Source organism: Rhipicephalus microplus, chromosome 7 (genome assembly GCF_043290135.1).
Source record: "Rhipicephalus microplus isolate Deutch F79 chromosome 7, USDA_Rmic, whole genome shotgun sequence".
Taxonomy (NCBI): Eukaryota; Metazoa; Arthropoda; class Arachnida; order Ixodida; family Ixodidae; genus Rhipicephalus; species Rhipicephalus microplus.
The window spans coordinates 21,047,773-21,114,393 of record NC_134706.1 but is presented as its reverse complement, the minus strand read 5'-3'; the positions used below and the strand labels follow the sequence as shown (position 1 = coordinate 21,114,393).

General features: G+C 45.3%; 3 protein-coding genes across 3 annotated transcripts; 1 reads left to right on the top strand and 2 right to left on the bottom strand.

The window, feature by feature from the left end:
* Positions 1-10,615: 10,615 nt before the first annotated feature.
* LOC119179348 (uncharacterized) lies at positions 10,616-18,137 on the bottom strand. Its single transcript, XM_075868061.1, has 3 exons — positions 17,860-18,137; positions 15,142-15,267; positions 10,616-10,962 (listed from the first exon to the last, which is right to left on the bottom strand). Exons 1-3 carry the CDS (start codon positions 17,959-17,961, stop codon positions 10,753-10,755), a joined length of 438 nt encoding a protein of 145 aa, XP_075724176.1. The 5' UTR covers positions 17,962-18,137; the 3' UTR covers positions 10,616-10,752.
* A 9,863-nt stretch (positions 18,138-28,000) lies between these two features.
* Positions 28,001-35,123, bottom strand: LOC142767197 (uncharacterized). The gene is made up of 4 exons (XM_075868424.1): positions 34,930-35,123; positions 31,872-32,091; positions 30,720-30,882; positions 28,001-28,117 (listed from the first exon to the last, which is right to left on the bottom strand). Exons 1-4 carry the CDS (start codon positions 35,048-35,050, stop codon positions 28,001-28,003), a joined length of 621 nt encoding a protein of 206 aa, XP_075724539.1. The 5' UTR covers positions 35,051-35,123.
* Positions 35,124-43,327: 8,204 nt separating this feature from the next.
* Positions 43,328-48,889, top strand: LOC142766835 (uncharacterized). The gene is made up of 3 exons (XM_075868060.1): positions 43,328-43,639; positions 44,430-44,739; positions 48,476-48,889. Exons 1-3 carry the CDS (start codon positions 43,353-43,355, stop codon positions 48,785-48,787), a joined length of 909 nt encoding a protein of 302 aa, XP_075724175.1. The 5' UTR covers positions 43,328-43,352; the 3' UTR covers positions 48,788-48,889.
* The last annotated feature ends 17,732 nt before the right edge of the window (positions 48,890-66,621 follow it).

Below are 66,621 nucleotides of genomic sequence, written 5' to 3'. Positions count from 1 at the left end.
AATTTTGATTTCAATATTTTTCGTGACAAAGGTGGTATGCATATTCAGCCTACGGGGGTGCTCATGCACAATGGTGATCTGCTTCATGTACATACCCACAGAAGGTCCTGCAACAGATTATTTTTCGCAATTCGTCTACTGTAGTCAGGCGACGTTATTAGTGAACAAGCTAAGTAATTGAAAACTGAAGGATTCTTTGTACTAAAAGTAATCTGATGCGAATAAAGCGTGTCTTTATCAGTCGTCATTCGGTTGCTGTGTTGCGTCTGCGCTAAATACTGAATATAAGGGAAAGCTTGTTAAACTGTCTTCATTTCTACTCTGCAGGAAATTGGTTATAATAATACTGGCACGTAATGTGCGAATTTTTCAGGTTTGTCACTGACAAGCAGCTGGGTCCACGTGCCATTTCCTCGGTCTTTGCAACTCCAAGCGTTTTGGAAAGTCGTTTCTCAGGACTGTGCTCTGTCCGCGGCTCGGTCGCAAGTTACAAAGACGTGGAAACGTGGAAGTCGCGGCCTGCCAGCCGAGAGGAGGGCGGGGGGGGTGAAATTCTGTACAGGAATTTTCAGAAGAGGGCGAGGATGGGAGGTTCGCTTATGAATGGCGAGGACCGGATGGGTTCAAGCAAAGCCTCATCCCTGCGTCTGCTGCCACTTTTTAGCCCGCGGAAAACACGTAAAGGTGCTTCCCGCTTTGCTGCTTTTTTTTAGAAACTTGCTTGCTTATTTTTTGTGTGTGTGTGTGTGAGGAACCCAGAGCGGCGTTGCCTTTGGTTTGATTTGCCACCGAGAGATTTTCTTTTTTGCACAAACGAACTCAACCAAAGCCCAAAGCGACATTCCCAAGCAGCGTCAATCACAACGGCTTTTCTTTTTTTTTTCGACTACGAAATTGTTCACAGCCTCTCCGACTCGTCAAATACTACTATTGAGACAGTAGATGGAAATTTTAGTACCTTTCGATTTCGGTTGGCGTTATGTCAACGAAGGAATTATGCTATCATAGCATTTCTCTCATCAGAACAACAGAGAACGGAAGGGATCTAGCCTATAATATTTTACAATGGTCTGTGCAAGCGTCTCCTTATAATTTCGAAACGCTAGGTAACAGATGACCACTTCTGAACTCAGCCTAAGATTCTGCTGCATAAGTGCAGCCAATAAAGTAAATTGTGAAGTGTGTCATGTTTCTGAAAACAAAAAAAGCAGCTCTCGAGTTGTACATCTGCCTATATTTTAAGCGTCTAATCATGAATAAAGAGGCCCGTTAAAAAAATTTTCATAAAGTAAGACATCTCTTTCAGGCTGAACAAGTACAGCAGTAGTAGGAGCAGCAACAACAACAAAAGTGGGTGATGTCACAATTCTTATCAGAATAGCCACTTTCAGACAAAACTAAATATCACTGAATAGAGATAGCGGCGCTCCATTATCTGTTAGGCTATCGTCTCCTACACACCATTCTTCAGATTAGTCTTAGTCTTATTGTTGGACGATATCTCCCTCAAACAAGGATATTGTTCAACGAGAATAAAAAAAAAGTTGCTTTGTCGCTCATTTTCACCATGATGGGGACTGCAAGTCCAGAGCGTAAACTGAAAAGGCCGCGTTTTCCAAGAGAGAAGGCTACAATGTGGCCAGAGACCCACCCGAAATTTCGCTACATCCACCGCTGCACGGGGATCGTTTGACCGGTCGGAGAAACGATCTCCTCCTGCGCCGAGGAACCCCGAAAAGGGCGCGTCGACACACTAACCCGCCATGTCGTTGTCACGTGATGCGCCAGCCCCGACTCTCCTCCGGCAAGTTCTCCCTCGTGTGAACCCCGCTTTAGTTGCAGGAAGAGGCATGCTTTCAAAAATACGGGTAGAGTCCAAACGTGCCCGCTCTGCTCCTTTGGGTCGCGTGCGGTTGAAACGAATGCAAATGCTCCCAGATGGCTGCCGTAGTGGATTCCTCCTCGTCCATGCCGTGCAGGTGCACCTTGAAGGAATGTAAATGCGATTTCTCCGGCACGCCGATTCTACTGTTACTCTGCAATGAGATCGCAGAGTAACAGTAGCAAAAGTGTCAGAACATCAAAATTTACTCCCAGTTTTGGGCGTCGTGCCGTGCTTCTCTACCGGGCTGCAGAAGTTAGACACCTTCTTCTTGTTCTTCTAACCACCACCACCACTCACTCCCTGTTTCGAACGAGCATTGTGATTGCACGAGTTGTGTGTGCTTCCAGCCTGAATGACAAAGAACAAGGCTTTGTGCAGCAGTTGTTTCCGTGATTTCATCCTACTTAGACACGACACCGGCGGCCCTCTATATGACGCATACCCGCATGTCACTTATATTTATGTGTAATCTGCTAACAATTCATAAGCGAGTCAGTGCTCTACGAGGTCTCGTTTTTTCTCCCAAAAGTCTGCTTGTTTCCTTTATTTACCCTCTCGAAAAGAAGTAATCGTTTATGGTCGCGCGCTTAAATCCCAGAAATTTATACATCTTACTAAGCAAAGCGCGCTGCACATTTAATGCGGGGCAGTGGACTATAATAAGTTCAAGTGTTTAGCAAGAGTGATGCCTTGAAATAATGTAATCAATACTTGATTGGTCGAGAGTGGCGTGGTAACCGCAGAGGCTGTGTCGTCGCCACATTGATTGATGGGGAAACCGAAGTGGCGTCTGTATGAATGAGTGAGTCGAATGAGCGGACAACGAAGGAATGCGAGACACTTGCAAATTGTTTCATTTGTTTTTTTGTTCCTTCAAAAACAATTACATGTACGCCTGCGGGGGATCAACCAAGAATCAGTAGTAGAAAATTCGAAAGGTCATTTGAAAATGTTATGAGATATAAAAATAAACATAAACAGGTGACGATAGGTATTACGACGAAATTAGACTACAAGTAGTAATATTTTGAGCTCATATATGAGACTGCCATAAGGACTTGACCTGAACACTTTAGAAAATAATATTCAAGTTTTGCCGCATTTTAACAATGAAAATATCTGCATACAACGTTAAACTAGTACTTGTTTGCTGAGGTGGCTACATTGTCTTCATTACCATACGAATGGCTGGCTTATATATTTAAACTGATTTCCCCGTTATTGTGCGCACGACCGTATTCTATTTTTTTGTGGAACACGTTGTCACCTAATTAAAGCGGTAGGATGTCATGCGTTTGTTCAAACGTGTTCTACAGCACGCTTCCCTGAACTTCCGCCTAGCTGACTGTCATCTTCCGCACCGCCATAATGTTGTTTGGCTTCGCGCACCACCTCTATAGGACACGGACAGTGCGAATATGTATGTGTAATGCCCAATAACTGGTCAGTTCCGAGTCAGTCTGCTTGGTTCACTGTGCGCATTAACATTGAACTATTCGTATTTAAGGTGGCTCAGAATGTTTGCTACCAGCCCCGCTGCGGTGGTCTAGTGGCTAAGGTGGCTAAGGCTACTGACCCGCAGGTTGCGGGTTCAAATCCCGGCTGCGGCGGCTGCATTTTCGATGGAGGCGGAAATGTTGTAGGCCCGTGTGCTCAGATTTGGGTGCACGTTAAAGAACCCCAGGTGGTCGAAATTTCCGGAGCCCTCCACTACGGCGTCTCTCATAATCATCTGGTGGTTTTGGGACGTTAAACCCCACAAATGAAATCAATCAATGTTTGCTGCCAGTAGCCGCTTTATAAAAAGCGGCCGCACTTGATTGAGTGGAGAAGTCTAACCTCCCAAAGCCACCATATGACTATGATAGACACCGTATTGGAGGAAATTTTTTGGAAATTTCGACGACCTGGGGTTCTTTACCGTGCACTCAAATCTGAGCGCACGGGCCTACAGCATTTTCGCCTCCCTGGAAAAATGCAGCCGCTGCAGCCGGGATTTGATCCCGTGACCAACGGGTTAGCAGTCAATTATCTAGCCACTACATCAACGCAGTGGGGCAAGCAGCAACATTTTACAGTAGAGTTGAAGAAACTGTGCAGCAGAATGGTAAGGCACTCTGCGAGCGGGGGGAAAGGATGCATGAAAAGGGTGCACCGTCCATTCCATGCTCTTTAGTCCGCCATTTTTGAATAACTTTATGCGCTACCTATATAATATTTTACGGATGGGTTCGAGTGACGCCATATGTGAACGCAATTCTTTTTGTTTTCAATTTTATCAAATGATCGAACCGTGTTACGGAAGATGCATACGCACGAGAACGGTCAGGTTGGTGCATACGATGTTTCACGGACCTATTAATTGACGTCGCGATATACGAGAACAAGAAAACATAGACTTCCAAGTCTAAGACTGTGGGGTGGAGGTGTCTTACAGAGATTAGTCTGTAGAAGAATTTCAGCGCACATACATCTCGCGTTTTCTGAAGTAGAACATCGTAAGTGTTATTCGAAGGTCGCAGGCTTGACCCCTGCCCAGTGCAATTAAGTTATGATTTCGTCCACTTTTCTTTCTTCATATTTGATTTACAGTCATTTTTAATATTATACCTTATACTTTCCATGGCATTATTGCAAATTAAAACTCATTACAATTAAAAGAAAAAAAAAGCATTCACTGAAAGCCCTTGTTGTGAAAAGCGTTAAGTAATGGCAATATATTTTTGTAAGACAAATGTAGCCGTACGTTGTTTTATGCAGGCAGATGTGCCACTTCTTTGTGAAATCCGCATAATAAATTTCACAGATATGTCATGCGTGGCTAAGACGCATCAATGAGAACAATCGTTCCTCGTGGTAGTGGTTGTAGTTTAAAAACATCGCACAGAACGACAGGCTACCAAAAAACTTGAAGACGAAAGTCAGACCGGTAGAACATTAACTCGTAAACCGCCGGGACCATAATATGTTGTGTCGTGAACATCAACTAAGACTCATCAATGATTGATTGATTGATTCATTGATGATATGTGAGGTTTAACGTCCCAAAACCACTCATGATTATGATAGACGCCGTGGCTACGGAAATTTCGACCACCTGGAGTTCTTTAACGTGCACCCAAATCTGAGCACACGGGCCTACAACATTTCCGCCTCCGTCGGAAATGCAGCCGCCGCAGCCGGGATTCGAACACGCGACCTGCGGGTCAGTAGCCGAGTACCTTAGCCACTAGACCACCGTGGCGGGGCAAGACTCATCAATGTAAACGTTCTTTTCTTCTTGTTTCTGTTATAATCACCGTCTTCGCTTAGGCGGCCACCAATCACGGGCCATTTTCAGGCTTCGTAGTCAGCGTCACGGCCGGCTACGGAGCCGCGGGGGACTACGGAATGGTCTAACTGCCTCATATGTCCGATAAAAGCTGCATTCATTTTGTTCTAGATCTAAAAAAAGTCAGCCTTCGAATGCAAACTACTAACTATAGTGATGTGACCTTAAATGGCATAGACCCAAGGCCAAAAGATTTCTCACCTAGGATGATGCAGAATTTCAAAATATATGAAGCTGGGACCAAAACTGGATATTTACCCTACCGTACCCACTAAAGTGGAGCTGCTCACAGTTATTGTGGTTGTTTAAAGTTATCTCTCTTATTTAATGACGAACGTAATAACGTCAATTCTACCTCATTTCTTTACAAATATTTTATGGCAGTTGGAATTATCGCTTTCCCCGCTGCGTTGGTCTAGTGACTATATAAGGCACTCGGAGTGACCCGCAGGTCGCGGGATAGAATTCCGGTGGCGGTGGCTGCATATTAATGGAGGTGAATAGGCTGTGGGTCCTTGCGTCAGATTTGGGTGCACGTTACAGAACCCCAGATGGTGGAAAGGAAACTACCGGAGCCCTTCACTACGACGTCTTTCATACTTATATGGTGCTTTTGGGACGTTAAACCCCACATTATTATTATTATTAATATTATTATTATTATTAATATTACTATTATTATTATTATTAATATTATTTAAAAAGGAGGTCTAGAGTGTGGCCTCATTTGCCACCAGCTGACGGTAATGCACACCCACACCTCTAAGCAGATTTGGCCATCCTGGTGCAGTACCTAGCCACAACCTCTTCTTAATACAGCAATTCCCCTTACCCGGCTGTGACGCCACTGTCCAAGGTGGTGGTTAGACCAATGATGCAGCTGAGGGTGCTAGGAATCTCTGGGTTTGGACAGGCTGCCATTGGAATCGGAACTTGGCTCCTTTCAATGCTAGAACGTATATCTAGAGAAGATATATAATGTCTAGCACTGCTATTCGAGGAATCAGAGGGTGTTAAATGGAATGTAATATGGCTCAGTGAAGTTAGGATGACACGTGAGGCTTGTACAGTGCAGAAAAACAGACACGTCCAATATTATCATAGATTCGTTGACAGAACATAAGTAGGGGTGTTGTTTCTTATAAACAATAATACCGCTGGCAACATAGAAATACTATAGCATCAGTGAGAGGGTGGAAAGTATCATAATTAGGTTTATCAAAAGGTGCAATATGAAGGTGGTGCAGGCCTACGTGCCTACATTGAGACATGATGACCATTTGATTGAGCGCCTCTATGAAGACGTAGAGTCAGTCATTAGTGAAGGAAAGACACAGTATACTATTCTGATGGGCGACATTATTGCCAAAGTAGGCAATAAACAAGCCGGAGACCATGCAGTGAGGGAATATGGCATCAGCTCAGAAATGCCAGAGTGAAGTCGACAGTAAAGTTCGCAAAATGTAATACTTCATCATCATCATCATCATCATAATCATCATCAGCCTGACTACGTCCACTGCAGGACAAAGGCATCTCCCATGTTCCACCAGTTAACCCGGTCCTGTGCTTGCTGCTGCCAATTTATACCCGCAAACTTCTTAATCTCATCTGCCCACCTAACCTTCTGTCTCCCCCTAACCCACTTCTCTTCTCTGGGAATCCAGTTAGTTACCCTTAATGACCAGCCGTTATCCTGTCTATGTGCTACATGCCCGGCCCAGGTTCATTTCCTCTTCTTTATTTAAACTATGATATACTTAACCCGAGTTTGTCCCCTAATCCACTCTGCTCTCTTCTTGTCTCTTAAGGTTACGCCTACCATTTTTCTTTCCATTGCTCGCTGCGTCGTCCTCAATTTAAGTTAAACCCTCTTTGTAAGTCTCCAGGTTTCTGCTCCGTAGCTAAGTACCGGCAAGATACAGCTGTTGTATACTTTTCTCTTGAGGGATAGTGGCAATCTACCTGTCATAATTTTAGAGTGCTTGCCGAATGTGCTCCACCCCATTCTTATTCTTCTAGTTACTTGTCTAACTCCGTAATCATGAGTTGCAATTCATCCCCTGAGTTACTCAGCAATGCAATGTCATCGGCGAAGCGCAGGTTACTAAGGTATTCTCCATAACTCTTATCCGTAACTGTTCCCATTCTAGGCTTCTGAAAACCTCCTGTAAGCACGCGGTAAATAGCATTGGGAAGATTGTGTCCCCCTGCCTTACACCCTTCTTTATTGGTATTCTGTTGCTTTCTTTATGAAGCACTATGGTAGCAGTTGATCCTCTGTAGATTTCTTCCAGAATGTTAATATATACTTCATCTATGCCCTGATTCCGCAGTGTCTGCATGACAGCTGATATTTTTGCTGAATCAAATGCCTTCTCGTAATCTATGAAGGCGATGTATAGTGGTTGGTTATACTCCGAGCATTTCTCTATTACCTGATAGATAAGTATGAATGTGGTCAATTGTTGAGTAGCCTGTTCGAAATCCTGCTTGTTCCTTTGGTTGATTGAATTCAAATGTTTTCTTTACTCTGTTAGCAATTACCTTTTTAAATAGCTTGTATACTACAGAGCTGATCAGCCTTGAATTCTTCAAGTCCTTGTCATCTTCTTTCTTATGTATTAAGATGATGTTAGCGTTCTTCCAAGACTCTGGTACTCTTCCCGTCAGGAGACACCTCGTAAACAGGGTGGCTAGTTTTTCTAACACAATCTGTCCTCCATCTTTCAGCAGATCTTATGTTACCTGATCCTCACCAGCAGCTTTGCCTCTTTCCATTCTCTCCAAAGCTTTTCTGACTTCTTCTATCATTACTGGTGGAATAATTACCGGACCTTGAATATTTTCTTGAGAGAACAGGCTAAGCGTAAGTGGACGTGACGAAGTCTTAATGGCAAAACGAGAAATGTAATGGACTTCATTCTGCGTTTACACCCTGGCATTGCACAGAATGTCGAAGTAGTCGGCAAGAAAATATGCTGTGACCACAGATATGTAAGAGTTCGTATTCGCCTTGATTTTAAAATGCAGACAAAAAATTATAAGCAAGAAGCCAATCAGTGAGGTAGCACGTGGTGAGAGAGAAAGTTCAAAAATTAACGTTTTCACCTCAAAATACATTCGAGGCAATAAACAAGATACCCGACGTTAGCGTTGACACAATGAACGATAATCTTACTAGTACCATGAAAGAGTGTGCAACAAAAGTTGTACTGCACTATACAGGACACTGGCAAACTATCTCGAAAGACGAAGAGTTTTGATAAAAGATGGCAAACACTGAAACGCTCAAATGCAACCGACAATATAGAGCTAGTGGAGCTTTCGAAGTTAATCTAAAAGTGTAAGGTAGCCGACATCAGAAAGTATAGCATAAAAAAAATTGAGGAGGCTGTGAAAAGCGACAGAAGCCTAGAAGCTGCGAAGGCAGACTTGTGCACAGACAGAAATTGGATGTATGCTCTGAGGAACAAGGAAGGCTATGTCATAACCAATATCGAAAGGATAGTGGAGGTGGTGGAGGAGTTCTACAAAGAGCTGTACAGAAGCCAAAACAACCAGGGTGATATCGTGAGAAACAATAGTCCAAAGGGACTCGACATAATAGCCGAAACGACAGGGGAAGTGAATAAATCCAAAGAAGGAATGCAAAGTGGCAAAGCCGCTGATGAGAATAAGGTAACAACGGACCCCCTGAGAGATGGAGCAGAAATTGTGTTCGAAAAATTGGCCACTTTATGTACGAAGTGTCTTTTGACAGGATTTTGCCGCCCACCGGCAAAATTGCTATCGCAATAAAAATTGCTGGAGTGGAAATTATCGCCCACGAGTGAAGCCGTACCCATCGTAACATGGCGGCTACGGCAACCATCTTACTAGGGGCATGGTGAGCTGTTGGCGTTCGGTGACTGGCAAGGGGAGTTTTCCTCGCACAGACAGCTCCTTGGTTTGCAGTGTATTGAAGGCACTGCGTCAGCCTTCCGTCAGCGTTTCCTCTACAAAGATGCCTGCAACTTGAGCCTAAAAGCTGGTTCCCAGTCCTCTCCTGTTCTCTCCTCCTCGGCTCCCCCAAACCTTGTCGACCGCGAGCGCTTCCTGCGGCGGCCACTTTAAACCTTGCTGCGTCTGAGATTAAAGCAATGTCTACTGCCATCTCGGAGGCAACGCGGTCGTGCCTCTGGTATGGCGTCACTTCCGAGTTGAGCGGTGATAGTAGTGTCGGCTTCAAGTGCTTCTTGCGAAGAAAGCACTGACTTACAAGGATGCTCCCGTCCCCATGGGAAAGAGTGCGATGTCTCAGGCATCTTTCTAGAGGAGGCTTTGCTTCAGCGTTCTTATCAGCTTTAGTGGCATATGGACGAAGAGGGACCGCTCGTGCACGAAGTCGTCATCTTTGAAGTGCGCCGAGCAAAGCACGGCTCTGTTCGATGGCTCCCAATTCTTTCGCTTGACTGCGATATTCCACAGCTTCCGGAGCTTTCCGCCTTTCGGAAAAATCACAGCATATCCATGGACTGAATGATAAGTAGGGCGAATCATCAGTCAGTCTGTTCGTTCTTGCTTCCGTCCGTCCGTGCGTTCGTGCGTGCGTTTGTCCATGCGTCTGCCCATGTGTCCATCCGTGCGTCCGTCTATCGGTGCGTTCATTCGTCCGTCCGCGCGTGCGTTTGTCTGTCTGTTCGTCCGTCCGTCCACACGTCCGTCCACCTGCTCGTCTGTCTGTCCGACCATGCGTCCATTCGTCCGTTCATCCATCTAGTGAATACTCCAAGTACCACCATCTAGCAACTATTTATCATATATCTATCATATACTAGTACCGCCATTCAGTGGACATTCCAAGAACTAAACGAGAGACGACTACCTACTACTACTACTACTACTACTACTACTACTACTACATACATACATACATCACGGACGCACGACCCACGACATAAGGAGCTTCCGCCCTAAACCGTGGAAGCTGATTCCGGCCGTGGCATACGTGCTCGAGCAGCCTACAGCCACGCATTGCGTTGGCATCGTACTGCAAAACTTTCAGAGTCAACCACTCGCGGACGGCCGTCACGCATGAAAGAGCGATTCAGCGGCACATTGTTCACAAGGAGCGATGCGGCGACGTTCTGCAGCAATCGTCATATCCGGTTCTTTACAATTTGCCTGGGCACACCGCTAGACCTCCGCGTCGTCTGCTTGCTGGCAATTAGAGCACTGGTTATAAACTGAATACGTGCCTGCACGATTTTTCACTGTCGTTATTGTAGCTTACAGAATATGTACTACGTATTTATGGGCACTTCCACAGAAGCAAAATTTTGTTTCAGTTGGCCTTTAATAATGTAACGCTATTAGGCATTCCGAGTATATTAAAATATTAACGGAGTGCACGCATATACGAACAAACGAAAATAAATATAATTCGTGAATTGGTAACATGATCGTACATGTCAAGAAGACCCCAAACATTTATTGATCTTCCGAAGTATCCATAGGTTCAGCTCAGGAGTCAGGGGTGGGCCTCCTGCATTATTTATCCGGCCAATTTCAGGCAGTCCTCCAGTTCTCCCGAGACGTCGAATATGTTCTCGAAGTACACCAGCAAATCTTGCAAGTAGAACAGCCTCGTGAAAGCGCCGTAACGGTTCAACTTGCTGCACACGTTACCGAAGTCATCGTAGTCTACGTCGAACGCCACGATGCCGAAGGCGAAGCTCAACTGTGACACTCGGACCCTGCACAGCTGAGGAAAGATGTGGCTGTGAGAAGTTGTTTTCAACTTGTAACGTAATGAAACCCGTGCGCTATAAGCCCATTCGTGAAAAGAATGAAAAATAACGCAGATTGCAGTAAGTCGCGGGGGGGCTCGCGGTTGAGCTGGGGGGGGGGGGCACGTAACAGCTCCTCCGATTCAAGGGATACGAAAGAGAAACAATGCACTGGCCTCTATTGAGAAACGCCGCTGTTAGAACTCTGTTGCCATGTTTCACTATCATAGGTACATTATCAGCGGATAAAATTAAGGTTAAAGCTTTGTTTTGCAATTTTGCCCCGAAATCTCCGCTGTGACTTCACAAAATTTGAAATGCCCTTTTGGTGACATCAGCTCGATGAAAATTTCTGAAATAACGTATGCCAGCTAGGTGTACGGCACACACTGAAGGCAATGTATTTAATCTTTATCTATTAGAATTTACGCAGAATTGGGTAGACAGCTTCGAAATCTATGACGTCATGGTGTTCGGTGCGGCAATCTCACGATGACATCTCCGCCCGCATTTCCTTTTCACGCGTTTTCTAGCTTACCAAGCGTCGTGTCGTGGTAAGAGTGGTGTTTTCAGGATGGTCTGATTGTACCTTACTTTACTACAATGCGAAAAGTTATTTTGCTTTTCAGTGTCCCTTTTAACGACCTGCGCAGAATACTTGATACGCAATTCAGCAAACGTCAGTTAACGATGATAAGATTTTACCATCTGGGACACACTGCAAAATTTGATCGCGACAACTGTACTGATAACTTAGGTGCTGTCGCAAAGAGCGATGCCCACCAAAGCTGCAGGGAAGCTTAAGAAAGTTTGGCTAATCTATAGGCGACCATTGTGGCTTCGAAGTGCAGGATCAAAGATAAGCAGAGTTACCCCTTCGCCTTTGCTCTGCCGTGGCACTTCATTGCTTCAAGGGGTTACTCTCCCTCTCTCCCCTTTTATCGACAAAACTCTCACCTTTTTTCCTCGCCCTTTCGCTTTCCTTCACCATCACTCTTGTTATACTAAGTTCATACTTTCCCTCGCGCTATACACTCCCCTCCCTCTCTCTCCAAATATAGCTATGCTGAAGATATCGCTGCGCTTTGAATAGGCTCTGCTTCAACAGCCGTGCCTGAAAAAAGGAAATAAAATTTATTTAAAAACGAACTTAGATTACATTGACCTTTCTCTCTCTCAAGTGGCCCGCGAACAACATATTCAAATAAAAAGAACGAGTGCCTCACCTTATCTTGAATTTCGCGTCTTTCAAGCACTATATGTATGTGGCGCGCACATGCTCTAGATTAGTTCGTATACGAGGGGTACGCGGTCACGCGCCCGTCCTGCTTTGTCTCGCGTGACTATCCTTCACGATGCACTGATTCTACGTCGCTTCCTGCAATGTGCGAGTACAGATAAGAACGAGCATATTTCAAAAAGCGATAAACAGATTTACCGATATGCGGGGTTTAACGTCTCGAAACCGCCGTATGATTATGCAGAGATGGCATAGTGGGGAGCTCCGCAAATTTCGACCGCCCATGGGTTCGTTGACGTGCACCCAAATCTGAGCACACGTGCCTACAGCATTTTCACCTACATCGAAAACGCAGCCGCCACAGCCGGCATTTGATCCCATCACCTGCGGGTCAGCAGCCGAGTGCCTTAGCCACTAGGCTACCGTGGCGGGAAAAAGAAGCGAGAAATCCTGACCGGTTAAACTCTAAGTGTTGACTTTGTCTAAGTGCTTTGAGAAATAAGAGGTGAGGGTGATTTTGCGCCTGTAGAAAAGGTTGTGAAGCCGACAGATAAACCACTATCTCGTTCTTGAACTCCAAGTGGCACAGGAGGTCTTTAGAGATGCGAGGGTCACTTTTTTTGTAAAAGTACAAGGGACCCAAATATTGCTGATGACACTCAAGGAATGCACCAGGGATGTTATGGAAATGTTAGTGCCCAGATATCTTCATTCGGTTTTATGTATCGCCTTATCTCTTTATCTAGATTGGGTTTCTCAAAACTTCTAAATACTTTAAAACTACTCAAGCTCGATAGTGATTGAGGTGGGGGGAGCTGGTGAAACTTTTGAAATAGATAATGGCCCCGAGTCGTCGCAAGGCAAAAGGCTTTCTTATCGCACTGGACCTCACTGTTGAACAGATAGGAAAGCCTTTTGAACAGTGAGGTCGTGGCTGAGCAGGGCCACCTTCCATCGCACCCCAAGGTTCCAGACTACCATATCTTACTCATTTGTGAAGGACTCCTATTGCTCGCTGCTTGTGTGTTTCCACAGCATGTGCTGCGACGTCGCTCTGGCTCTCCCACTTCACACCCTTGAGGCGAATAAAGGTTTGTGTAGCGAAGGATAAGTGCTTTCGAATATGTGTGTGTCGGCAGTTGCCTCCCCGCAATCGACTGTTCTGGTTTAGTTTGGTGTGCGGTGACGATTACAGACAAATCTCAGTAATCTTTTTTTTTTCAGATTGCGAAGCCCTCCCAGAGTTCCAAAAGCACGATTAGGGGTAAAGCATTTCCTATGTGTCACGCTCCATGTCCAACACAACTGATGAGCTTATAGACTAGAGCACACCTATCTCGCACACAGGCTTCGAGGCTCCAGAAGGTGTTCTTTCTTGCGCCCAGATGCCATGTTGTTCTGAACTGCCAAACTATATGTCTATTGTACTAATTTTATATTAGAATTACCAGCTCTGGGACTCTAAAATGCAAGCAGGCGTCTAGTAGTCAATAGTTCGATTGAAGTCCGTATGGCCAGGCGTTCATTGGCATGAAACACGGTCACTGACCAAGTATGATGATGTGATGTTTCAAAGCCACATGCGGGTTCCTTCTTCAATGACTGGACTATAAGTAATACTTGACAACGACTTCATGTCCACCTCAGTGAACAAGGAACGAACCCGTATGCAGTTCGATAACACCGGATCATCATCGGTCTCTGTTAGTGTTTCATCTCGAGCAAGCGTCTCTTCACGCTGCTCCCGTTTACAAGAAGTCGTCTGCGTATGACTGCGCCAATATTGAATACTAAAACAAGCAGCGCAAAAGGGAGAGATTGCTCAGCACTATCGGTGAAGATAACGCCACAACGCGGGTATTGTGCCGCATTGGTCTTTACAAATGGCACTGATTTCCGTCCTCTATGAAAAACGCCGATGCTCTGACACCAGTGGATAATTGCTATCAACACTGCCTATGAACGTGTAAGAGTATATGCACTTCCTGCGTGTATAGAAGCGCCACATTCGCTGTCTGCCTTACGGTAGTAATTAGCGTGAGGTATGGGTGTAGTACGCGGCACCAAACATTGCCGTACTCTTTCTCAGTTCGCATTTTATAGTAAGGCATTACGAGTAACGAGTGCATGCACACAGTCCGCCCACTTTGAACATATGTAATAGCTGGCTATCGTGCCAGAAGAAAAAGTGAACAGCGGAAAGCATGGCTTTTGACTCTGTCGAACCGCGACATGTCTAGACTAGGCAAATATGTTCTTTCAGCCGCCCGACGTCACCTATAGCAATATAAAATCTTGCTCCACCTGGCCCTTTCGCACCGAGAATGAGTTCTTTGGGCCAGGCATTGCCAAATGATGGGCACATGCCGTGCATGAGAGCAATCCGGATGAGGGTTCTCTCGCTACGGTGATGCCAGTTTAACCCAGAAGTTTTCCATAGTGACAGTCAAAGCATGTGACAGTTCGAACGAGTTTAAAGGCACGCCTTCCATGGTTTCCGTATTTTTTATGGCGATAGTGCGTACTTGACGAAGTTGCTACGCTGTCTGCAATGTAGAAATTCCTGACTGCCGAGGACACACGTTTGTTATGAAAACAGCACAAATTTCCGGGAGGGTAAAAGCACGCAACATGCTTACAGCCGTGCTTGTCTTGGGAAGTTTCATGCCTTATGTGTGGAGGGTTTGCTACCATGACAGTCTACGTGTTTCTTTACCGCACTCGCAATAGATGGCGCGAAGCGTGTTCTAAACATGGCGCCATTCAATGGACTCTTTGTGTTCTGGTGCATACTGCTGAGAGAGGCGTTGTCTCCGTGGCAACGTAACTAAACGGCAGCTGCCTGGCGCAATGTTTTCAAGTAACACTCAGGAATGCTCACATCAAACGTTGAGCGACAGCAAAGTTGACCTACCTTTTCGACCAACGTAGAAGAGTTGTCGTAAGAAAACATCTTTCCGTCCGATTGGCGGTGAAACGCTGAGCCACGGACTCCCGTCATATATTTGATGTCACTGCTGAACTCTGGGTTTTCGCATACCTGATGTGAAACAAGGAAAAGTCACTTGACCGGATGAGTCCGATCTATTGACGCGATACGTATGTACAGTATGGTTCACTGTTACAAGGAAGCCGCAAGCTGGTGGCTGGTGGGTTGCGTGGCGCTAACTTGCGGCGAGATTTATGAGTACGGCGCATTCGTATAGAATAGAAGGTTGTCGTGCACCCCGTCACTCCCATATTTGCGGTGCTACTTATCTAGCTGTCAGTATCACCACTTCACGTCGAATTTCCAACACGCTGAAGAATGGTGTGGTTTTATTTATTTATGTCGTTTTTCGCAAGATTGCATCGTTAAGCCCACCATATTTTTCACGTACAGCTCGCTGCCACTAACCGCTTTTGATAGCACATAAGGCTGTTGAAGTCTGATGTAGCGAACGTTCCAAGTTCACTTTTGGGACCATGGAATATGCGCTACTTAAAGATGTGATGGGTCGAGTGAGCATCAGTTGACTTGCAGCGCGAAAACGAAGAGCGCGAAAGGTCCTGGCTCGGTAATGCACGCCGAGTGCGTAGGCAGAGAAGTAGCAGACGACGCGGGGCACGCACTACCTCCATGAACCAATGCGCATGCGCCGTATTTCGAAATCTCGCCAGCAGCTTGCGCTTCGCCAGCCACCAGCCACACACTCGCGCATTCCTTGTAACTTCGAACCGTACTGTACAGTGCAAGTGGCAGCTTAACCAGTCGTCCACAAGCAATGCCTAAATTTGCAAACTTGCGTTTTATCCACAAAACTCGTGCGGGCTGTTGTGGCTATAACACTGCAGCTGCTGGTGCCATTGCCGCTTATGCAATTTGTACATGAGTATAATACCCACCACAATGACAGGTGAGAATGGAGGCGATAAACTGCATGCACAACGTTTTTTTTCTTTGTAATCTGCATTACCCGTGTAACATAGACGATGGACGTGCATTCGACCAGCATGCTACTGATAATCATACCGCGATGAAGGTTCATATTTACTGGAATAAGAAAATCATCACCACTGCAGGGATAAAAAAAAACAGAAAAGTTGTCGCAACTTTTCTGTTCTGTCTCAGAATACCATAGTGGGTAACCTTCTATTGTATTCAGTAAGAATTTATGACTTATAGGCCGACAACAAGTATTACTAATATGTATAAAAGGGGTGCGAGTGTGTGAGACAGGCAGACTGGGACGCTAAGCTAGCCACAGCCAAAGCATGACAGCGTCTAGGCATCCTTTTTTTTTCTGCGCGTCCCTCTACTTATGCTGCAAGAAATATTGATATTGTCCCAAAGTGAATACATCAACAACCAACCGTAACGTATGCGTGCGTACATCAATAACGGTTACGACAACCAACAATATACGTACGCTTGGCTTGTCGGTTGTTTGAGAATCAGACAGTAGTAAAAAACAAAGAAGGCATGATTTAGCGCTACCGATTTCTCAAAACTGTGAAACGAATAGCTCAGATATCAGCGTGTTAGGTTATCTTTGTCGGTTGTTGTTTGTGGTAGTGGTTGCTGCAAGACCTGCTAAGTAGAGGTCGATTAGAATCATGAAGACGTGCATGCACCGTGCTCTTTAGCCAAGTGGTTCATTAGCAACCTCGTAACATTTTGACTCGAATAAAGTATAGCTTCCCAGGATGTCATGAAAAGGAGGAGCGTTTGTTTGAAGGAGACATTTTCTTTAGAAAGAAGAATGAACATTGACGATTACGATGAGCGATATATCTGCTTGTTAATATCTGTTCAGACATGGTTGCTGGAATTCAAAGGTGCTTTCTTTCTGCCCTGCATCACATGGAATTTCAAGAACTTTATTGCTAACGGTGGGAGCATGCACCGAGTATAAGCCACGCGAGATCAATTATAGTACGGAATCAATTTGACTGGTCAGACAGTAGATTTGTAATCAGTTTCATTCAGCGTATTAGCTATTTGTCATTCAATATTGTTTGTTTCAGCATTTTCTGAAAAAAAAAGCTTCTTTAAATGTACAGGCTATCAGTGGTAGCGGTACAGCCAGCGACCTGTGTATCAGTGCTTATTACGGAAAATGGTGTGCTGGTCACGGTACTTTTACCGTAAGAGAGATGTCACGAATAAACTGTTAAAATTAGTATTGTGTTTACGAAACGACTAGAATGCAGGTGCTCTCAAAGCAAAGCTCTCTGCTTAATATATGATGGTTAATCGGTGGAATAAATTTATGTTCTCAGCGAACGACGACAAAAAAGAAAAAAAAACACTATATTGCCAGTAAGGCTCATCGCATTTACTGTACACGGCTAAACCATGAAAAAGGCTACTTGGTTTGTATGAGACAATTCAAGAATAAACCTGGCATGACACTTTGTGAAATTTCGTATGGCTCACTAATTAACGTGGATGACACAATTCAAGGCCATAACGGCCGAACTTCGATCGGATGAAATAGCACTACAACTCATTGAGATGAAGTTGCACCCAGGAACCCGATCAGAACGACTAGCGCTTACGATTAAATCGACATAGGCCACAGCATGCAGCGTAATCATAATTTGTTTGCGACACGTGTTGAATAGAGATAATGACTCTCGAAGCACTCACTTCTGCGTAGGATCCGAAGGATTCGGCCTCCGGGTCATGCGCACATTTGGACAGGAAGTCGGCTGGTTCTCCTGCTTTGAGCACAGTCCATCGGCCTTTCATGGTGACCGACAACGCCCATGATGCGACCAAGCCTAGTTTGGTGAGCTTCCGTATTTCGTCGGCCGCTCTATGCTGCAGGGAGTTAATATGTGACAGGTAACGTTTTACCTTTACGCTTATAGCAGTGGTTAAGGGAATGGCGTTACCGTGCAGCAAACGTTCGTTGGGGTACAGCGTACTAGAATGGGGCAGTGTGCTCACTGAGGGGCTGAGAGTGACGCACTTCATGTCGTCGGCGATAGGCGGTGTAGCTCTCAGCGTCACCTGAAGCTTTCCGGTGTCAAAGTAAAAAAAAAAGTCAAAGTTACGAAGGTGTGTGCGAATTTTATGCGTGCTGCATAACAAATTACGGTCATTGTGACTGATTTACGGAAGGTGGGTGTTGTTTCAAGCGACCATTGCTTGTATGAATGCTCCTCCACACAGTCGCTGCAGTAACAGGTCGTGTAATTGGAAGAATTCAAGCTTTTTATATTTACTTGCAAATCTATACGATGTTCCATGCTCTTTCGCCACTGTAGCAATAATAAAGACATCACTCTCGCCGTTCGAGCCCCAATGTGCAAATAAAAACAACGCCTCATTTACCCAATTTTTCGCATACGAGCGGGTCTAAATGTAACTAAAATACATAATAGTTTCTTTTTCGCGAGTCATTCATGGAATAAATTACTTGGCTTTGTGACAAAATGTATCCGCATCATAATCTTAACAAGCTTCCTAATTAGAGGTGTAGATCATACAAGGTTATCAAGGTCGGTTGTGCTCGTAGGCCATTGTGGTACTAACTGATACAATGAAAAATATCTATGCATAGTTAAAATGACTGCATAACAATAATATGCATCACGTGCGCGCACATATTTGTACTACACCATATAATCAAATTTCAGCAGTTCTTCAGCAGCGTGAATAAAATAGGACACGAAGAAATATTTGACAGCATCACGTACGTGTTGTCAAATTTATTTTATTTGCACAACACCGTCTCTATGTATGCTCACATGATTGCGATATTACATTGTAAATTAAAAATACAGAAAATATCACTCGTGGTGATAGAATAAAGAGATGCCACAAGCGTGAATAAACATCTGCTAATCAACCACAAAAATTAAAGAAAAAGTATGCAAGGAATATTGAATGTATTCAAATGCCTATTAAAAGACATCCAAAGGCCGAAGACAGAAGCGTCGTTACTGCGCAACTCCAATGGAAAAAAAACGATCAAACAATATACGTGCTATAGAAGAATTTCCGCAAATATGGTCTAAAGCCAGCGTCAAATATAAAAATAAATAATGAAAAAAACAGGGCGAAACAATGAAACAACACACACCATACCATCCAGAAAAGCACGTTTTGCGTCATTCAATATAGATGCATATTTGGTTGGCGCAGTCGACCTCAGCCAAAAATTGAAAATGAAAAGGCCGATCGCGTAATGTTGTACTGATCGATTTCCCTATTTTCACCAAAGCACGATGATGGCTTTGTGGTCACTGCCCCCGTGTTTCCTTTTCTTTTTAATTTTTTATCATAATTCACCTCGCAGTCACTCCTAGATGGGTCCAGATCTTTTTGTCGTCAAGCACTGACCCCAAAATAAATCTGCCCGTACACAAAATTCTTTGTGTGCGTGACCACGGAGGCTGGAAAAAGCGTGTCCATTCTGTCCTGATAAAGCAGCAGGCCGCTTTTGAGACAGCTGCACTTTGCGGATAGACACAGCCAGATGCCGATCCTTCAGAAAAACCTGCATTCGCAAGTGCAGCAAAGCGGCACGCGTGACAACAACAAAGCGTCTTCAAACGAACGAATGGCGTGGACATGTGCTGCAGCTGGGCATACACAATTGAAACAGCAGCTTAAACTACTTCAGCCTGTTTAAAAAGTAAAAGTTCAAGACCCGTTAAGTCCTTCTGTATCTATATACATATATTTATCTCGTGCATCATTGTGAAGGCCCTCTCCCAGCCTTCAACCCCGTGTTTATTACCGCCCGAGCTGCAACGTTACCAGCGCAACCCCGACGAAGCGCGGAGGCGATTCACACACAGCAAAAGGATGGATGAATGAATGGATGTATCCGGTTGTGCCCTTTAGATCAGGCAGTGGCTCACGCCACCTAGCCATATGGTTAGGTACTATGACTGCGTGTTTAAAGATTAAATTTTACTCGCGCCTCGAGTGTAGCCATCAGTCAGACAGCCTCGTCCTGGTTATTTCTACCTGTTTAGAGTCTCTTTTACCTTCATTGTCCCTAAACCACAATGCTTTGAAATATTCGGCGCAATTATCTTCGACTATAGGTCGGAGCCCTTTACAGAACATTATCAAATGTTCAGCCGTTTCCTCCTCCTCTCCCCACGCACTATATACTGTGTTTGAACCTTCGTATTTTGCTCGGTACCTCTTGGTCCACAATACTCCCGTTCCAGCCTCGAAGAGCATGAGAACTGCCCTAAAAATTATCATAGACCTTTTTCCTTGCGATTTCCTGCATAAAAGTTCAGTAGGTCTCCAGGGATGATTTCGTGAGCATTCCCATCTTCCACATGTCCGTCTCTGTATCAATCATTTTCTTCTTAGCCGATGTTTCATTTTGGCTTGGTATTCTGCTGTTGTCTGAATAGTTGCTTGACAATTTTCGCGTTCTTTTTCTCCATTTAGTATTGACATTTTTTATGCAACAAGTAACTGAAAACTTTCCTAGACGAACGCTCCTCTGCAATTTTTCTCAATCGCTCCTCAAATTCTATCTTGCTGCTAGCTTCCATGCACTCAAACGATGTCCATTACATGTCACCCTGTACCCCCTGATTAGGGGTATTCCAGTGTGCTCCCTAAGCAAGTCTACCTATGCCACATTGTTTAATTTCCAATCTTGCTTGAACTTTTGACCTCATGCACAAGACCGCATTGCTGAACGTCAGTCCAGGAACCATGACCCCTTTCTATATTCCTCTCACAACATCATATCTATTGTAACTCCACAGTGCCTTTTTTTCATTACCACTGCATTCCTGTTGCCTTTAGTCGCCACGCATATTTCATGTTCCCGTAGGTACTCGGCTCCATTTCTTATCCATACGCCCAGATATTTGTATTTATCTGTTAACGCTAGCGTGAACTCCTGTATTCTAAGCTCACTACCTTCATTGTCATTAAAAATCATGACTGCTGATTTTTACTGACTGAATCTTAAATCTAACCTACTTCTCTCGTTACTGCAGATGTCCACCAATATCAGCAAATCTTCCTTGTAGTCGGCCTTTAGCACATATCATCTGCGTACATCAATGCTGGTAGTGCCTGTTCAATTTGTTTTTTGTTTGACGAAAGAGAGGTTGAAGCCCAGTCCACTTCTCTTCTAATATGGCCTCTAATCCTTGTAGGTACATAATGAATAACAAGGGTGACAGGGGACACCCCTGCCTAAGCCCCCGTTTTACCACTGCAGGCTTGGATACCTGTTTTTCCCACTTTATAACTACCTTTTTACCTTTATAGATATCCTTTAAAAGATTAGTGACTACATCTTCCACGCCTAGTGTGTCCAGTATTCCCCACAATTCCTCTTGAACCACGCTATCAGATGCTCCCTTGATATCTCAAAATGCTAGCCACAGGGGACTGTGTTTCTTTTCTGCTGTTTAAATGCACTGAATCAGTGAGAACAGATTGTATTCCAACCTCCTGTGTTTTCGAAACCCCTTCTGCAGTTCCCCCAGCACCCCCTCATCCTCTATCCATGCCGGCAGTCTTTCCTTTATAACCTGCATCGCCAGCCTGTTGACCACTGATGTCACTGTTATAGGACGGTTGTTGTTTATAGGTGAAACAGTAGGTCTTATTGTAGGTGAAACGGGCGGCAGCGCCCCTGGCGGGCACCCGATCTGTCGACGCGGGGAGGGCGAAGGCGACGCAGCGCAGTACACTGTAGTTGCGTTCAGCGTCCTATAGTTTAGCGGGATGGTGCTTACGTGGTTCACGTGCCCCACCTGGGAAGGTGGCGCCACCTACCGGATGGTTAATAAGCTAAAGAACAGTGAAAAGGAAACAAAGAAACTAGATTGTTTGCCTGTGTAACCGCGCGAAACATTGTTACCAGTTTATTTCAGTAATAATAAAAGTAAATAAATATAGACCCCACATCAAACGCGGAAACTGTTATGTTGTCGATTTGTTAACATCGATCTTCTAGTTAGGCCTAGAGACGTTCGAAATTGGAAGCTATCCCAAAACTTACGCTAGCTTATCTGTTTTATTCGGTCATCGAAGCTAACCTAAGGCAAGTGAAGCCATTTGAAGCCGTTGGTTGCCGCGAACACCCTGAATCTTTCAACAACTACGCAAAAATCTCTTCGAAGCGGTTGTCTGAAAGCGCCGCCATGTATACGTACACTACGTACACCATGCTAACACGGTGACGGTAAATCATAAAAGTAGCGTGCATACGGTAATCGGTGCGGGCAACGTAAGTATCTGTGCATGTGCACTTCGATCCCGCTATGACGGCAAGCCCGCTATTCCGATAAGCTCGGTATACTACAACTAACCAATAAAGCTGATTTATCGTTTGATAAGTGGTGTTTGACGTCTCAAAACCATCGTATAATTGTGAGAGAGGCCCTAGTGGAAGGTTTCAAAAATTTTGACCTGCTGGAGTAGTTTAACGCACACCTAAATCTGAGCACACGGGTCTAAGCATTTCCGCCTCCATCGCCTAATGAAGCTGTGCATTGCCAACATACCGGGAGCCTTTCGTGTCCATGAGCAGAAAATATAGCCGTATGCCAAGAGACTCAAAGACGACCGTGTTTGTTTCGCAATACAACCCTCTTTTCCCCTTAAATGCAAAAGATTTCTTAGTGAACTTCGGCGACTTCGAGCGTAACTATCGATCTATCTTTATCTATCTATCTAGCCGATTACGTTTTGGTGCTCTCGTGGTCACCTACTCAACTTAGAGTGGATCAAAATAATCATGAGAGGGTAAGATGGTTTGACGAACATGACGCACTGGTCAAGACATGAATAATGTCATAATACCGTCGCGTGACAATACTTCCCGCTAGACAGTGGCACGCCAGACGTGACAAACACTTTCCGCCAGACAGTGGCACGTACCCACGGGTAGGTATGTGCTGCTGCGGGTATGTGCCACAGGTGATTGACACTTAGTATCTACCCAGGAACGACAAGAACATACATGGGCAATTTAACACATGAGCGTTAAGAAATACCCGACATCGGTAGCATCCACCCGACGAATGCAAATAATAATTATCAGAGTCCCAGATGAAGTCCAAACCAAGCATTCTACGTGGCAATGAAGCATTTTACCACAGAGCTACGCGAGGTTTCGGAACTATTTACAAATGGATGCTTATCGCGAAACGCCAATAGTGCGGCCTACCAAATTTTATAAACATTACATATGTACTCCTTTGATACAGCCGTCACATCGGATTAACGTCAATTGTGGTTAGTTGTCATGCGCTGAAGTTGATTTATGTAGCAATGTCTAGGGCCAGCATCCTCGCGAGCATCAGCGCTTCATATCAGCTTCTTGTGTTGATAATACGCATGTTTCAGTTGGCATCGTTGCGCAAGTGCAAACAACTGATTGTATAAACATCTGCGATTCTTCATTATATGTATTTGCGTGCAACAGTTGTACCTATATTTAGCGTCGTTTCATGACGTGTCGCTCAATAAAAAAAATTGTGAAACGGCCACCTTCCCTCCGCCTGCTGCGCATACCGTCGGTTCCCAGGTACGTGTGATCTGCCGAATTTTTTTCATCACTGAACCCTTATAGGGGTCATAACGCCCAATTTTAAATCTCCATCTGTGTTACGTAGCTTAAAAATTGTGTGTTCATAAACAACCTGGTGATATTTTAGCGCATTTAGTCTATCGCCTAATTTCTAATCGAAAATTATTATAAACACACGGGCTGTCTGAGAGCCAGACACCACTGCTGCATCCGCGAGCCGGGACGTGACAAGCGACAAGCTGTGATAGTGTCTGCATTTTAGCGAAGGCTATTGTTTCGTGGTCTGCTGCGAGCGCGATTGGGATAACATGGCTTTGAGCAGCATGGCGCCGAAATCTAATGATTAGTAGCGGCTAGAACTTCGTTAGAAGACGACGGCTACATTACTTCCAGGTCATGAGGTCAGGCGCACCAAATTCGATGGCTTGTTTCGCAATAAAATCTTCTCTCAAGGCGCACTTTTTGTTTTTAATGTACTTAAGTTGTAAGTCCAGACTTCATCTGAGCATTGTTTTCTTCTTGTGCCCGCGCCTGAAACTCGCTGGAGTCCGGCGCTTCCGATGTACTAAACAGCTCAGAATGCCACACTGCTGAGTTAATAAACGCTTATACGCACTTGTTTGCATAACGAGATGAACCGTCGCCGTTTATTCTATGATCACGGCTCTTTTCAGACCAGACAACTGCCAAATGCAATGTTTGAAGCAAATACGAAGTTGCATAGCTCGCTGGCATTTGTCTTATCGAGTAGTACGTACTATGGCATTAATTAAAAATATGTTTCTACCAAGTATAGATTGCCAGATTCCTTACCATGTCATGCTTGTAACTGCTGTTGGCAGATAACGTTACAGGCCTTGACAATATCGTTGGCGGCACGACGTGGCAGTCCATGAACGTGTTGTCACCTTCCACGTAGTGACTGAGCAAGACTACAATATCCGGCGTAAAGATGTTCCTGCGTGCGCGTGAGACAGAAATAATAATAAAGTACTAAACTACAATTAGCAAATGAGTGAATTACGTTGTAACTGCAGTAGTTGTCACAACGTCATGTTATATAACTTATATATTTACAATATTTAGAATTCTAAACGAATTACTAATACATTCAGATAAGCCAAGGCATCCTGAAGATAGATAGATAGATAGATAGATAGATAGATAGATAGATAGATAGATAAATAGATAAATAGATAGATAGATAGATAGATTATCTTAGATAGATAGATAGATAGATAGATAGATAGAAAGAAACAGCAACGCCTTTTGTACATAGGCCAAGGGCGATTATACTTTGTTTGACTGGATCCATGCAGCCAATAACAGTTCAGAGCATGTGGATCACTTAAGATCCAATCCATCATTGACAACGTTTTTCAGTGCATGTGAATCTAAAGGTCAGTCATAAGGTCGGTAGGAAGGCCCTAATTTGTTTGCCATTTGGACGTATCCAACGGAGTTGCCAAGAGTAGTTGCAAAGACGCTATAGGCGGCGGTGGAAATAAAAATACAACACTTAACAAGTGATTTCGCTTTCCAGATGCAAGAGGGGAAAGCATGTGGCCTGGCATTACGCTATAATGACATAATAATACATATACCTCGCACAAGAATGAAGACACCCTCGGGAATCTTAAAAGTTGAGAATTTTACATAGTGCTGGCCTTCTATAGACTGACAACAGGCTAAGAATAATAAAGAAGATGCACTTTGGCTTTACTATCGGCAATGTATGACGGCCTTCTTCAGAGACACGTAAAAAAACAAAGGTCTTTCGATAAACAACCGCTAGAATATTGCATGTTATACTCCTGGATACCATCGGTTACACTTTTAAGAAATACGTTGTTGTGCCTTTGACAAAAAAAAAATCGCAGCATATCCACGTAGTGAATGATGATTGGTGGGGCGCAGCGTTCGTCAGTCTGTCTGTCCATTCGTTCTTGCATCCGCCTATCTGTGTGATCCTTGGTGCATCCGTCCGTTTGTTCATTCATCTGTCTGTCCATGCATCTCTTTTTGCGGCCATCCCTTTGTCTGTCCATCCGTCCGTGTGCCCCTCTGTCTGTCCGTCCGCGCGTGTGTCAGTCCGTTCGTCCATCCATATGTCTAGAGAAAACTCCAAGCACAGCCATCTCACATATTTTCATCATGTATTCATCATACACAAGTGCCCCCATCCAGCAGACATTGTAAGGACCGCTATTTCGGGTATGTGCCACTGGTGGTTACGTACTAAGAGGGACGCACAAGCCACGCCATAAGGAGCTTCGCCCCTAAACGATGGAGGAAATCGAAGTCCAAGGATGACCAGCCCTTGTTCAACCACACGTGCTGTGTTTTCCGTCTCAAAGACTTCTCATATCTAGCATTGCATAGTTAGACTCGTGTACGACGTGATGTCAAACTTCTATAGAAAAACAGAAGCACTCGAAAAACTCGCTGGCAGTGCTCTCTAGAGAGCCGCTGTATTTCAGCGTTCGAAGAGGCGCAGGAGCGCTGTCAACCAGTGGCAGAGCGAGAATGCTTTTGCGGCGCCGAAAGCAGCCAGCAGCAGTTCGTAGTGTTCTCGCCTGAGAAGTGAACTTGCTGTATGCGAAGAGAAGCGTGTCACTTTCAACCACCTCGTGACTCGACTGTTTTGTCTAAGTGTTCATATATTTATTTAGTTTAATCATTTTGCTTCCGCCGGCGAGCGCGGCAGCAATGGTAGCAACCAATTATGATGTGACGCCGCCGACGTGGGTAATAATGACACGTTTCACACGGGTAGCGGTGACGACGAATATTGCGTCACTAGTCGTTCTACAAATGTTTTATGTAGCTTCAGAGTAGGATAATAGCAAACGTGCGACCGAAAGATTGCACGCGTATATCGCTGCTGCGTGACAGGGAATGCCGTGGCTTACAAAATCTTGACCACCGCTCGTCAGCCTCTACGGAATCGAGTCGCATTCCAGAGGCAGGTCGAGTGTCTCTACTCTGCTTATTCTGACCCCCCCCCCCCCCCTTCCTTACTACAAGACGCTTCTGCTGCCAGCAATCTTTATAAGTGACCCTTTCTGGAATGCTGTCTCACGCGTCCACAAGTTCTCGTCTTTTGAATGCGAAGCATTTTTTAGCGAACTTCGGCGAGAATGAGCCTATCTATCTATCTATCTATCTATCTATCTATCTATCTATCTATCTATCTATCTATCTATCTATCTATCTATCTATCTATCTATCTATCTATCTATCTATCTATCTATCTATCTATCTATCTATCTATCTATCTATCTATCTATCTATCTATCTATCTATCTATCTATCTATCTATCTATCTATCTATCTATCTATCTATCTATCTATCTATCTATCTATCTATCTATCTATCTATCTATCTATCTATCTATCTATCTATCTATCTATCTATCTAGTCGCCCACCTACGACTTTTCGCTCTCCTGGTCGTTGCGGTAATGGTATCGATACCGGAATTCGTATGACATAACATGATTGTATCACGAGCATGAGTGACTAGTCATAAAATGAAAACTATGACAGGTATCTAACGAATGTCACAATTTATATTTCATGGTCCTGCTGCTCTTACGGTGGTTTCATTTACATGACATATTGCAAAACTGATATGGTATGACTTGACTGCCTGTCAAACATAAGTGACCGACCCTAACGTGTAAATCATGACATGCGTGTCACGTAAAACATGACTACATGCTACGCTCATAGCGTGCTTGTGGCCGTTTCACTAGCTTCACATATAGCAAAATTGGTTTTATGGCACGTGAATGGATATCGAAGGTATAAGACTGCTGCAAGCATTATAATCATGAGACGCGCGTCATGCAAAACATGACTGCATGCTACGCTCATAGCGCGCTCGAGGCCGTTTCACTAGCTCCACATATACAAAATTCGGTATTACGTGACGTGAAAGGACGACGAAGGTATAAGACACGTCCAAACGTGATAATCACGACATTCTTGTCATGTAAAACATGATTTCATGCTGCACTCATAGCATGCTCGCGGCCGTTCCAACTGTACGTGGAATCTGCCATTTTTTTGGGTTTTAGCAGCGCGAAAAATGCACGAAGGACAAGAAAAGGACGAGACCTTTTCGTCTCGTCCTTTTCTTGTCCTTCGTGCATTTTTCGCGCTGCTAAAACCCAAGTATGCCATACCAACTAGCCCAGTCAACCGCTCTGCCATTTTCCCCGTAATTTTTTAGGCAAGTACATTGCGTAACTTACGCAAACGTTTCATAATAGGTGTTGGCTAAATTCTTGCCCGCAGATGGACCGACAAAAACGGTGCGACATTTTCCAGCCCGCGATGTATGGTTCATCGAAAACTGGCGTAGCAGCTGCAAAAAAAGAGAGCTCGTTGTCATGCCAAATACATCAAGATACACAGCAGTGTGGAACGTTGGCAGTATTTACAGCACATATTGTTACGTGGGTGTGACTTCGAAGTAAAGAGCCAATAACTATGGGATGTTTTACGTGGCACGGTTTCACCCAGTAAAACAAGCACCACCCAAGGTGCAGCAGGGACAGCTATAGCAGGGACGTCGGTCGGCGGGAATCTGACCATCGGCAGGTCGTTTTTTATACTATATTGCTCGAATAGTCTAGAATCATCGCAGGTGCTCGCGGAAGCCCTCGAAATAAGTTGGCTCGTGACGTCCTCTGCGCGATCTTAGCGGAATAGTCTGAAACAATTGTCAAGCTACCCAAACACAGCTGCGTGGTCTGCGCAGTGCGATGCTTATCCTTCTGCAGTGAAGCCCGATCACATCAAATGAGATGTGTAAGGAAGCGTGGCAAGATGTTCGGACTAGATTTTCTAAATAGCGATGAGGGTGTGTATTATACGAATCTAAACTGTTTCAATGCGCGTGCAGCAAGCCTTCAAGTTTGGTTTTGACGAAAGTACAGACGTAGCTGTCGATCACGATGGAACTCTACTGCGGAAGTACTTGCGGTATAGTTCTTTGTCTTTGAACTGAGTGCTATGAACTTTATGTGACACTTCTCGTACAGCGAATCGGTCTTACGAAAAAAGAAAATTTTTATGTGCTCGTTTTTTTATTTGTTAGAAACAGCGTTGTGAGAGACAACCAGGCCAAGAAAAAGATAAGAAACGATTAATGCACTAACTATGATACATATGTGAAGAAACTAAAGGGGACGACAAGAAGACTGTCGCCGGGGGGCGCCAAACGTGCAACCTCGAATAATGCCCGGCGCTCGTTGGTTCACCAGAAAAATTGGTGTGAGCAGTGATACATAAAATGAGGGACCAAAATGGCTGCCTATTCGCTAAGTGAATGCTGATGACATTTTGAGGCCAGGTCCTAACGTCTACAATGCGTATACGTTGAAGTCGCTGACTGTTATAAAGGACGGCTAGATGATAGAATGGACCGACGGATAGACGCATGGATGCATGGACGTACGTACTTATGGACACATGGATTAACGGTTGGGCGCTCAGGCACACATACGGTTAGAAAGATAAACATACATATGCGCGGATGGATGGACGGACAGTGTATGATATATTTTTGAACCATATGCGCGCTACGATCGCTCTATGTACAGTATATGTAACACCTGTGTTTCGGTCCGACGGGGAGCGACGATGACGACCATGAACATCGTGCGAACCTAGCGAACTTCACTCTTAAATAGAAGACTGATGAGAACACCACTGTGCTAACAAGTGAAATTTGACTGCTGAGAGCGTGACTAATTCAGTTTGAAGAAGGATGTATCCTGCAGTGGTTGTCTCCTGGTGTCACTGGTAAACGCAGGTAAGAAAGGTGGCGGAAATGACACAAGGCTCCAATCAATACTTGAGATCTGTCGGCAGCCGTGTTTGCTTGTTTACCTACTTATACACGAGCCAATAAATGCATTTTATGTTGCTATTACTGCTACGTCCTTGTCCATTTTCATTTCGTCACACGTAATTGGTTCACCTGTTCAAACTAATTTTATGGAACAAGGCGTCCGATGCTCTACAAATTAAGCTGCGGCAGTGGTCATCGTTTCCCCCGCCTTATGGGATATATCTGTGCCCTTTAACCCACTTTTTACGCCTATGATGACTAGTGTGGCACACTCTTTCTGCACATTGGTGTGATGTAGCACGTCATATTTCCACCGCCTGTTAGCTCATCGCTAATCACTCGCATACAACCAGAAGCCATGAAGTCTGCCAGATGAAAACCCTTGCTACTATTCAACAAAAGAAGGGGAATTCGGTGGGCTTGTTTTAGCTTGTTACATCCAAAGATGAAGATGACTCGCATACCACAGCTTTGCTCCCGGTAGTCGGTGGGTTATCTTTTTGTATACTTTCGTTTCGTTTCAGTGATAGCACAATTACTCCAAAAATACCCCATTTACTTTGTTTAGCCTCATTATCTGTCATAATATCCTATCTCACAAGAAAAACTTATCTTTCTAATACCCTTTATTTATTCTTATGAAAATAGTATGTGACGAATTATTGGTAAGATGTCAGACAGTGACATCACATGCTACTGGACATTGAAAAGCAGTGTTTCATTATTGCTGCCATGGTGGAGAGTGGAGTTGGTTGAAGTTCACATGACTAAGTGCACAGCCATACCCAGTAAAGTGCACAAGGGTATGACCGTCATAGTAGGTAAAATGGGTAAAGCCTCGGTCGCGTTTTACAAAAGTTGCTGTTTGGTCCCCGGAGATATGGCGTGTTGCCTTTTTGTCTAAGTGCATTTCTTTCTTTTTACTCCCTAATTACTGCAAATACCGGCTACGAAACTTTCCTTGGCCTTATTGCATGTTAGTAATAATTAATATTTTTGTCTGTTGAATCGATATCACGACGTCCGACATTAATTTTTTGTTTCAACATGCATCTTCAGTTGTTATGTTCAAAAAGTTGCAATAATGACAAGTTTTTCAAAATAATCTCACATTCAGGCTTTCCAACATTTGTTTGAAGGATTTTTTTTCCACGCCTGATGCCGGGGTGTCCAGGATTCCGAAGTTGCAAATACCTTGGTCAAAGAAATATTTCACCACCGCTGGGACAGTTCCTCTTTTTGTTTTAAGTTGCGACTTGAGGTGTTTTCGGTACCTGCCGAAAGCCAAGGCTTTTGGTTAACGTGAAACACTTTCGAAACCCAGTTTGCTTATTTCTGCGTACCATTTGTGCTAGCCAGTAAGAACAATCACTAAACATTTAGCTCACAGCATTCTTTCTACTGGAATTACCATATAGTATTATCTCACCGCCAGACACACGAGAGTGTTTTCATTTGTATTGGAATTATTACAATAACCTCCCTATCGGAGACAAGGCAGTGTTTCCACTTGCTGTTGCAAGTGGAAACACTAAAAATATGCGGGCTAAATATGAAAATATGAAAATATGAAAATATCTCCTGAAAATATGCGGGCTTCACTGAGGTAATAATGTTGGTTCTGGCATCTGATAAAGCGCCATCTTCCAGCCAAAGTGCAAACTACACGGCATAGGGAAAAAAGAACATCTGCTGAAAGACTAATTAAATGAAGAAGAAAACATTACACAAAGAGAAGAGTTGCGGAAACACCCGCACATAATCGGTCTAGCAGTGACATACCGACATGTCAAAATGAAATAAAAACAAGTTGTACTTCGCTTATCCGACGTTTCAACAGTGGGTGTGGGCTGAAACATCACCGAGTTGGCAAAAACTCTTTCGTTCGTGCTTTTCAGAAATATTGCAGATCTGCGAAGCGAGTAGATGCTTTAGCAAGATTGTTGGAGGAAATTTTGTCCCTCATGTAAAGCCCTCTCATTGAGGGCCTTTGAGGTATAATAAATAGAGAAATAAATAAAAAATTTCTGGCCAGGGATGTTAAGAGTCGGAACGAAGTACTGTTTTCACGACCGTGATAAGTCTTTCTGCCACGTTGAAACAGCACGTCAATTATGGTATGTCCAGATGGCGAATGGGGACAATGTAAACCCCCCACGAATTCTAGATAACATATCGAGCACGCTGCAATTGATTCGGAAAACAACACAACTCGGGTTTAGACTAACTACAGGGCATTCATTTGGGAAGAGCGTCTACTCACTTGTACGCGAATCCAATTCCTAATGTGGTAGAGGGCAATTCCTTGCCACCGTTCAAGAAGGTGCTCAAGGCTGGATCCAGGTTCGTGGGGTTGAACGGCGTGGCACCTTTTTTGTATACGGAATCGTAGAATAGGTAATTGCACACCTTATCTTCAGGGAGCCTTTTCGAATCGTTGAGCTTCGTGCCGACTGTACAGAGCAGGCCCGCCCACGTGTCTTCTGCGCAAGTTTGTGGCCACATGAAATATAAGAAAAACAAAAACTCCAAAGTTGTGCAGTAACAGTTCTGTGAACACAGCTTTAGAAATAGAAGTGAACATTAAAGCACAAAGTATATTCAGCAATGTCATTATTTAGGAGTACGTTTGCTGTGTTTAACCTTGTGGCGACATTACAGAGCATGTGAACAACTATTGTTGACCTGTATATGTTTTTAGTAATTGTGGTTGTGAACGTACCCATAAGTATTCTGTATTGTGAATCTGCTCCGTGAATATCACCACCATGAAGAGCTAGTACGAGAGCATGAGACCTAAGAAGAAAATACACATTTTATTTTTTTTGAAAGCCCGACTGTTCTTTTTTTTTATCTCTGTTTAAACTGTTTTAAATGTGGAGCATTTCTGAGTCGGACAAAATGTCATGCGTCGGCGTTGTCCACAACCCCACTGCGCATGCTCGAACCTCACGTATCGGGCCGCATGCTTTCGTCTCGTACCGACTTTTTGCTCCGCCCTCCCCCTCTCTCGCCTAACAAGGCCGACGCAGGCAGCGTCTGTTAGTAAAAACCGACTGCTCGAGCTGCACAACCATTCACTGGCCACCGTGTATATAAAAAATTGCCCGCAGCTTCCCTCGGGGGAACACTGAGGAGGATGCGGAGCATATAATTGGTTAACGGCGTGTTAAAGTGCGACTTACTTGGGTCGATGGCTAAATTGGTTAACGTGGTTGTAGGAGGGGTGTTAAATGAGTGAACACGTACACACGTATGCGAAAGGGCGGCGCTGGTCGCAGGGACGTCGATCATTGTGTTTGTGGATTCGTTGGAATTCATTTCACCGCGACCTTGGACGTCGACGCGCCGTACAAACCAACCGACGAGCGGCAACTGAGCGAGCGAGCGCCGACCTTGAGTATATATACAGCGCGACGGCGCATGCACTGTCAGCTGTTGAATGTTCTCGAAGCGCGACGGCACATGCGCGTCCACTGGAGAATCAGGAGAATTGTAGAATGTTCTCGAAGGGGAGAAGCGCGCGCGGCACAGATGGTGGGTGACGGTGCATGCGCGCGTCAGCTGTCGAATGTTCGAGAAGGAGGAGAAGCGCAACGGCGCATGCGCGCGCGTCAGCTGCCGATGTTCTCGAAGCGCGACGGAGCATGCGCGCGCGTCAGCTGCCGATGTTTTCGAAGCGTGACGGCGCATGCGCGCTACATTATACAGCTAGCGAATGTTCGTGAAGAGGAGAAGCGCACGCGGTGTGTAGAGGAGGAAGGGTGCACAGATGGTGGAGGAGTGAAGCGCGCGCGGTGTGTAGAGGAGAAAGGGATGCACAGATGGTGGAAGAAGGAGGAGGAAGCTTGCGGACGGCGCCGCACTACAAGCCTCGAGTATTAGATGCTCCGCATCTAAAAGGCACTGGATCACACATCAGCGTCCCACCACTCGTTAAAGGCAACGCTTCTCCTTCACTCAATAAATAGGAATAAGGAAGACGAAATAATAATTAGGCATTTCCAAACCATACGCAATTATGCGGCATTCACGCGATATACTCGAGTTCTCTCCGTGGAAAGATGGAGTAAATTTTTTTAGATTGTTTTCTTGTACAAGAGTCGTGGGATTTGAAATGGGTTACCACATATCTTTTTAGTCACACACTTTCCCTGTCCGGAATCACCAAAATGACTCATGCCCACTTTTTTTGTACCTAATAAGTTCCCCATCACAATTGAGCAAACGTGTCTCTATGTTTTGAAACGGCTGTACTTGACAAAAACAATGCGGTGTCTAACAGACAAGTGAACGGGAATTATGTTTAGTATTTGTGTGAGATAGATTCCATGAGTATTACTACACGAAAACTGCTCAGTATTCAATTCAACGTATACTATAGCTCAAAACGGATCAATTTACCACCGTGTAACGTTAGGCTTACAAATTAATTTAGAAAAACATACCCTTCAAGTTCAGTAATATTTATTTCCAGGTTGCTGTTGTCGACCTGTGTTTCCAGATATTGCTACTCTCACTGTACAAGACAGTAACGTGAACAAGTACAGGCTTCATTCATATGGTGCATAACGCAGTGTTTATCAGCTTCCATTGTCCTTGTCTTTCGCTAACAAAAAAAACTTAGGAGAGACTCGTACACTTTGTATTTTCTAGTATTTTTGTATCTTTGTTTTTTATACGATACATTACGTTACACGTCCCGTTTTCTCGATGAAGGTATTTTCGATCATAAAGTGTGTTTTTTTTCTTCATGCATATTGACAGTTGATTCAACAAAATACTCATTGATTTTCTATCAAATGAGTCATATTATAGTTTTAGTTCACACAATAATCATTCACTGTCCTTCCTAATATTTGGGCACATGTGAACGTGGCGACATCACTCCACTAATGCAAAGGCGCTTTCATTACAAAATTGTGAATGTGCAAGAAAACAATGGAGATGAAAAGACACTGTCATCAAATTAGACTTCCGTTTCATACAGCAGAGACCCACTGGAAAACAACGGTAAAATGTGGTATTGCTCCTAAACATGTGGTTTTGCAGGACACTTGAACAGTGCCCATAACAAACGGATGGGCTGCATTGAGACAAAATGCCAAGAACTTCAGAAATAGACGTGATTCGCTGTGCTATACTGCACAATTATAAGGACGTTCTAGGAGCCCACAGCTGTACAGAACAGGGAGTCGATATTGTTTCCTTTTCCGCCTCTTGACCATTCACTTACGGCAGGGCTACCGCCCTCGCAAGATAGAGATCGTTCTACGTTCAAGCGTGCCCAATTATTCGTGACGAGTTCTGGGTGCACTCACTTTCAGGCTCTTCAGATGTTGGTGCCGGCATAGGGGGCGTGGTTTCCACGGCAGGCGTCTCTGTAGATGTAGTTGTAGGCACAGTGGTCAGCTTCGTGGTCGACGTAGTCGTTGTGGACATCGCAGTCGTCGTAGTCGTAGCCGGAGTAGTCGTTGTAGTCGACGTAGTCGTTGTAGTCGATGCTGTCGTTGTAGTCGACGTTGTCGTCCGCCACGTAGTAGTCGCCTGTGTAGTAGACGTCGTCGTGGGTGGCGTCCGCGTAGTTGCTGCTGCCGTAGGTGCCCTTGTTGTCGGGCGCCTCCTCGTTATAACCGACGCCACCTGAGTCCTGAACTCGGGAATTATCGCAGTGAGATCTCCGGCATCTCCCAGATCACGTGGACCCTTCGCAGGCGGCTCCGATGCCTTGGTAATTTCGTCCATGGTGTCGGCATCTGCAGAATCGAATGCCGCGCATCGCGTCACACCCTTGCGATCGCCGAGAATTTGAGGATGAATGGGCGCCGAATTCACGTGGTGTGTTTTTGAATGCGCGAAGTGGGTTAGGCGTCCAGCACTACCAGGTTTAAAACGGGAAACCAGTGAATGCACCATTGAGTCGGACAGTTTGAGAATCGAATTGGAACTTGTGTCGTGCTCGATATTACATTTTTATGTTTACGAGCACACACAGCACATGAAAAGGTAGTCGGGATGAATTCGAAAAGTAATCCCAGTTATGAAACACATTTAGCGATAGCGGAGTGTTCCGTTATTACAAGAAGTAGCTGAATCAGCAGTGTACTACTCGAAAAACATTCACTTACGCATTAAACAATACAGCAGCAACAAACATGTTTTCAGCACTTTTCAGACAACCATTTTTTTTTTACTCTTTGAATAATGCACCATGACGCTTGCCGTGTACCAACCATATGGCACAAAAGACGCCTTTGCTGTAAGCCTAGCACGCGGAGTTGACACGGCAGAGCTGACGATTTGGCGCTCGTTTCGTTTCACTCGAAAGAGTATGGCAAAGCCAGCGGTGCATCCATTCCTTTAATCAAGCTTGCGAGAAATTAAATTTAAGCGAGTTTGTAAGAATGCATTCTCGGGCAGCTATACCAAAAACAACGAAGACCCAATCGAGAAGTAAGAGCTCGTACTTCTGTACCTCGCTTTCGTCTTTGCGGTGCCTACACTAAGTATGCACCTCTAAGATCCAATACAAATCACAGCAAAATCAAACGAAAACTTCAAGAAGTGCCCAACTGAACAAAATGTACAAACAGTATGGTGCAGCCTTCTACAAAGAGGCCGATTGAATTTTCATTAAGATGGCGCGTATTAGCACTTATAATGAGATGTTATAATGAGATGTTTCTTACCGCTTGATAAAGTAATCACAGCCACCGCCATTGCCGTGGCCATGAATCCGAGGAAGAGCGATGTACAAATCACAATTGCTGCAAGCCTTCGAGTATCTCTGTTATGGGAATAGAACACACAACATGAAATTCCTGTATTCAATCAGTCACTACCATATTGATTTCTTGAACTTAAACAGGACACAATGAACTCTGCATTTACCATGAAAGAAATAATAGGAAAGTTTAAAGTTGTATTACATCTCCTTTCCGGAATTGCCTTGCTTTGTACGTCGAGACAAGCAGTGTCCTCATAAGTATAACAGATCCCACAGTCTATACGGGAACACATAGCGAGTCAGTTTATATTGTTTGTAGGACAAAATAAGAAGCCCAGCGTTGAACTATTAGCAAATAACAGACAACAATCGTTGGCAAAGTATAAGAGACGCCCTGTATACACGTTTTCTGACATTATTGTCTGTCAGTTATTATTGTTGTTGTGCCAAACAAAAAAAAACATAGCCTGAAATTAACACTTTTTATCAGCTCAACTTAGGGTAATTGCAATTATTGAACTGCGGCTGCCATTCCTGAAAAACGATCCAAAAAAGCGATTTTGTGCGCAAACCATCATAGTGGCCAGGCCCCCAAAGATAATTGACAACTTTGTTAAAGCGCACTAAAAGGCAGACGGAGAGAAGAGGCTGACAAAGAAAGCGTTGTCCTTGTCAGCCTCTCCTGTCCGTCAGTTTCTTTATAGTGCGCATAAGCAAAATTTTCATTTATGAACGTAATCCAACTGGCCCAACTCGCCATCTTGCCCCAAAGATAAGCTCTTCTACCTAATTTGGCACTTTTCAATAAATGAGGGAATCGACATTCCCTGCTTGTCGTTGTTCGTTAAGGTTTTCTTGTAGGTACCAATTTTCACTGCTGTGAAACGTCTTCTGAAGACCCTGCATGGCATGACAGAAACCCTCCTTTCTTGAGCACGTAGGGTGCTGATGTCTGGTGATTGAAACTTGGTAAGTATGTATGTGAAAATGAGTTTGTTGCTCGAAATTAAGCAGAAGTTAAGGAATAGTTTTAACCTTGAGAAGATTTACAAAAATTTGCAAACCATTTGGCAGTGCCTTCGGGAGGCATAAGCTTGGGTAGAACTCGGAGTCAGTGCCAAGTGGCCGCACCATATCATCGGCAGACCCTTTTTTGCGCATGGCATCTCAATTTCAGCGCAGCGTAGGAAACACTAGGGTCCTCAAATTATGTATTTATGTATTTTCTAGTAAACAAACACATTACATCTAATACTTAGGTACTGATGTTGTACTTCATATATGCACATTATTTGCCCTTTGATCGACAATGTTCACGAGAGTGAACGCAGCCACCAGCTCAAGATGGCTGGGCATTGAGCAATTGTTTAAACTTTGACCCAAGAAAGAATAAAGAAAATTGCTGGAGTGGAAGCTCCCACGAAGCCTTTGCGGCAGAAGTGAAGCCAGCTTCTGCCCCAGGGAAGATGGCGGAAACATGTAAATGCTACGTTACTTATATACGAAAAGAGATTTCTTCCCGATGAAATAACACACGGAAACGAGTATGGGTGACTGAATCTCCGAAGCACTTTGCCTCTAATTAGAGGCTTACTAAGGAAAATCAGTAACACTAAGACGCACTTGGAGCACTATGTGACCAGAAAAAGTTTCCACACTAAACGTGTTGGGCGTGCGAGGCAAACGCTCCGATTTTAATTGCTTAAGGTGATATGCCCCAAGTAAGATGGCTGCCGCAGCCGCCATCTTGCCATAGGCACGCCTTCACTCCTGGGCAATCATTACCACTCCAGCATTTTTTAAAACTCCTCCTTGCTTTGACCAGGCGTCTCAATCGTGTTACAGACATACAGATGGAAATGTCGGCGCTCGAGTAATGCAAGAAAGACTATTGACTTTCTATTGACAATAGAAAGACTATTGAGTTTTTTTGAACAGTTTGACACGGGGTGCCACATGAACTAAAAGTTGCGCAGTATAGTCTTCGCTGGTTGCGGAATTCAATGGTGAAACATCACATGTCAAAACAACAACTCCCGCGGCACCCAGTTTTGAAGTTTTTTTTTTTTTTTTCAAGTCTCTTGCATCGAGGTCTGAACACTTACGCTGCACTCGCTTTACTTTCTGCAAGGAAAGAAAGGTGAGGCGTGTCAAAGATTACCTGACAATCAGGAAATGCAAACAAGGCAGGTGAAGTCAAAGTGAATGCTGTAGCGCCATAAAAACTTCGTGCAATACGTTTCCGCTACCGCACTGCGGTCTTTTCCACTAGAGTCCCGCGAGACGTGTCACTAACCTAACCTAACGTAACCTAACGCAGCTTAACAACCTCTCGCTTTTACGTATACATGTCTGTTTCATTCACACTCGCATGATTCACCGACAGGCCACATTTCCGTTCGACTCTTGAGTTCGAGAGAAAGGCTTCAACAAATTAAAAAGCGTTCGTACAGGAAGTTTCTAGTTGACCAGTCTTCTGCTCAATGGTACCACGTTTTTCAAGGCACAGCTGCTGCGCTGAAGAAGAAAATGCCATTTGTCGAGAACCTCATGTATAGACATTTTTTACATATCTTGCCATTAAGAAGCCACCTGATCATTTGTGAGGCAGCCTTTTGCAGTGTAACGTTCAGCCTCAATCCCGATTAGGTTAAAAATATGAAATGTGCTTCTGTTGTTGTTATTAAAATGATAAACAACGTTGAACAAGGTGAGCTTTGTGGTTTACAGGTACGCTAACGTCTCCTATCAGCGTGATCTACTATACGTTACGTGTCTTTATGCTGAGAAGTTCATGACTGTTATGACTAAAGTAAAATGTTGACAGTGTTTCATAGCATTACATGTACTACGTGTTCGCAGTTGATATGATTTCTAAATCACCAAGAAATTACAGGGTATCGAGATAATGATGGAATTCCCACAATCCTGGCACTTTCAGTTTCCGTTTCGTATAGTTGATGGATGATCTAACGTTATCGCTAGTTTATTTTTGGGGAAAAAAACAGCCGGGTAGTCCGAAATAATGTGCAGCAAAATTATGGACAATAAAGTATGCATTTATATGACCAAAACAAACAAGACATTTGAAAAAAAAAGCGGCCTCTTTCCTTATGCCTCAAACCCTAAACATTTATGCTCTCTATGCCATGTTAAGTTGAGAATTGTACGCTCGTCAGTCTGACTTGGAAGCAAGCAACTCTAAGATAAGTTATCTTTCTTTTCACTTGCTTTTTTTTCTCGATCTTTGTTTTTAATTCTCATTCATGCAGAGACAGGAGAAGCTGAAAACCACGTGGCTGTGGGTGTGAACATTTTTACTCGCTTCTTCAGTCCTAATAACCTTAAAGACTATCTGGGTTCACGACACGAAAGACCACTGTCTTGAGTACTCCTACTGCTAAGGACATAAGCATGACACAATATTGCAGGTGAAAAAAAAACTTGTACATCCAAAAAGAATGAGGTTACACGGGAATTAGTACTATGGCGGACTTGCGTTTCAAACCCACCATATGATAGTGAAACACGGTGTAGTGGAGAGTTCCTGCAGTGTTTTGTCACATTGTGTTTTTTAAGCGCACCTAAATCTGAGCACCGAAGTCTCTAGAGTTATGCTCAATCGCATTGCGGCTGTCAGCGTGGTATTCGATTCCGCGACGGTTTGGGGAGCGGTTGTGTTATGCATTTATTCTTTGTTTTAGGATATTGCTCCATACAGAAGTGCATCTATATAATTTTGCTACGTAAACCAAGTCAACGGCTTAGCACAGCCTAGAGCAAATAATAGCAAATTAAATAAATTTATCGAAATCGGTTAATGCATTGGTCACTGTTGTGGCATTCAATGCCTGAAAGCCTAAGAAGGTAGACTCAGATATCGCAACAATATTCTTTGAAAAGAAACTATTACCTACATGCGTCCGGAATAAGGTGTGTGCTCACCATGTAAAGATTATGCTAAAGCGTATAATAAAAACACCTAAGACCACAGTCGTCGTTAAGGGCGTGCTTTACAGTATGTGGTATCTAGATCTCGCGAATAAATTGCCATTGAACAGGTTGTCCAAACACACAGCACAAGCCATCGGGTTTAACTTGCAAGACCTCTAAAAATATATATATATATATAGGTTCATGGCAATGTCATACCTTCAGAGGTGCCCGATTGGTCGCCTGATGACAGCGCCAAGTTGACGCCGCTTTCTTCCGCCACGTACATCTTTGTTTTACTGCACATCAAAGTTGTAAAGAGTGTACATAGTTCCAAATAAATGTGTCGCTGTGACAAGCATTTGCTCGTTTCTATGTGATGTTTCCGCAATGGAAAAAAGAATGCCGAAAATATTTGTTGGTTTAAAGCCTACATTGTGAAGCCTGCCGTACTCACACGCACTACAAGCACTTACTTACATTGAATAGTATTGGCGCTGACTAACAGATGGCTGTCGTCGGAGAATGACGTAGTTTAAAGTATAATCGTACTTGGCACTAACACAATTCTTTCGGCACTAACACAATTTAGACGAGCTGATGATCATACATAGTGAGAAAACACTGCGCGGATAGTATAGACGCTAAAATAGTATATTTCGAGAATTCTGCGTCACAAAAGCACAATAAGAATATGAGTAACGCCGCTGTGCATGGCTACGGAAATTCGCAGTGCCTGAAGCAATTAACCCCGAACCGAAATATAAGTAAAAAGGATGAGGCATTTTCACCTCCATCGAAACTGGGGCCGTTCAACGGCCAGGGTTCCACATCGCGACCTTCGGGTTCACCGTCGATCCCTATAAACTCTCGGACAAGCTGGCGGGTAACACGCAGACAAGGAAGGAGGGGATGACATGGAGGGAGCACTGAATATTATAGAGCGCTGGTCAGCTCTTCCTGGTCCGCGCCAGTCTTGTATCGACCTCTTCATCCCCGTCGGTGATTGACTCTGTAACTTTCCGCCACGTATTTATCTCACGTTAACCACGAAATAGCCGTAGAATATGTTTATCTTGTTTTATTTACGCATTTCGCGTAGAGTGACATTATTTTTTTCCTAACAATATCGGCTGGAGTGAACCAGAATGCTCTAAAGATTCCACACAAGTGAGAGTTCCAGTTTGTGACGGTGCCTGGTGCATGGAGCTAAAATCTACCAGACATATAGAAAGTGCTTGTGCTGCCGCGATTAAGGGGGTATTGAAAAACCATGATGGAAAGCTAGGCTTAGCCCAGGCTGCTTGCAGAACGAATTCGGAAGAAATAGCACAGCTTTGCGAAGAAGATAGAATTCGATTGCCTGCGAATTTCTCGAAGCCGCGCGACTAGCACGAGTAATCGTAAGAAAGATCTATTCTAACTGCGGTCTTATGTTTGGAGAAATTCAAGCTCCTTTGAGGGCCAATTAGGCCTAACATGACAACAAATATCACTATTTGTGAATTACTCTTCCATTTTCTTATTTACAAATCAATGCAGCAACACGAAGCTAAAAACGTACTCACCCGTTGAAATTGTAGGTAAGCTTCTAAAGCAAAACACTGTTTTCAAGAGGAGCGGTGTGATTTACGTCTTAAACCTAACGTCAGCCTTGACAAAGGTGACTGTGATAACAATGATGGTTGTGATTTCTTTTGTATGGTTGACCAGGAAATTTGATAGGTGGATAAGTAACGAATAATATTTATTGTTCGAGTAGACGTTTGCTTCTAACAGCAAAAAACGAACACGATATTTTTTGTTTACTTCCACATTATATAGAATAGGAAAGCACTCTTCAATTAAAGCAACATTATGTTTTGCATGAACACGTAGAAAAGGATGACGTAAGTCACGTGATTTACTTTGTTTTGCTATTATGGCACGTGCCCACTTTGGGGGATTGTCCAAGAATGCAACGTAGAGACTGTTAAATGTTATTTTTGGTAAGCTATGAAATTTAAAACCAAAAATAAAGAATGGAAATGAAAATGACAATTATACGTAAAACATTCAATTTTTTTAACCAACGGACAGCTTACTTTACCTAACCCGATTACATTGGAATATATGTCTCATGTTTCACAACATTCTGAATTTACTTCCTTAGTTTTTTTTTTGTTCAAGTATTCAATTATGTGGAAATTATGATGAAATTCGTTTAGTGGTTCAAATGAAATTGCACACCGTATCAAATAATTCTCCCCGGCAATGCATTTTCGCTTTTTCGTTTGTTCTTAAATTTAGGCTCACACACACTCAGGGGGATTGGCGAAGAAAGCGTAGAGTACATTTTCTGTGAGCAATAAACTACGTATAAGAATGAATGTATATTGAAATACAACTAATATGAGAAACACTACAGATAAAGAGAGAAAAAGAGAGAAACTAGAAAAGTTACTTTGAGAGATTTTCATATTTCTGATTTTGAGATGACCATACAACTGGGTTCACTTCAACTCTTCCTACACTTCTACTTCTAGCTCGTGGAAGCTGCCTAAGTGCCACGAGTATATATATATATATATATATATATATATATATATATATATATATATATATATATATATATATATATATATATATATATATATATATATATATATATATATATATATATATATATATATATATATATATATATATATATATATATATATATTTATATATATATATATTATTTTAGACCCACCATTACCTCTGTCTCAAATCGCATCTGATAGCCTGCATCGCTCCCTGCTCAGATATACTCCTTTTTCGATTTTCGGCTTTTCTTTCTATATATATTTTTTTCAGCCCAAACTTACGTTGTATTTGAAAAACTATAAGCCTTTTAGCTAAGATCCTGCCGCCCGATTCTTGGCCGATCCCCCTTTGTGGGTGTGCGCCAGAGTATCAAGGATTATCATCATCATCATCATCATCATCATCATCATCATCATCATCACTAGTGTGTGTATCAGCCACGTTGCAGAAAGAGCCTTCATAATATTCACAATCATCATCATTGTCGAGAAAGCAACCAGCCACGTCGCTACCGCCATGTCGCCGTCGCTGCTTCCATGTCCCTCATTCCGAACGGGGGCCTTCCTCGTGGTCCTTGTGGTCTCCCTGGTGTGGACCTACTGGGTGGACATGCGCCTGTTCGCACTCCGCACTCGACGCACCCTGCACAACCACTTTCTCTTCAGGGACGACTACTGTGAGGCCCTGTCCGTGCTCGAGACGTGCCGATACGAGGAACTCGTCAAGGTGCTGTTCATCGTCGACACCAAGCTCGAAAATGTGGCGGAGCGTACGTTCGCGAGACGGGCCTACGGGAAACGCAGGTGAGCCGAAATTAGAACTTGGTGGATGATATGTGCAAGCAACACGAGTAGGGCTACAGCGCAAAGAAGAAAGCGAAAGCGGGTACTAACGCAGGGCTTTTTTTGGCCCACTCTTTCTTGTTTTTTAACTGCGATGCATTGCATATTGTCTCACCCTATGTTGCTTGACGTCGCGTAAGCAAATCACAAGCCTGCATTACCTGAGAAGTTTAGGGACAGCCATATTTGGTATATGAGAAGCAAACTACTACTACTACTACTACAACTATTAGTGGTACAACTACTACAGAGGGCGGAATGAACCACAGCCGAAGCACCTTCACCCCTAAAACCAGAATTTAGGATGCAGGTTGGAGTAGCCAGAGAAGACAAACCCACGACACTTGGTCGGCCACCAGTGGACACATCACGCTATAAAAAGATGACGCTGTAGATGAGAGCGTCAGTGCCTGTTAGGAGTACCGGTGCTCATTAGGCGTGTGTTGGTGCCTTCTTCATGCTGGATTCACTATATGCTGCGTAGAGGAATGAGGTACTTGAGCTACCACAACAGTTTATCTATGACCACAGAGGTTAGTCAGCCGGAGAAGTTTGACAAAGTGTTAACGTGGGAAATCTACTTCAAACGTTGCTCTACCTCCCAGACCCAAATAGTTACTGTGCATCTTTAAAGTATAGTAAACACTCAAGTACTCCTATGAAGACGTGATGTAGTGTTGTGTTAGACCAATTTCTTTAACGTAGAGGTTAACCATGTTTTCGCACGTAATTTTTCTTTCCTGCATCGCAGCTTCGCTCGTCCACTGCAATGGCTCACCGTATTTCGGATGCTGGGTCAAAACACTACCAACATTCCACCTTCGCTAAAGAAAGAGTGCCAGAACTCTCGCGACATCGTCGTCCCGGAAGGCCGCTATGCGACGGCCGCCCCTCCATTGCCGGGATCCTCGAAGGCACCGCCCACTTTTCTGGCTTTCGTGCCGTGGATCCTGGAGCAGTGCCCTAATGTGGACCTGATGGTGTACATGCCTGACGCAGTGCTGCCGCACCCTTTCTACCTGCCCAACTACAGAGTTCTCCACATGGATCACCAACCACAGGTTAGGCGCAGATATGGCCGAATTCATCATATGTTGTCATTCATTGGCAGACTCTGAGTGACCGACGAGTTCTTTGCCGGGGAACTCTACTCCAGCAGAGGGCAACTCAAGGAAATCAACTAAAGAAACACGAGAGCTCCCGCTGCAGCTAAGGGCAGGATCAGAATGCAAGCTTTGCATGCGTCTCTCTTCTTGCATGAGAAGCCCGCTGAGCATAGTGATGTTACGCTAGCAAAGACCAGCGTCCTATCGGCCCACCCGCAGTTGGCACCGTTCCAGTGCATGGCCCGCTTTACTTCCGGTGAAATCCACCGCTTTTCGCGGAGTAGAAGTTGCTACGTGTAGTGCGTTTCGCCACGGAGCTTCTCCGAATCTGCCAATGGAACATACTGGCTCCGCATGAAGCATCAAAGGTGCTACCGGAAGTACTTTAAATCTGCCAATGAATGACAACACTAGTAGAAAGGACAAGTACAACGAACAGCAGAAAGTGCCTCAGACACACCACACTGGTTAACCTTTCGGTAGGAGGTGGCACGTGTTGCTGTTTGTAGTCAAATCAAATCAAATCAAAAGGAAGAATTTTATTGCAATCTAATATAAAAATGTGTACAGAAATATTTGGACGCATACCATAAGCGGCTAGTTAAGGGTCCAATACAAAAAGGTTTTAACAAGAAGTAGAGCAATAGCAGTCTTTAAGAAAAAATGAAACAATTGTGAAGGCATGATACTTGAGCGATCGAGTGATGTAAAAAACAGCAAAAAAGCAAAGGTCACATAATACAATAAATACACATGAGGACAATTATAAGAATGCCTAAAATGTCAAAAAATGTCCGGTTAGCAACAAAGCATCATTCATACCTATCTAAAAAGAAATAATTTGCTGCGTACCTCTACGCATGGCCGCAAATATCGTCGAGAGATCATAGTCTTCTTTCTTGAGGCACTGCGTGAGATATCAACGCCACCTGGATATAATGTCGGCAAATGAACGCTTGCGTAGAACACAGAGCCACTGGTATGTGGCTAAGTGAAGCGTAGGAAACATCCGCGTTCTTGTGTAAAGCCTCGCATTGTCAGTTCAGCATTATAAACACTGTGTCATTTAGAATTACACATCTATGCAATTTCTATAGAAAACACACCAACTAACATTATACATTGCTGTTGTGCCTCACGTATGCGTATTGTTTGTTTTGATTTTCGGCATTGTTCGCAAGTATGAACGGAGCCACCAGATGAAGATGGCTGAGCGTTGACAAAGTGCTTAAATTTTTGCCTGAATTTTGTCAGACAGACGGACAGACCAAAATATCTGCGCTGAAATATCGGAAAAAAGACTAGCACCATTAAAACAACTAGAAAGCATATATATGTATACATCTCACGCACTTCGAAAAAAAAAGGTGCAATGGGGTTCAGTTACTGCATGGCGGAGAAAAGGGGATATAAAAGAAAAAAAATGGAAGGCATGGCACAGACACATGAGCCACCAAATGGAGACGTCGTCATCATCACTTAATTTAAATCGAAAAAAGTGCCAAGAATAACAAGCAATTTTGGACAAATATGTCTTTCCATAGAAAAAAAAACAGCTAGGCCATGTAAGTCGCTTTACCCGTTCTTTTTACTTATCATCAATTCGTGTTTCCGTCTTTGAGCTCCCGATTTTGCTTTAGCATTCATACGGTGTAATAAAATATGCGTAATATTTGATTTTCGGTTGACAATGTTCACAAGTATCAACGCAGCAAGCCGAAAATATGGCTGCGCGAAGAGAAGGTGTCTTGGCTGAATCATGCGACTGACAGATCAGCAGAAAGCCAGATGACGAAAACTTTCTGCTGAAGAAAAGACACCAGACCTGCGTGGAACGCGCAACACACTCACAGGAAAAGCTAGAAGAGCGGCCAGGTCAAATACTGGAAACTTGCTTGCAGGGTACCCGCTACGCCCTCAGTCATAATTGCTATATAGTGGGGAAGAGTTCGTTATGCCATTGTTCTTCATTCTTCGGGAAAACGTGGTACCCGCTGCATACTGTTAGGCTCGTATGTGCAACACTCCTCGTTCTGGTGGCTGAGGCGTACGGCTGCTGACACACAGGTCGCGAGATCGTATCTCAGCCACGATGACCGCATTTCCTACGAAGACGAAAATGCTTCAGGCCCATGCACTTACATTTTGGTAAACGTTAACGAACCCCTGGTTGTCGAAATGTCTGAATACTTCCATTACGGCATCTCTCATAACCATTTGGTGGTTTCGGCACGTTACAGCCGAACAGTTTGAAGTTCTTATGTGCACTTTGCTGATGCTGTTACTGACGGTGATGTAGGGCATTCGCCATAGCTTGGAGCAATCAATGACCCATTCGTTACACAATACGCATTCTGTGACGCCTGGTTGTTACATTACTGTTTTCAAATGCTCTACTCCGATTCACCTAAGCTTTACCCGGCACGAAGTCTGCATAGTGTCGGTTTGCAACGGACTTTCGAGCACCGGTGAAGCTCAGTGGTACAGCCGTGGGCAGCGATGCAGATGACCTGGCTTTGATTCCCATTCTGTCCTTGCTAACATTTTACTTAGATGGTTATTTCTTACTACGTTTCGTGAAAACGTTGTTACAAACACCGGTGGCGGCGGTGGACGGCTATGGTGCACAAATATACGCCTTGTTGTGATGTCATTACAGCTTTCGCAGTAATGACGAATTAATGTTGCACGGGTAGCGTAGTATGCTGTAATTTTTACGGCCTTTACACAGAGCACGTCCCTGTTCGGAAAGCGTACTGCTGAAGGTCATTGAAAGATTTGCGGGTTGATTGATTGATATGTGGGGTTTAACGTCCCAAAACTACCATATGATTATGAGAGACGCCGTAGTGGAGGGCTCCGGAAATTTAGACCACCTGGGGTTCTCTAACGAGCACTCAAATCTGAGCACATAGGCCTACAACATTTCCGCCTCCATAAGAAATGCAGCCGCCGCAGCCGGGATTTGATCCCACGACCTGCGGGTCAACAGCCGAGTACCTTAGCCACTAGACCACCGCGGCAGGGCAAATATTTGCGGGTATAGCGTGGCCACGGCAGGTATAAGACTTTGCCGACTGGCGGAACATCAGAGATGTCATCTCTCTGCAGTGGGCACAGTCAAGATGATAATGATGCTGGAGATCTACGTGAGGTTTGTTCGTTTGTTCCATGCTTGGAAGAGCTGGTTTCTGTTGCGAATGGCAGTTGATGCTGACTAAAGGTGCCTTAACCTTACCTATTCGCCGTTGCAACGTAATCGTTCGTTGACTAACATTAGGTTAGATCATGCAGCATCATGGAAACAAAAGTAAAATGTCAGGTATTTTTTGAAATTAACCATAAAGCTAGGGGTACATGGCATGCTTTAATGTGCCTAGATGTAGGGTGGGCACAGGTAAAGCGACCAAGTCAGTCGAAGCGCGCATGGTCACCAATTGTCTCCTTTGTCTCAGTCACTTGCTGCTCAACTACAGTGTCGAATTTCTGAACCAATAGCACATACTGCGACAGGATATAAGCCTATTTTATGTGCGACAACGCAAAAAGGAGAGTAAGAGTTGTGTGTAATTTTTTTTGACACCAATCATTTTTTTGTCGACAGTCACCAATTCACGTGCATGACTGAGTTTCGGTTGTAAGTGAGTCTTCAGCGATAGCTTCGACTGACCACTCCACCTATTGACCACAGGTGATTCACTGTCATGGGTCAGGTTGGAGCACGGCCGGCTGTCGACCATCGTCCGTGCTCATGACCAAGAAGAAGGGCATCGAGGCTCTCGCAAAGAACGCCAGCGAGCAGGAGGGTTACATGGTCACGGGTGACCTGGAAGTCAGGGACATCGCCAGCTACATCGCCGTGAACGAAACGATGACCATGCTGTACACTATCGGCGCCGTGATTTTCTTCACGTACCAGCCGGATCTCAACGTGTCCATGATGTCGCTCTGGAAACAGATGATGGCCGCGCCGGAGAACAGCCCGCACTACCTCAGACTCTGAGATTCGTGTTTTCTGAACAATACCCGCTGCTCTAGCAGCTTTTACTTCTAGCAAAAAATGTTCACTTCACTTGCATAAAGCCACGAGAAAGCTATCTTGGAATACGAGTTTGTCAGCTGGTTCGCTTTATCACAAACATTAACGATGGCATCAAACCTTGAAAGCAGCGTTATGTGAAAAGCATCAGTAGGTCTCAAAAACTGCTTGCAGGGTCAGATACTCGGGTTTTGAAAAAACAAACAGAGCCTGAGCTCTACAAGCAGCCTCAGCTTCGGGGATCTTCCGAAAACAAATGCTGAGCGGCTATAACCAAATTACTCAATGAAAGGGACAAGGGTAAGATTCTTAACTATAGGAAACCAACAAATGCTGCGTTTAGCATTTCGGAGGATGGGACATTTAGTCGAAATACTTAATGTTTCTGAGGATTGGGCGAAAGTCTCAGAGGATGGGAAGAAGCATTCCCCCCTCCATCCTCTGAGACTATCGGATTCTTATGGACGGGGTGTGAGAATAAATTGTGAAATTACGAATTTTCCTAAGCCTTCAATGGACGCCCCTCCGCCACCCCTACGAAATTTCTACCTATGAGCCTGCTCACAGGATATCTCGCCTGTGAGCAAGTTGCAAATGTTTTGAATAAAGCTTTGGGATAGCGCAGAAACGCAGAGAGATAATGGTGATAAAGCTATGTTTTTCGCGATGAAATAAATTTAATGGGAAATACTTCTGTTGGTATAAATATAGCAATGAGAATACCGTTTGCTACGCAGCGATTGAGATTGTACAGTGCCGCGAACCCCAAAGTGCAGCACGCCCAATAATGGGCTTTCTGTGCTATTGTGAATATCCGAAATATAAGAAGAGGCACGAAACAAAGGGGTTTTTGCACATGAACTACTCGTTTCTACCCTCATCAAGACTTGTCGTCAAGATAACATTGCTGACAAAGACATCATACAACATTCCCATGAGATGGTTCACATGGATCGCTGCACAAGAAGGGCATGGTTGCAATCGTTATAAAAATTGTTTTCACTATTTTCTGCTACGAAACAACATGATCGTTAAAACGATGTAATTTGAGCTCGGGTTTTTCAGTGTCAGCTATCGGCGCTATCTACAGACCCCCTAACGTTCATACATCACTATAGAAATCAATGAAGAATTCCTGTAGTGGACAAATCAAATGCTATGCCAGCCCAAATTGAGGGTAAACACGCGCTCCTAAAAGATAGATGGATGAAAAACTTTATTGCATCTATTGATAAATGGATATATTCCCTAGTCGAGGATCCCATTGGCTTACGCCCCGGTCCTTGCGCGGGCCACCACGGCCTCTTGGACCCCCGATCTGGTGTGGGCAGCATCGTCTCTCACCCATCTCTACTGCAATTAATAAAGACATCTGTTTTGAATGTGTTTCTCTGGCACTCACATGCACTAGGATAGTGTAGCTAGATCAGGGTTCCCTAGCCTACATGTAAGTGAGGGGTACATGTCAGGGTCGATTTGATAGAGTACGTGTGGGTTGGGATCCGATAACGTTTTGTAAGCGGCGCCAGGCTACATTTGTGGCTTCACTGAGTTGAGGAAGTGGTGGGAGATATATTCTCCGCGCAAGCCAGAATTGTCGGTCCACTTTAGTTCAGTGACCACTCGTGATGTGGCGCCACATGTAGGGACAGATGCTGGTGTGGCTAAGGAAGGAGTAAATGCCATTTTTTCGCATATCCTGGCGAATGCATGTCACTGTGGTTGGTCCAAGTAATGTTGGTTCAGTAAGGAGAATATCTTGAAATAGGTCATGTTAATACAACATAGTATGAGAATATAGGAAATGGTTTTTGCAGATTAAATATACTGCCCACAAGGCCACAAGGGCTAACATGCCAAATTATTGCAAGTGGGATGGTGTTTCTCTTCACGAACGGGGCATAGATTAAACATTGTTGAGCTCCACTTTTTAAAGGTCTGTGCACTGCGCCTCAGGAGAAAACCGTTTGAGAAAATGCAAGCGGCAGCCGGAGGAGGAATAAACTTTATTATGAGAAACCAGCAGGTTTAGGTGGTCGGGCCTAGGCCTCCCATGAGGGGACGTCAAAGGCTTGCCTCGACGCTGCCTCACGGACGTGCTGGGTCGCCCCGGTTCGGTCGTCAAGAGTGGGGCTCCGCAGAGCCTCATGAAGTTCCGACGAAAGGGTCGTGACGTTACCGTGTCTGTACTGTGCCGGGCACTCCCACTGACCCGGCCACGCTTCCACACAAGCGGCATCAGGTTTCACTTATATATTTATGATTAGGCACACGGTTGTCTTCATGAGTAAAGTATGTATTAACTACGTACGCCGTTCAGCTGCACTCATGAGGCGCGCTTACCAGCGGATGATTCGGAGACCGCGTCATCGCCTCCCTGTCTAGGGGTCTTCTCGGCAGGCACTGGGACGTCACCGCACGTAGTGTAGTTCACCTATGCTCATAGCCAGTATGCTCATAGCCGGTGTACAATAGCTTATCAACTGGCAAGGCACTTAAGCATTGCTACAAGCTTACCGAAGAGTGGCGCATACGATGGGTATAGCAAAAATCACTGTCAGCGAAGGGCTTGCTGCATGAGGCCGATTAAATCGTCGGTCTGAGCTTTACTATCCGCTTGAGCTTCTGGTCCTTGAAGTAGCTTCGAAAGCTAGCAGGCCTTTCACGGGTGAAGGAAGTACCCTGAGGCACAAAGCAGTACTTCACCATTGCGAGGACCTCACCACGGAAACAAACGGCCACCGTTCTAGGAAACAAACGGCTGTGCTTCAAATTCAAGAATGAACGGCAGAAACAGAAATCTACGGGTGTTGAACAGCGCCGATAGCCACCATACGCAAGATAACCAACCAAGTTGTTTCTTTGTTGAATTTTACCTCGGTGCTGGTTTAAGCACAGCGCTGGGCCTACATAGCAAGTGAAAGCGCGTGATTTTCCGATATGATGTCATAGAGGCGCCGTTCGCAAAACCGTCATTGGTTGCACACCAGGAGAATACCTACTGTGTGCACACAACCCTTGACTTGCACCAGAGCATACAAAGCTTAAAGCTGGTCGCAGTGCTGACGTTCGTCTTCATCAAGGAACTCATGCATCACCTATTATGATAGATAAGAGAATAGCATATGCACTGCCTAGCCCGAGGTCGTGGGTTTATTTTCATATACCACGGCGGGAACAATTTCATGAGGGCAAAACGCAGAAGAATGGCTGGTGATGAAGTATTTCACGCTTTCCTTCAGTATACGGTCCGCTTGTGGCATCAAGACGTAATTTTGCGGTAAACTTATCGAATTGCACATGAGTATTGTACACCCTTGCGAAGATTATCTACTTTACCAAAAAGTGCAAAGATGTCATGGTGAAAGACGTATAGGCTTTTAAAGCCACGTTGAGAAGCGCCACTACTCTTATCGTAACTGGGATTGCCCATGGTGCTCCTTTTACCGCCCAACGCTGACATTGCTTCCACGCACGCGCTAAACGGTCCAATTTCAGTTGTGGTGCGTCGCAATAGAAGTATTGCTGACCAACAATGCTTTGTACCGAATAATAAGCACATGCGTGCACGTGTTCTGACGACCACTGCTGCGAATTCGGCGAGTAACCGCCTTCACCGGCGGCCTGTTTCCCAACTGACTCAGGCTAATCACGCCAGCGTCAAGCCCAAACTTGAGCTCGGTTTCCCTATGGTCAAATGGTTGAATCATTTATTCCGCAACTAATGCATGCGTAGGTTTATACGTTTATTTCATGGGGATTGGTATTATTTATAGATGCAAGGCTCAAGCCAAAGAATTCAACTGCGCTACTTTTGCAACGCTAGGCTAGCATTTCTAATGGGTAATGTATACTTCAAACTTGTGCACTTCTTATGCGCCAAATTCTTGGCAATATTGCCCCACCGCGGTGGTCTAGTGGCTAAGGTACTCAGCTGCTAACCCGCAGGTCACGGGATCAAATTCCGGCGGCGACGGCTGCATTTTCGATGGAGGCGGAAACGTTGTAGGCCCGTGTGCTCAGATTCGGGTCCACGTTAAAGAGCCCCAGGTGGTCGAAATTTCCGAAGCTCTCCACTGCGGTGTCTTTCATAATCATATGGTCGTTTTAGAACGTTAAACCCCACATATCAATCAATCAATCTTGTCAATATTAAGAATGCATATCACGTGTCTGGTGTGTAGGCACGTCGGCGTTATTTCAGTTGGACTCGTGGTCATGATAATCGGTTTAAATATCCGCCTTCTGTCGGAGACGATAAGGTGCTGACTACAACTTTATTAGGTCACCTTTCGCGAAGCTGCAGCTGTGGCCTGAATCCTTCCTCGGACGTCGTTTTCTAGAGTAGCGAAGAGCCCTGTCTTCAATAATTGCCTGCGATCCATCCCATGGCGTCATGAATGCCAGGATACAGAATGGCTTGGAAGAAAAGCGTTTCGAAGAACTCGACCGACGAATTGCAGGTTTGAATATTCCTTGCAGCACGGAAAGTGGCGCTGGCGAACACCGTCACAGCGTTTCAACATCAATCTGTCACGTCTTCGGTCACCTGTCCCGTTGGAATAACGTCTTGTGGCATGTCGGCCTGCAGCTATCAGAACTCCAATGTCCGTGAAAGCTTTCTCTGGTTCGAGTCTTCTACAGGGACTAGAGTGGCCGCAGGCAGCGAGCGTGAATCCACAAAGCGCGGATTCTGTTTCACGTACTTCTGGTGAAGCACAGATGCGTCGAGAGTCTACATTTCAACGACGCCCTTATCGAAGGTAGTGGGTTCGCCGAGTGCCGGGAGTTCGTCATCTCGACGCTTGATAAAAACGCGAGCGTACGAATGCTGACTGTCGGCAGTCTGTTGTGCGACTACCTGTGAGTAGAAACATGTGAGTAGATACGGGTTCGTCAGTGAGTTACCAGCGTTGCAGATGTTTATTTAGTCGATAAATGTCCAATGCGTTTTTCCGGGTGACTGTGCAGCCCATGGCGCCGGGACAAACGTATAAAACGTGGGCGTTGTCAGAGGAGCTAACAATAGAGATCAAAAGAAAGTCGCGCATGGTCAAGATGTACATGTTCTTTCAAACTTAGGAGAAATGTCAGGACATATGGCATCACGATGAAGTAGTGTGTAAACGCAGGTGTAGACGCCCTGCGTCATTAGCATTGAACCACGTCATCTGCTATGGTTGCGTGTGCTGGCCGCGTTCGCGCGAAGTGGGTTTCTTTCTGCGGCAAGGCACGAAGACCGATCACGTTTTGAGCACATCTTCGTGCCTATTTCTGGGCACTGCTCTTGAAGTTAGCACACGCACTGAACAAATGCACGTTGACAATCTCAGTACCCTGGGCTTTAGAAAAAATAAACGAAGCTTACAGCCTGAAAAATGCAGTACGCCACTTTTTGCAGTGAAGGCGGTGAGGTTCGCCATAGAAGAAGCTGTTTCATTAGTAGCAATGAAAACCACCCACTGTTCCTGTCAATAGTGCACTTACAGAAAATACTTCCAGTGACCACCACAACAGGAGCGAGGTGGGTCAACACTACATTATCGAGCTCCTGTACATGTGCGAGCTTCCGCCGCCGCCTCACAGCAGCGCTTGCCGCATCGCAGTGGCACGCGCTGCTTAAGTGAGATATAGCCGACGCTTGTAACTTTTGGATGTGCACGAAGAGGGCATATGTTTAGCCATCGGCGACATTTGGTCGAGAACACTTGTACCTAAAGACCAACTCCGGTGATTTTGTGAGGTCGATAGATCCCAGTGGCATTCACTGGGTATGTTCATTTGCACGTTTGTGTCATTCATGCCAAATTGAAGACTTGAAAGTTTCGCAGATTCATTTCAAACGACTTCTATAGCGTGCATCCAAACCATCATCTCGCTTGCCCAAATAATGACAACATTTTTAGTGTGACGTTTTTTTTTGCAACCGACGGAAGTGACTACACTGGTGTGCCAGTGTAGTCACTGCCAGTGTAGTCACTGGAAGTGACTACACTGCTTGTCTGTTATGGATTGTGGGTGTTTGGTGGGCACTGCCTGCGCGTGTGATTTCCTTTTACGTGTGGGTGAGCATGAGAACGGTGGCAAGTGGTGTTGTGTTGTGTGCCGCACATGACTCGCCATATATTCACCATAACATCGTAAACGTTTTGTCCAAACACCGCAGGCACAAACTTAGACTGCCTGGACAAGTAGTGCCCTCTGGATGCGTTATCCGCATACCATGCAAGCAAATACGAAAATCTCTTCTGCTTCATTGGAAAGGAGTGACGAAGCTCTCTGTCATTTAAATGCTTCCAAATCGTAGCTGTCATTGACAGCTCCAAGGAGCTTGCGCATGGGACACGATCAGTCAAAGACATCATGCGGCAATCTTGGCGAGAGGACCTATGTTCCGAGCGCCTGCTGTTCACGGCTTTCGCGATTTTCGTACTCCGCGCTGGCAGGACTGGCACAGCTTGCAGAATTTGTGGTTCTGGCAAAGTACTACACCATACGTCTATACCGCAAAGCCGAAACCACACTTGGTTGGGTTTCGGTATAGCGGTTTTCGGTCATTGAAAATTATTTTCAAATTTGACCAGCATTTCAACTATCGGGTACGTGACAAGGGCGTCTCACGAACATAAAACCACGATCACTCTAGCATGGTTGAAAATTGCAAAAGTTGGCCTTTTATTTAAAAACCTTAAGAAAAAGAGCTGTCCTGATTGAGTCCACTTTCCTCGCAGAACCATTGTTTACAACACAATTTCATGTCAGGGCCAATGACTCATTCAGCGTGGTATGCATGCTTGCAAAGTCCGTGACCCTTATCCGCCTCGTATAGGCGTGTTCTTCCAGGTGCATGCGTTCTTCGTCTACGCTGTAGCTTATAACCGTCGCTTACGGCAATATAGTGCTGGGGTTCGTAAATGATGGAACGAGCATAGGTTTACCGGCCTGACGTAGAGCAGTGCTGCAGCTATGCGGAATGCGATACCAAAAAAGCGGCTGACTGGAATAACTATAGCGTAAGCGCGCGAGAAATGGGGACTCGTTTGGTGTTTCTCTCATGCCGGAGTGCGGATAGTGATGGCGTCCTCGGATAGCAGTGAGTAGAGATTGTCTTGGTCGCGTTGTTCACAGGCGCAATTTTGTTCAAACAACCATGAAGCACTTGTACTCGAAGCCTGTACTTCACACACTCGAAAATTGTTGCGGGAGATAGTCATGAAAGATTAGGTCAGCAATTTTTTCCGCGATAACTTCTAGATTTGTTTAGAGGTTCCTTTAATAACATTTAGTGCATGAAATTGTACGGAACACCATGGCTGCTTGATTAGATTGATGGCAGTGTACAGTGTCTCGAAAAGCGTCAGGTGTTCTTCCTAGTGAATTTATACTTCATATGCTATACTTTTTCACTGACAAGCTTGTTTAGTCACTAATCACCCCCTTTCTCCACAAAGGAGCATTCGAGAAAAACTCTTTGTAGCCATATCCACGATGAACCAACTGCGAGAGATGATCATCCTCGGCCATGGCGCAGTACCACAGAGTCTGATAGACGCCACATGTACACTCCTCGAGGACATGACGCGTCTCTCCACTCTCGATGCCCGGCATCGTTTTAGACGAGGAAGAGGCGACGCTGCTGACGGGCGAGCTGCACTACAACAATACCGTTGAAGATCCTTCCCTACACGTCAGCATCTTGCGATCGTACATGCAGAATAGAGTGACCATATTCTGTCTCTTTCTAGCCTGTAACATGAGGCTGACCTAACTCAGCGTGCAAGGCATCAATACAGATCCCGAAAGAACGTTCGTGGACATCAAGCATATCGCGAGACCACTCGTCCTTCGAAGTGAGCTCAGGCAGCTTCGACTCACGGGCTTCCTTCTAAGCGCTGAGTGTGCAGCTCTACTGACCGAACTGGCTTCTCGGAAAGAAGGGTGCCTTGGAAGTCTCGACATCAGTGGCTCTCTTTGGTGGATAGCGAATTTTTTTTGAGAACGCCGGCAAGATGCTGAAGCTACTTGCCGCGAGCAGCCGGATCATCCAGAGGCCACGAAATCGAGATGTTTTTGGCTTCAAGCATTCGGCTACACTGCGGGTGGTTAACTGTCTTTCTTCGCCCTCAGCATGGCGGGGCTCACGCTTGACGATCTGAAGGCTCTGTTGAAGGTTGCCGTCAACGTCGAATCACTGCAGCTCTCGCTGAGGGATGTGTTGGGGGACAATCTGATGCAGCGTTGCCAATCCATTAGAGAAAACGTTATGAGCGGTCGAGTGCATCTTAAAGACTGCTACGCAGTTGAAACTCTTCAACATTATCTCAGCTTCTGGAGTGTCCGGAAGCAGTGCGCAAGAAGGGTGAATTGTTAAGGCGCATTTTTTTAAGAATTCCAGAAGGACCTCTTTATTGTGCTGTACCATATCAGCCACTTTAGCAATTGTTGGTGTGGACCAAGTTTCGCCAGGCCAGTAAATATGTACAAATTTCCTAGTATTTCTGTGTGAAGTTATAGAACATCGACAATCCACGCAGAAACGACTGCCCATCACTGTCTCGTAACGTTGAGTAGCGTATGTGATGACTACACTCTCCTTTGGTTTTATAAATTAATGAGTTCAATGTCCTTCCACGCACAATTACAAATAATAATGAGTTGACTGGTTTTCATTCGGCCCCACTATCTTACCTAAGTGAGCAGTTTTGCCGTACTGGCCGATTTGTTGGATTTCAAGTTTGCATTTATTATATGTATACATTTTGGTAGATCATATTCTGACATATATTCATAAATTGCTTATTTTACTCTACTCAACCTTGCATTTCTGAACTATGTTTTCTTTTTTACGTTTTGTTTGCATTATGTTTGCTTGCTACTGCATTTTTTCCCTTTTTTACATGCATGTTTTTTCATTTAGTTTTCAATTGTTGTACTCTGTATTGTATTCCTCCCACCTTTATGTAATGCCCGCTCTTGGACCCTTGGGGTCAAATAAATGAACTGGAATATAATGTTATATATTTTTTATTTGCCAGTGTTTAAACTAGAACATTCTAAATCGTAAACTTGCGTGCGGGCGCATAAGCAAAATGACGTTCTATCTCTGGCATAGAAGCTGATCAACGTGTTTTCGCGATAATTCAGAGATAAAACGAAGTGTTTTGGCACGCAACGATAAAAAATTCAGGAACAATCCAGCGCTTGCCCAGAACTACAGCGGCTTAGCAGTATTCAAATAGTAATATCTGATGATGTCAAGGCATGCCGACAGATGCGATTGATTTCCGCTTCCGTTTCGCGACATGATACGCCCGCAATCTAAGCCCTATGAAATGGTGTGGTGTGGTTTCGTCCGCTATATTTCTTCACAGCAGTGTGCAAGGGTTTTTGAAGTAAGCGGCTAATTACTTCCCAGCAGGATGTGATGCGGCGCAAAACACGCATCGGGACAAAATCCCTGGACCTAGACGAACTTGACAGGCGTGCCCCGGTACGAAGCCTAAGCAAGCTTTGCAGCGCAACAGGTGCTGGTGGTGAAGGCGGCTTCAGCACAACGTCGTCCATCTGTCGCTCTTTTGATAAACGGTCTCCCTGGAATTACGCCCTATAGTACATCGGCTGGCAGTTTCGAGAACTCCACGGTTCTGGAAGACTTTCCCTGGTGCGGCTCATATACAAGGGTAGTGGCGACTGCACACAGCAAGCGCGCAGCCGTGATTCGAGGATTCTTTCACGTACTCCTGGGGCAGCACAGCTGCTTCGACAGCCTACACTTGGACGTCGCCCTCATCGGCTGGTGCCGGGATTCAGTCAAGTAGCCTTTTAGGGATAAAACGAGCCTGCAAACATTGACCATCAGTAGCCTCTATGAGTACAAGTGAGTACGTTTGCAAACGCTGCTTCTATGTTTTTTTTTCAACACCTTGGGACTGACACAGTCCGAAGCTATTTCGGCGCAGAAGGTGCAAGATTAGAATTCTAGATGACAGAGTTGAGCTACAAGGTGCGAATGGAATTGAAGCATGATTGAATATTGTGGAAAGTAGAGTACAAGGGGAAAAAATATGACGATAACCAGACTGGGAAGTGCTTCGAGCATATGACGTGAGAAAAGCGGGTGATAGGGGTGTGTGAGTGTTTCGTCGCTGGTTCTGACCAATAAAGAATGCGCATACCTCGAAATAAGTTTGCGCATGTAACTGTTGGGTTGAATGTGGCATCCACAAACATTAATGATTAATAATGGAGGCGAATTTAGACGAAAAACTTTTCACCGTGTTCCGCATTTGCGGTTTGTAGGTTTTTTCTACGAGCAAAACTTCACATACAACCACGCCATGTGCCAATTACCTTACCGTTCTGACCTGTACTTTTTGCGCACATAAGTTTCGCCCCGCCGCGGTGGTCTAGTGGCTAAGTTACTCTGCTGCTGACCCGCAGGTCGCGGGTTCGATTCCCGGCTGCGGCGGCTGCATTTCCGATGGAGGCGGAAATGTTGTAGGCCCGTGTACTCAGATTTGGGTGCACGTTAAAGAACCCCAGGTGGTCAAAATTTCCGGAGCCCTCCACTACGGCGTCTCTCATAATCAAATGGTGGTTTTGGGACGTTAAACCCCACAAATCAATCAAGTTAAGTTTCAAGATTCCATTTATAATTGTACTCAGGGCCAATCGCAAGAGCTTCGAAGGAGTCTTTTTGGGGAGAATGGCTAGCTTTGGCAATTGGTGATCGATATAAGAGGGCGTGTAGTATCATTTTCGTATCACGCGAAAATTAAAGCAATCATGATTTAGGGAGGGGGGGTTGAGGAATCCCTTCGATCTCCCTCGAGCTACAGCTGTGGTTGTAGTACAGCTACTATACCTAGCGTCCTTCAAAGCATCTGTGCAGGACAGTGGTTTTAGCCTCTCAATTTTTAAAAGAAAGAAAAAAAAACGGACGAATCAAGTATGCCTCTCGTCAGTATTTCGTGTGGAGCCGGTTAGTCCGAAACGTTGTGGTGATACATTGTGACAAAATTGAGATCGACATGTACGTGGAATGTTGAGGACGTAAAACGAAGCACGTCGGCCTTGTTGCACCCATATTACACAGGCAGGCAAGCCTAACCGGGGTTAACGTAACCATTGTCCGCTTATACTAACCACAATTATAGGAAACCATGCTGTGCAAGCATGACTTCGCCGTTAACCGAGGAAATGGTGGCGTTCATAAAAGTTCGGTGCATGTCGGCGCTAGTTCTGGATCAGCGGCACGTGGCAGCGGCACACGGCGAGAGATAGAAGCATGGGAGAATGAACAATACCTGCAATGCCGATGAAGAAGCCGCCTACAGAGATGTCATGCGAGCTACCCAGCGAGACGGCTGTATGGCCCTAAACTGTATATTCCGTAATAGACCACGTGCTGCATGACGTCACCCGGAAAAGAATGAAGTCATTTGGCACTACTGTTTCAAGTAGCGCTGCCTCACAATGCATGGTTTTCAGTACAAGAAATGAAGTTACGAATTGAGAGGACGGGCGTATGACGGCCGCCGTAGCAGAGTTTATGAATCGACACACACCCAAAAGAATTTAAGTTTGCGCCCCATTAGTGGGGAGTTTTTTTGTGCATATTCCCGCATATTTTCTTTAAGGAACCGAAGCTCAAGTTTGCGGAGCGACGACAATGCCGCGCCTGGCCCTGGCGGCGAGCTTTGGAAAACTTGAGGAGAGGCGTGGGAGGGTGCAGGCGAGTCAGTTATGGGAGTGCCTGCGCGACACGCGCAGAAGGCGTCCTGGAGTTGGTGCGGAGAATTTCGGCGCCGTCTCGTCAGCTTGGCGCGCTAAAAAGAGAAGCTTGCTGTGCGAAGTCAACTTTACGCCATGGAAGAAGCGGCCCCACGGAAGCGTCGGTGAGGTCCGAGTATTGTGCGGTGGGCTGCCACAAAAACACAGACAGCACCAAGGGACGCTCCGCACTTGTGAAGCTTTATCAGTTTCCCAGCAAGTCACAGCCGCGTTCGCGAAAGGTAGTGCAAGCATTACACGAGAGTCGAAAAAGAACGAGGCGAGCACTTCGATTTGACTCACTGTAGTCAAAAGGGCCCTGCTACACTTTTTGAGCATGGTCAGAAAACGCTGTCGATCGGTAATAGAGGCTACCGACAATACGCGATTCAAATAATATAGCGCGGCACGTGGCTTCGAATTGATAATAAATCGTCGATCGAAGTCAGCTGAAAATTGCTTTCTCTTCTCTCGGCAAATCACGGAATATGCCCCAAAATCACACGTAAGAAGCCCATCTATCAGCCATTGGCTGATCTGAACATGGCGCGCTCGCTCGTTACAGAGATCGCCGCGGGAAGCCGCTACTTGTCCACGCGTGCGTGCGCGAGCACACTGGAAAACCCGTGCATTCGAATAAAAAAAAAGTGCTCAAGGTCACGAGGCTTGCGTGACGTTTTCTGGGGCTCTGCAATCTATCCCTGCATAGCTTCCAGTGCTTTCGTCGGCACGAAAGAAGAGGGAATGCAAATGCAGCATGCGACAAATATTTGTAACTCCACTAGCACTGGACGAATTCTTTAAAAATTTGCGGCATTGCATTCATGAGGCAATAAGCTCCTCCAGTGAATTCACTCTACTTCAAAAAGTGTTTCAGGGCCCCTTTAAAGCTCAGCTTGCTGTTTCGTGGTGAAGCCAGCGGTTCATGCTCCCGCGGTACGGAGGACATGACTAACACTCCGCGAAGAAGTTAATGCCATGGCTGTGTAACTTTAGCTTTTATTTACTTTTTAGCACGCGGCTAATTTCTGCACATGACAGTACATGGCTGCTACTGCTAGATACCACATCAAAACAACTATATGGTTTTCATAAACGTTAACGCAGCACATTGACAGAGTAGGCGGCTTCGTGCCGGCAGATTGAGACCTACCTCGAGGCATACGCCGTATACGGTACTGTCACGGACCTGAGAAATGCATTTGCAGTGACTTGGCGTTCTCGTCTTCCGTCGTCTGCTCCGCATCGTAAGCTTCACTAACGAGCTTTGCTCATTTTGTTAGATTCGCTTCTTGGAAGTGCTTGTCCAGCTCGGAGATCTTTATGAAAAGCGCACTGCCGGCGGTAAACGGCGAGGCGACTCAAATGCACTGCGTGCTCGGCACGAGCACGTAAGCGAGCGTCAGCGCGTTGGCGGGAAGGGAAAACGCGCGATATACATCCTCAATTTCTACTTTACTACCAGGGATGGCGTTGCCTGTCCATAGTCGCAGCGCCACTATGCGTTGCTTTGGCGTCTCATATCTGATAGTTACCGCGGTCTGATAAAAAAAATATGGACCTTCTTCCTGGAGGAAACCATAAGGGAACGCGAAGCAGCAGCGGAGCGTGCGCCACTGACCCGTCTAAAACGGGCGTCGACGTGGCTGGTGGAAGAACAGTTCGAAGCAAAACTCGATGTATCCTTTACTCGGGTAAACGTTCGTTTGAAATGCAACGACACAATAGGCGGGTTGGGTTTCGTGTAAGTTTCATCACATGTAAACGGCCGAAAGGGTGTTTCCACTCGACGTGGGGTCGAGCATTGCGGGCGGTGGAGAGGGTGAAGCGAGAGAGAAGTGTGTTGCGAGCGGGCGGAGGAGCAACATCACATAGGTGTGGTTGGATGAGCCGGAAGCTGCTGTGGGTGATGGAGAGAGTGACGTCAATGCACAGCTGCGACTTGACGTACTTGGCATCGTTCCAACTGCAGTGGATGGAACGCGCTGCGGCGCGTTGGCACGAAGACACGGACGGAAAACGGTATACAAGCTAGTCGAAGAGCTGCTTCGTATCTAAAATGCCCTCAATGCTTCTCTGGGCATACTTACTTGTTAGCGTCGCATATATGCCTTATCACATGACGTCGTCGCTCGGTCAAAGGTGGATTAATCAGAGATGCACTGTAAAGCACGTTAGGGGCGGAAAGCTCTGAGGGGAGATGAGAATGGCCTGCTTCTTACGAGACGTTTTAGACGAATGCATGAAGTACTGTATAAACGCTTTTAACAGCATGCCTGCTTTAGCCGGCCGTAATCTCTCCCATGCAAAGAATGACAACAAAATGTCACACCATCTCTTACTAAATAAAACCGCGTGGAGATGCAAAACATCACTGATTCTCAGATTTGTTTCCATTGGTTCACGTTGTATGCCTCCGTGTATCTTTCATTTGCGGAAGGGGGGGTTATGTATGTGTTGTGTACTCTATATATTACCCCCCTCCCATATGTGGGTATTACTGTGTGTGCCGCAAAGTGAACACCCCTGCGCTGCTAGGAGAGCGCAGCGGAGCGAGCGCGCGTAGCATTTATACGGGCGCACACACAACTGCAGTGAAGAGATAAGCGGGAGAGGAGAAACGAGACGGAGACACTGAGCTTCATGGATTTACCAAGTCCCGGATCACTCGCGGACGGCTCGGCTCACAAGTGGTGACGTCACATGCACGTGATCTAAAAGTCCCGAGCTAGCCCGAGCGGCCCCGGGCCATCTTTGCGCTTGATGATGACTGCATCCACCGTGGCGTCTGCTATGCCTGGCTATGCCGTCTGCTACCTCCATAGCTGTGACACAGGCCACAACGCCGACCCAATTCAAACCTAAACAGAAGTTAGGTAGTTAATTATACCTTTTTCTGTCGTGATGCAACTTACTGTAAGGGAACTACTCGAGCGCAGCGCATCGTAGACCGGCGCGGTCGTTCCACCGCTGTTTCTCTTAGCGAGTATAACGCGTGATTGCCCGACCTTCGGGAATACGCACATGCTCGACGTGGCTCAGAACACCGATGACAAGAACTAAGTGCGCTAACAATGCGAAATCCAGAAACATGCGAGAAGCGGACAGAAAAGCAAAGACAGAGCAAGAGCGCATCGAAAATTTCCCGTGTCTAACTTAAGATGGCCACACAACATGCGCACCGCGTCGTCGTCTGCCAGCTGCCCGAAAGAAATTGTTCGGGTGGTCCCGGGCCACCCGCAGGCCGTCAGGCGTGCGAAATACGAACATGCGCCCGAGTGATCCCGCAGCAGTGGGCGGAGCTTCCAGTTGGTCCTCAAGAAAAACGAATGCAGCGCCGGCGTCCGGGGCCGTCCGGAGCCGTCCGGGACGTGTAAATCGATGACGCTCAGTGCTGTGGCACCTCCTCCACCAAACCACCCCGCGTGAGCAAAGATAGAGGAGGAGTTTGGGCAAGTGCAGTGGGGGAGCGGATGGCCACTGAGGGACGGGCACAACCACGTGCCATGATTCTAAGTCACGATGCACTGCCTAGCAACTGCTTGTACAGGTGGGTGCATTCTTCGCTGGCGTACCTTCCTGGACACTACGTCCAATCACTCGTGTGCTAGAAGTGACCTTACTACCCACGGCGCACGTGCTCTTTCGCACTGTGTAATGGGCGGTTCACGCTAGCGGCAAGCCTGCCATAACGACGCAGTGCCGTAGATAAGGGGATGGCACCGCCCGAAGGAGAGCTGTTCCAATTGCACGACAAGCTCCTCCGGCGAACTTGGCTGCCTTTCCGGATACAGTTGCCGACCGCCTCAAATCTATTAAGCGGCCGCCGTGATCTTTGTGGCTCGTAAGCTAAGAACCAATGCTTTCATTCGCTTTAGACTCATCTCCTATAGCTTCGACAACACAGTACTCGAATCGATTCGGCAGCGTTTTTGAAAGCCATACTCGAATAATTGATGTAGGCTTAAGCAAGCCTTTCGAAATCTCAGGGGGCATACATTACACGTTTGTCAGTTATGGCTAAGGCTGGATTGCTCACGCCACTTGTCCAAAAGCCTGCTTTGGGAGACGTCATATTGAATTACTGTGCACTTTTTCAACTACTGGACAGACTAAAATACTCTACTCACTGCTGGAACGTAGGCTGAGAACAACACGTAAAATATAGCGCGAAAACCACGGAGCAAGAAGCAAGCAGCTCGATGTAGGAAAAAGCAGACGATGCGGCTCAGCCATGTCGCTCCTCCGTCGCCGATTGGCTACGTGACTGTCCGGCAAACGGTGCCGAAATGGTTCTCAGACCCATGTTTTGATTGACTGATTGATATATGTGGTTCAACGTCCCAAAACCACCTTATGATTATGAGAGATGCCATAGTGGAGGGCTCCAGAAATTTCGACTTCCTGAGGTTCTTTAACGTGCACCCAAATCTGAGCACAAGGGCCTACAACATTTCCGCTTCCATCGGAAATGCAGCCGCCGCCGCCCCCGGGATTTGTTCTCGCGACCTGCGGGTCAGCAGCCGAGTACCTTACCCACTAGACCACCGCGGCGAGGCCAGACCCATTTTTGAACGGCAAAGAACGGCAGACGTGTGCGAACGAAACAGCCGCGCACGGCTGCCTGAGAATGACTGAAGTCAAAGGGTGAGGCATGATGCCTGCCGTTAGCGTGAACCGGCCCTAAAGCAGGCGTAGTGTGGCTTCGTGTGGTGCGATAGCAGTCGTTGGTTGAGCGGAGAATATGCACTTTGCCTATTAGTAAGGTGATTACCGGGAATCGCGGCACACTGCCAAACGAGACGGCAGCACTCGACTTCTTTAATCCATGCGCCTAGGAACTGATCCTAGTACCAACAAGGAACCGATCAGTTCCACTGTGCCTTTAGTCTTGCACCGCTGTAGTGCTAGCTGCACCCGGCTTTCTTTTCATTTATTTAAAGAAACGGTTATTACTTGTCTTTATCCAACCATATTGTTGCGGGAAGACGACAAAATACATGTCGTCTTCCCTGGTGCCGCTAATCTCTGCCGTTTATTACGCAAAGTAACGACGCCGCTTTCGGGACTGTCGCTTCACACCGCAAGCGCACAGCAAGCGCACAACATTGGCACTATCAAATTGATTGGGGCAACAACAGCCAAGATGATGCAAAAAGACGAGAATCCGTCCCCCTCTAATTTGTACTCTACTCCGGCGGCACATAACATGCGCTTCGGTGGAGAAAACGCCAACTCTGTGCATCCAAACAAAACCGTAGTGAAAAGAGCCACTTTACACTTGCGTCGGTAGAGCCTGGTGTGCGATATGGCTTGAGACGGACAACGTGAATGTTGATGGTGAGGTGATGAGTCGACGATGACGAAGACAACGGGTCGATTTCATACATCGCGTTGGTCACTAGGCGGCATACACTATATGATCCAGTGTACGGGAACAGGAGCTTGTCAGAAGGCCCTTATGGGGCGCTACCAAAGAAGTACAAGAGATCCAGAAGACAGTGGGCGTTTCCGTGACAGCTAGAGTAACAAAATCGCTGGCCCGTTTTCGAGTTGGTTAGTCGAATGCGTACTGCCCCGCCGCGGTGGTCTAGTGGCTAAGGTACTCGGCTGCTGACCCGCAGGTCGCGGGTTCGATTCCCGGCTGCGGCGGCTGCATTTCCGATGGAGGCGGAAATGTTGTAGGCCCGTGTACTCAGATTTGGGTGCACGTTAAAGAACCCCAGGTGGTTGAAATTTCCGGAGCCCTCCACTACGGCGTCTCTCATAATCAAATGGTGGTTTTGGGACGTTAAACCCCACAAATCAATCAATCAATCAATCAATCAAATCAGTCGAATGCGTACTAGTTGACGAGCATGGTCAGCGTTTGCTTCGTGAGCGTACTGAGTAGGTGGGTGTGTCGAAGAAATCATCATCGTTTCCATAAGCGACGTTGCATTTCGGCCGAATAAGAAAAAGACAGGTGAATAACCAGCCGTATCGCGCTGGGACGTGTTAAAGCAAACGTGACGAAAGGGAAGGAG

Coding starts and splice junctions, on each gene's coding strand:
- LOC119179348 (XM_075868061.1), bottom strand. CDS start 17,961: ATGAAAGGCCGATGGACTGTGCTCAAAGCAGGAGAACCAGCCGACTTC. Junction 15,268..17,859: donor CCTTCGGATCCTACGCAGAA/GTGAGTGCTTCG, acceptor GTTTCACATCAG/GTATGCGAAAACCCAGAGTT. Junction 10,963..15,141: donor CTTCTACGTTGGTCGAAAAG/GTAGGTCAACTT, acceptor ATCTTTCCTCAG/CTGTGCAGGGTCCGAGTGTC.
- LOC142767197 (XM_075868424.1), bottom strand. CDS start 35,050: ATGTCCACAACGACTACGTCGACCACGAAGCTGACCACTGTGCCTACA. Junction 32,092..34,929: donor AACATCTGAAGAGCCTGAAA/GTGAGTGCACCC, acceptor AAACTTGCGCAG/AAGACACGTGGGCGGGCCTG. Junction 30,883..31,871: donor GGAATTGGATTCGCGTACAA/GTGAGTAGACGC, acceptor GGCTTTCGGCAG/GTACCGAAAACACCTCAAGT.
- LOC142766835 (XM_075868060.1), top strand. CDS start 43,353: ATGTCGCCGTCGCTGCTTCCATGTCCCTCATTCCGAACGGGGGCCTTC. Junction 43,640..44,429: donor CGGGCCTACGGGAAACGCAG/GTGAGCCGAAAT, acceptor CCTGCATCGCAG/CTTCGCTCGTCCACTGCAAT. Junction 44,740..48,475: donor ACATGGATCACCAACCACAG/GTTAGGCGCAGA, acceptor TATTGACCACAG/GTGATTCACTGTCATGGGTC.